Genomic DNA, 52773 nt, shown 5'->3' with positions numbered 1-52773 from the left:
TTGGAGTACGGCTGAAGTTAAAGAAAAGTTTCAAGACGATTACGGTGTTGAGTTGAGCTATTACTTTTCTTACGGTGGTAAGAAGGTAGCGATGGACAAAGTATTTGGGCAGGAGGGTGATTCCTATGCAAAGTTGAAGTGGTACGTAGATGCTTTGGCGACTACTAATCCCAATAGCATAATTGATTTGCAAATCGAACCCACTACCAACAGATTTGTCTGAGTTTTTATTGCCCTTCACGCATCTATCCTTGGGTTTCAACACTGTCGCCCTGTGATCTATATTGATGGAACATTCGCAAAAACTCGTTTTAATGGCTGCATTTTAGCTGCGGTTACCAAGGACGGAAACGACGGTATGTTTTCATTTTCACATCTTACGTTAACATTCTAATGTTCCTGCTAACACTTGACAAAATTTAATGAACATTATCTAAAATGACGCGGCAGACAGTGCGATGCTACGTCATTTATTGATGTCATTCCTCATTTCCCAAGAATGTGTGGACATTTAAGAAAATGCTTAAGCAATATTGCTTTATGCATCAACAAAACTAATTTTGTATTTCTTTTTTTTTTTTGTTAGGTCTTTTCCCCATTGCTTACGCAGTTGTGGACATTGAGAATGATCATAATTGGGATTGGTTTCTGCAAAATTTGAAATTAGTGGTGGATCCGATAAAACGTTACACCTTTATTTCGGATAGACATGCTGGAATTCTAAAAGGCGTGAAGAATGTTTTTCCCACCACTCATCACTCATTCTGTGCTTGGCACTTACGATGTAATCTGAACTTGAGAATACGTAACGGGGCGCGCCAGTCACGTTATTTTCAGAGTCTTATGTTTACGGCGGCACGGGCATTACCCGAGAGCGAGTATCACGCAACCATTGAACAAATGGTTGAGATGGGTGGAACCAATGTGGAGAGGTTTTTCCAATCCCTTAATCCGGAATCATGGGCAGATTCTTTTTTCCCAGGGGATAGGTATTTTGTTTACTCTTTTTCGGTTGAAATGTTGAAACACCATTAACCCTGTTACCGGCACACTTTAAGTTTACTCAGTTATTTTTTCACATTTAATCATATCTTCTGTTATGAAAGGGCATTCTTTATGGTGTTCCGTCATTCTGCTACATGTTACCACATTAAGTGAGCTGTGCTCCCACGACACGATTTATTGTAAACATCCGATAAATGTTGTGACATTCGTTATAATGTTTTCTTACAGGTATGGCGCCATCAGTTCCCAACTGTCTGAGAGCTTCAACAACATGGTAAAGAAAGCCCGCGTCCTCCCTATTACAGCATTGTTGGATGCCATAAGACAGAAGATTATGAACAAGATGAGAAAGCATAGAAACGCCGCTATTGGATGAAATACATTTCTTTGCCCATCCATTAACTCGGAACAGCAAGCGAAATACAAAGTTGCGGAGACTTGGAGATACGTTGAGGCAGCCCCACTTATTTATGAAGTATATTCGACTCCACGTCATTCCGTAAATCTTGGTACTCTCACATGCTCTTGTCGGCGTTGGCAAGTAGATTCGCTTCCGTGTCAACATGCAATGTTACGCATCAACAAGACTCGTGGTGATAGTACATGTTTTCATGATCCGGTCTGGACGGTGGAGGCTTACAGAAACACATACCAACATTGTGTTTACCCCGTTCCAAATTTTGACGAACCCTATACTTTTGATCCATTAACCAAGACTCTTCCGCCACTAGTTAAAAGGGCACCCGGCAGACCACGTACAACACGGTTGCAGAGTTCCGGAGATGTTACGAGGAGAAAAAGAATATGTCGCAGGTGCAACCAACCCGCTTATCACAACAGTGCGACTTGTCGAGCCCAACTGTAGGACTCATTTTACAAAATGCTTTAACATTCAACGATATGTTTCCACATGTAAAAGACTGTCCCTACATTGTGTTGAATGTATTAGTAAAATCTTTTGGTCTTAGTAAATCGACTTACATGACTTTAGTACATATTTTTTTGTCTGGTGAATTAATCCTAACATTCTACAAAATGTTCAGTGAATGAATCATTACATGTCTAGCTATTATTTACAATGTGTCAACATTATGAAGTTTTTTTAGTACATTCTCAGTAATGAAGGAACATTATTACATATTTCCCAAGACATTTGTCAATATGTTCCAACATTAAGAAGAATGTTCTAACATGTCTGTGTATGTTATTCCCTGAAACAAACTCTAAGGGGACAATGCATGTCACATATGTTCTTGAAGAAAAATAATAATATATTCAAATTTACTTCATATTGTTTGCACATAAATATCCCATTCAAAATCATTGTAAGTTGTTAACATCCCAAAATAATTTACAAACCAGATTTGTTTGTAATCTAATCAAGAATGAAGTCGTTTCGGGTTTAGTGATATGAACATAACCCGTTACCTGAACAACTACTTCATTTTTTATTAAAAGATCCTTTAGAAAAAAAACATATGTCGGGCCAACCACACTTTCAAGCTCGGGCCATCCTCCAAGATATCGTATTCTCCTTCAATATGTTGTGGGTGAGCTTAGCCCTCTCTTCCTTTGTGCCAGGGAAACCCAATCTGGGTTTTGTGTACGCTCTTTGGGTCCTGTTGTCATGCAGTCTTCCACCAGCTCTTCAATTTTCAAAATTACAAAGAGACCGCAATCCGGGCTGTTCAAGCCACAAATGAAATGTTAAAGCATAACAAATAATGTTTCCACAGTCACAGACAATACTGATACATAATGTGAAATGAGACTACATTACTAATAATTACGTGTCTTTTTATCAATTGTCTGAAAACATGAAAGGTTTTTGGAATAACATTTCGCGGAATGTTGGAACAATTTCAAACAAATTAAAGCATGCATCATAATGTTGGAACAAATAAAGAGTCAAAACACTTACTCTTCTCCCTGTGTAGGGAATTCTAGCTCCCCAAGAACATCTGCATATTTTTTGTTGGGTTCCAAACATTGTGAATCCCACCTCTTCCATTACATCCTCCACATATGCCGCGTACTCCCTGGCATTTTCGAAACACTCCTTGGCCATCTTCTTATCAAATGACATCGAATCATAATGGGTCCACCGATGGAGAAATACATTATATATCAAGAGTGTCCAGTGCCCCCCCCCCTTGCGGTGTCTCCCGTTGTTGGTTGACAGATTGGTGCGCACACAAATAATATTTCCGGTTTCCCAGCATTATTACTCAACGTACGATTGAGCATTTGTTCGATGGAAGCTTGGTTTACCTCAGCCTTTATCATTGTCTGTACCACAAACACAAAGTTTATGTTCACTCATATAAAAGATGATAGGAAAACATCCTAATCACTTAACTTACATAGATTTCGGATGGGAGGCATAGCACACTCTTTTCTTTCAATTTCTGGTGATTAGTGAGGAAGGAACTCGCCCAGTTAATTATTTGTGAATCGCATTCGAGATTCATCATTAACATATCGAGCTGCTTCCCACAGATGTCGTTAATCCCGTCACTAAACTAGACCTTCGTACTGCAAAATTAGGAATAAATAGTGTCACCTATTCTAATGTTAGGACATTTCAACGAATTCTGGGACATTACAGTAAGCGAATAAAAATGCTGCAACACAAACACTAATGTTCAAACATTAGTGTCAGTGCAGCAACATTACAGTAACCTACTCGTACCTTTTGTCACTATTCCTGAGGAATTCTTCCAACAGACCCTTTTCTTGTTTCTTCAAAATTTTCCAGACTGGGCTTTCTCTCCAGTTTCCAAGCTTCTGACCTTTCTCCTCTTCTGACCTTCCGGCTCCCAACTCTACAATGTCTTCTACATTAATTGTTTTTTTTCTCGAGTTGCTTTGCTTTCTCGGTCATAGTTCGGGTTCGTGGCTGAGTTTTAACCCTCTTAACCAAAGAGTTTGGTTTGTTTTTCTCTTTCTTTTCAACAACTTCAGCCAGTTCAACCTTTGGCTTATCTACAAAATCGTCTTCAGAAGAACTTTCATTCTCCACGATCTCATAGTTTTCATATTCTTTTGCCACCTCACAAACCTCTGAAAAGAAAGCTGAAGGTCAAGTCAGCTGAAAGTCAACTTCTTCCATCTCATTTTCACCTACATTCAAAAAACTTGGAAATTGCTTTTCACCTGTTCCCACCACCACACGTTTAACTAGTCAACATTCGATAGAAAAGCAAATCTTACCCTTGTTGTCTATTTCCGCTTCTCCAGTTTGGGCTTCGGCATTACTTTCTTGTTCGTTGCGGGCTTCTACGTTTACTTGTTCCGGATTTTTTTGTGCTACTTCCTGCTCCACTACTTTTTCTCCACCATCTCCACTCTCTACCTCTTGGCGACCCTCCACCTCCTGTCCACCTTGTACGTCATGCCCACCCTCCACCTCCTCTCCACCAATCACCTCCTCTCGACCAATCACCTCCTCTCGAACATCCACCTCCCCTCCGACACCAAAATCAAATTCTAAAACATCATTCTTCTCTTCTCTCTCTTTCTTCATCCTCTCCAATTCCTCTCTTAATACTTCTCTCTCTCTCTTAACCAACTCATTCTCTTCTCTCAACCTCTCAACTTCCTCCTTCAATTTTTCAACTTCCTCATCATTCATCTCCACCACCACCCTCTCAGTGAACTTTAACAAATCTTCCTCTTCAACAGTCTCCGGCACCAACTCCACCTTCACCTTTAAGGATGGATACATATGGTTATTATCTCAACACCTCCCAAAATATGCATACATTTAATTCAATGTGTAAACATACATGAAAATGCTCCAACATTTCAAACAATTTCACTCAGACATCAATTATGTTAGAACATTTATTCAAATCACAGAGACATTATAGTAAATGTTAAAACACATTACCTGCTCCTCTGAAATGCTATCTAGTTCTGCTTCCAGTCCTGTAAGGAAGAATCGCCCGATCATCCATCGAGCTATTCTAGGACTTACCCCTACTTCTTCTACCAGGTCCTCATGGATCCTGGTATGCATGCAATACCAGTACTGCAAATAAATTAAACACAAATAGGTCAGAAGTGTTTTTCTGTATCATCACAAGGAATGGAAAAAAATATTATAAGATTCCCAAACATTCTGCAAAATGTTTCAGCATTGTAAAAGTCCCCCAAAATAATGATGAAACATATTAGAGAATGGCAGAGCAAACTAATTTGACTTTTTGCATTATAAGAAATTATGAAACATTTAAGTGCATGATCAGGAATACTTACGGGCAGCAGAGTCAGGCAGCCTGAAGCTTTGGCAGGGTCTTCCGAGTGCTTGATGATTCTCTCCATCATGTAGGAGTGAATAGCTCTTGGCCATGAAACTATATTTATCATTCTCTCCGTTTGGAGATTGTGATAAAAACTCCCGACCACCGAGGAGCCGGCCGCTGAAGCAAACAGGAAGGTTGCTGCCATGTACATAATCCAGAGTTTCAAGAACTCAATGGCAGGAGCCTTTGTTCTGGCAGCCACACTCAGTGCCCTTTCGATGCTGGGGCCCCCAAACGATGCAGACTTTCCCTCTACAATACAGTCTCTGAAATACTTGCTCGGAAACTGGTCCTTTGTGGCATCTATGGTGACATTTGTTGGGAATGCTTCATATACCTGTCCTTCCATGGGGACTCCCAACAGCAAAGCAACATCTCCGGGAGTGAACTCAATCATCTTCCCTCCGATGTTGAAGGCTTGGCTCTGTTTGTCGAAGCAGTTGAGCAGATCAAATATGGCTTTGTTAGGCTTCTCCATCACATTCTCTTTTCGAAAAGTCCCACTGGTCAGTGCCTTAAAGAAGGCCTCGAATGGGGAAGCAAACAACATCTTCTTTTGCTCGTCAGTAATGTCCATCATTGATTCCCGCGCCACCTTAAAAACTGCTTTTAAATTACATTTGTAATTTAAAGCAGTTTTCTTCTTCTGCTCCCTAGCCTCTGTTGGTTGAGCCTCCACCGTCGGCTCTCTCGTCTTCGATGTATACGCTCGATGCTTCACACAAACAGTAACAGATATGCCAGGGCATTCAACAAAATGTTCAACACTACACTGAATGCTACATCACTATAAGTAATGGCAGATCATTTTGGAATGTGTCTACAGAATAAGCCTAGGCCAATGGTCTACACAATAATGACATATCATTAAGTGAAGCAACATTTTACAGAATGACTACACACTAACAAATATGGCAAACCATTATAAGAAATGTGAGAGCACAAACATTAATTAGAGGACATTCTCACAGATGTGTATAGAATAACATACCTTAGCCTGTTTAGGACTCGCTACTTTCTTGCCTTTTTTGCTAGGCCCAGCGGATGATAGTTCTTCACTAGCCCTCTTTCTAGGGCTAGCCCGTACTGGAGTCTGTTGTCTTTTTTCAGGACGATCTCCTTTTTTGGTTGCAGCTTTAACCATCTTTGTAATCTGCAAAATTTGTTATGTTTTGTATTAGACACCCACATGTTTCAAACAAACACAAAATGTATGTACACAACCAAAATGTTTAAACATATACTAAGTTCTTTTACACAACCATGAATGTTAAAACAAACCATTCATTTCATCAACAAAGACAAACACCCATAAATCCAAAACAAAGTACTAAATTCCTCCACAGAAACCTAACTTTCGTATCACACTCCTAAATGTTAAAACAAACCTAACCTAGAAACTTGATGAAGATTCATAAACACCCAAATGACCTTTCTGTGAAGATGCATGCTTCCGAAATCACAAACAACTATCAAAATGTCTAAACATAATCCTACATTTCTTTAACACAACCCAGAATGTTAAAACAAATCATTCACTTCATCAACAAAGACAGACCCCCAAAAATCGAAAACAAAGTACTAAATGTCTCCACAGAAACCTAACTTTCGGATCACAACCCTAAATGTTAAAACAAACCTAACCTAGAAGCTTTATGAAGAACCATAAACACCCAAATGCTTCCGAAATCACAAAACAACAACCAAAATGTTTTATCACAAACTGTAGAGCAACTTAACCCTAAACCTTTTTTTGAAAACAACCCAAAATGTTTTATCACAAACTCAAGATCAGAGTACTGAACTTGAAAGAATAAACCCTAATTGTTTAAAAACACCCCCAAATTTTCGAACACCCCTAAAACTGTACCAACAACCCTAAAATATTACCAACAAACAAAGATCTGAAAGAAGAAACGCCAAAAATGTTCTAAAACTCCAAATAATTTACCAACAACAAAGAGAGGATCAAGATTTAGAGGAAGAACAGAGACGTACCTGTGTTTGAAAGAGAGCGAAATAGAGAGAGAAGCACCAGATTTGTTGAAAGAGAGCGAAATAGAGAGAGAAATGAGTAGATCAAGTTGCTTAAATAGCTTTGATAGAGAGAGAGAATCGCCTGTAACGTTTCGATTCTAGGGGTTAATGGCCGAAATCGTTTCTCTTGAAAAAGAGATAGAGAGAGAGACGGGAAGGCAGCGTTTGAATGAATGAAGAGAGATAGAGTTTGATCGAGATAGAGAGGAGAGATAGAGAGGAATCGTTTGAATGAAGAGAGAGAGATGGAGAGGGTTTGTGTCTAATCAAGAAAGGGTATGAATGAAGAGAGACAGCGCGGTGACCGAGAGAGAAAGAGAGAGGCTGGCATGTCTCTTGGGTCAAATCAAGTCAGGGAGGGAAAGAGAGAGGCTGGTTGTTTGGCGGGAAATGAGTGAGGGATATGAGAGGGAACAATTTCTTTTGGAGGGATAGAGAGGTAATCTAACATTTTGGGTTTTTTTTAAAATATAATTCCCTATTCGGTTGGATTTCCTATTTGGGCTCCTTTTTTGGGCCTTAGATTTATCCTCTCTTTATATTACTTATCGGATACGGATATTTATCGGATCGAATATTAGTCTATCCGTATCCGATATCCGATAAGCAGATATCCGATAAGGAATATCTGAATCCGTATCCGATATCCGAAATTTCAGATATTTTTTTAAAATTCGAACACGAATGCGGATCGGATGTCGAGTATTCGAATATCCATTGACAAGCTTAACAAAAGTTAATAAAAGATAAAGAAAATAGAGAGAAACGGAGAGAAAAAAAGAGAATGAGGAAAAGATGACGATGTAAATAGAAGAAAAGATAAATAAAGATGAACAAGGAACTGAAGATGAAGAAAATGTTGAAGAGTAGAAGGATGAAGAAGAGGCAATTTAATTTTGTTTAAACAAACTTTGTTTTTTATCAATGTGGGCAACCTAATATGGTCCAAATCAAGAGCAAGACGAATCATTGGATTCGTCTCGACGAGCTCTAGAATTTAAACATAATGTTAATAAAAAATCTGATCTCGTATGAATGAATCGTCATTGATTTACTCAGGGCATATATATTGAAAGGATAACTAATAAGTGTAGTTTTATTGTTACTACCACATTGGAAAAATAAGTCAAGTTCTACTTCCTTATATAGGTCTTTCTAATATACATACATTACATTCCTTGAAACGATAAGGTACTTTGAGTGGTTCCACAAAAACCACGCACTCGCGCGTGGCTTACACGTACGCATCTTCACGAATAGAGATAGGAGCCATCCATTTTTTAAGATTGGAGATCTGATCCTGTTGGAATCGGAGCCGATTTTGGATCGGTTCAAGTCGTCAAACTCAGAAACGAAGCACACCATTGCGTTCGTCTCGTCGAGCTCTTAAGATTAGACTCAAGAATCACTCAAATCCGATTCCGGATGAATGAGATATTCAAGTTTAAAGTTTGATCGATTTTTGGTTGATTTAGGGACTAAATCGCAATAAGGAAAAGTTGGTTTGGGGGCTATTTACACGTCCAGATCAGACGGCCCAAATCCCAGCCGACATGTCTGTTGCTAAAGAAATGACCCGTCACTTTACTTTCCAACAGATGCGTCCCTAAAACCCAACAGAAGTGTCCCTTATGAATGCATCTATTCGAAACCTATTTATAGGACCCAAATCAACTCCAAATTTGAATCCGTTTTTTCCAGAGTGTCAAGCATTGTTAGAAGATCATATTAGAGTATCTAAGAGAAAGATTGTGTAGAGTTTTCAAGGAGTTTCATAAGCAAGAAGTTTGGTCCATTTGCATAAGTCAGAGGTTAGTATACTTTCAAGTTCGACTACTTTCTGATTCGAAAGGTTAATCGTTGTATCCTGGGAGACAAACGCCGGTAACTGTTTGATACTATACAGGGCGTCAATTGTCTTAAGGAAAGAGGAATACCTTGCCTCGATTAAAAAAAAAAAATTCTTCTTCTTCTTATCCTCCGATTTTTCTTTTTCTTTTTAGTCTATCTGATTTCTTAGTCAAAGACATTCTGATTTTCCAAATCAGAAGTGTCTTGATTTTTTAAAGTAATAAATCAGTAAACACAGAAGGATACAATTCCTCTTTCCGATCTTAAATCGATAGTGAGATTCGACTACGAATCATCTGTTCTGGATAACAGACATTATCGGTTAGAAATACGAAAGATATTGAGTTGTTCTATTCCTTAGTTTTTCTCCATTAATTTGGAAAGAAAGTGTTTTTGATTGATTTACAAATAAAATCAAAGTAGTAACCAGTTTCACCAGTGATTCGGTTATAGACTCGCTGAGTCAACTCGTTGAATCGGTACACCGAAACCAACAGATCCAACAGTGGAGATGTAATCGATGGACAGGGTGATCCAACGACCAAGATGCTAGGCGCCTCCTTGGATAGATCCGTTGCAGATCTAACGATAGGCGTTAAGGGCGCTGGATCTATATAGATCTGGTGAGATCTGATAGTCAGATTACACCAGTAATCCAATAATCAACTAGGACTGTTGGGTCGTCCACTCGTCTATAGGCACATGTACGAAGTGTTGTCAATACCTTTATAAATACCAGGAGAATTCAATAATTAATTCACATTAATTGTTAGCAATTCTGAGTATATTTTTCAAGCATTAGAGTTTAAAAATCATTGATCGAAAGTTCGTATTGCTTACAAAGTTCGACAAACTTTCAAACCTAGGAGTATCTTTAACTTTAAAGGTTATCTGTTTTATCTTGGGAGACATACACCATTACTGTTGGTACTATTATACAACGTGTAAATTATTTTTAAAGACCGAGATATCCTCAACTCGCATATATATTACATTTGACTTCAATTATTTAATTTTAAGTTTATTTAGTTGAGAGAAGTATTTTCTGATTTATCAGATAGAAAGAAATTTAAAGTGGTTGAACTTTGTTTTTGTTTAAACATAATTAAGAAGAGTTTAACATTAACAAAAGTGATAGTTTGGTTATGCATGAAAAAGTATTTTTGGTGACGGTTGGACGGGAAAAACTTAGTTAGCACCAAACCAACACTAGGTACTTATTTGGGCCTTTACCACAAAATAACCCATTAAAAATTTGGAACACACTTTCCATAATTCCATTACTCATTTGGAGTTATTATTTATGGTCGTCGTTTTGGGGGAAGCAGAAAATTTTCCGGGGAAGACGGTGAAAACTAAAAAAGTTTAACCAAACACTCCCCCTCTCTTCTCTCTTCTCCATTTCCGGCCGAAATGAAGGTGTTAGCCGGAATTTCTTTCTCTCTATTCCCTCTTCTCTCTTTCTCCCTCTCTCTTCTCCTCTCTCCTCTATCTGCCTCTCTCTCTCTCTCTCTCGCTCTCTCTCTCTCTCTCTCTCGCTCTCTCTCTCTCTCTCTCTCTTCTTTCCCTCTCCCTTTTTCTCTTCTCTTTCTTTCTTTAATACAGTTCCAGCGAAGGAATTTTCCCTTTGTCGGAACGAAGGTGTCTGAATTTGGTTCTTCCAGATCCAGACGAGTTTCCGGCAAAGGAAGATCCCCTTCGCAGGAACTTTCGTGAGAGTGGGACGAAGGATAAGAGGAGTGAGAGAAGAAAGAACTTTAGTGATGGTGATTGCCGGCATTAATGGTGGAAGTCGTCGGAATCCGGTGGAGGTCGTCGGAGTTCTAGTTGAGGTAAGAAGAGAAGAAGAAAGAATAAAAATTGAAAGGGTGATGTTTGGAGGAAACAAAAAAAAAATTTCCATCCAAAATTTTGCTTATTTCTCCTAAACACCTACCATTGTTTATCTACAGAAAACAAATAATAAACATGAACCCAAAACTGACTCCGCCGAGTCAACTATTCTTATATACCTCTACTTAATTGAAAATGATTTTAGGTACAAAATGATAAAAATACTAAATGGAGCTCTATAATTGTTAAACAGAGTTAGTTATTCCGTAACGCTTTTTTATTTTGGTCAAACTCCCCTTTCTTTCTTGGTGACCAATGTATTATGAGAAAACAATTACTCACTTGACCGTAAAAAGATATACTTGTTGTAGTATGATGCGGATCAGCCTTCCGGGCTGCTAGTGATACTGCGCTTCGGCACTTCTTGACCTCACAGTTTTAAAAGGCCTCACGAAGGAAGGGTGCTTAACCTCTTAAGAGGAACACCACACTTTGTCCCACCAGATGTGGATTGCTTTACAACACACCTTCCGAAGACTGCATAACAGTAGAACAAATCGTGTGGAAAACGTTATAGAATGATGCCGCTCATTTTAAAAAGTCTCACTAGGGATGGGTGCTTAAGCTCTTAAGCGTGGCACCATGCTCTGGTTCACCACTAATACGGGATTGCTTCACAAAAATATATTTTTTATATCAAAAGAATAGAAATAATGTTTTTTTAACGCGAAAAATTTATTTTTCCCAAAAAGTTTTACGATAAAAAAATTTCTCTCTCTCCTCCACAACGGAGGTATTTTTTATCTTTTGGTAAGAAAAAATAGCATTTTTCTCTTTGCAACGGTTTACATTTTCATTTTTTCTTGTTTATTTCTATAAATGTTATTTAGAAATTTTGAGCTAATTTTTTAGTTAGTTACTTTTATCTAAATAATTTTTAGAGAGCAAAATTTTCTGAAGTAGCATCTTTTAAAATTTGTGGTTATTCGAGGTTTTTTTTTTGTTTTGATCAGCAACTCTTTCTCGTTTTATTAATTTAAGAGGTTTCAACCGAATAAGTCAAAATAATATTGAAAATAAACCACAAAACATTTCATAATTACTATTAAGGTCAAGAAATATATAAAGGCTTATTAAATACCTTTTGTCATTTTGTGTAACGAATTCTTTTATTTTGTTTCTTTAAACTTTAACTCTATATAATTTTTTCTTTAGATATTGGACTTCTATGGAATTTATATACTTTAGAAATGATTTTACATTATCGTTCTAACAAGATTAACTTTCGATACCTTTTTTACAAAAAGAACACGAAAAAACCTATGTTTCTTTTTTCAGTTTTTTTCCTTCAAACTGAGTTGGCAATTCTGCCAAAATGTAAATTGCAAACTGGTGTTGCAAATTTATATTGCAAGCTGGATTTGCATGCTGGATTTGCATGCTTTGCAAAATGTAATCTCGAGTTGCAGTTCTTACAAACGCGATTTGCAAATGTTGTGAACTTTCTTTGTAGATTTTGCAAGCTCAATCTTCTAGCAAAACGATAACAAAAAACAAAAGTTTCTTCTTCAAATGTAAAAAATTTGCCTTCATCATCATGAAATAAATTAGGGTTTCAGATTTGTTCACAAAATCATCAACATCAAATTCATCTTCAACAACAGACTCATCAACCCTAATTTTGATGATGCTCATCACAAAAACAATAGTAGGTGTGATCACAACAACCGCCGATCTGTACCAAACTCGACCAAAACAACATCTGAACCAATGAAGCAACTAAAAGGATGAAGATCTAGACACTAATCAACAACTTTCTTTCTCTCTCCACTACGGATGAGAAAACATCTCGGCAAAACAAGATCTCGAAATCAAGAAATGATCAAATAGAAGAACACTTATATACTGACCTAAGAAGAAACTGAATCACATAGGCTGAACGACGGAACCAGTTTCCATTCCTTCGATTCAAGAACCCATCATATCAGTTTTGTCTGGAGAAGGAAGAAGAAGAAAAACCATATCACGAACCCTAACTCTTTTGCAATAGTGACCTTTAGGTTTTATCTCTTTCATGTTTTCATTTGAAAAAGGTGAAACATAAGAAGATTTGAGAAGACAAATATGTAAAAGATCAAAGAAGATAAGAAAGAAGAGTCAAGAAGAAGAACAAAAAAACCCTAAAACTTTTTTGCGTTTCTTGAGAGAGAAAATGACTTCTAGGCAAGGGTATTTTGGGAACCAAACAATTAGAAAATGACCTAAATAGTAATTATCAATATTATTTTAAACTTGACCTCCCATAATATATTGGTAACTTCTACTTAGAAAAAAAAATCTAAGTTTTTTTTTTTGTTATTATGACCGATTTTTTTGACCCAAACAATAATTTTTTATTAATTTAATTGCACTCGTCTCTTTCCTACACAAGGAATCATATTTTTTACAAAAAAAAAGGAACATAAGGAATTATTTACTATCTTGAAGGTCAACCATATCTTCAGCTTCCTGGAAAAAAAAGCTTATGTTTTGTCTAACACCTAAAATGATTTTGGGCCTAAAAATGATTTGGCAAGAATTATAAAATCGTGTTGTAAAGCAATTCCACATCGGTGGTGAGACGGAGTGTGGTGCTCCTCTTAAGAGGTTAAACACCCTTCTCTAGTAAAGTCTTTTAAAACAGTGAGGTCCAGGTGTGCCAAAGCAGATAGTATCACTAGGAGTCCAGAAGACTGATCAGCATCATCCTATAGTAAATCCAGTTTTAATTAATTTGATTCCATCGGTTTAGAGGCACACAACTTTAAAGAATTGAAAAAAATTTATTTTTATTTTTTTTGAAGTAACAAAATTTATTTATTAAGAATCTCATTGTGTCCCATTGAAATTTGTGTGCCGAAGACCAGTTCTCCAAAACACCACCAAAAAGTATAGGTACATCATTTGTTGCCAATAATTCTGTGAAAAAATGAATGGTTAGAGACTTTTTTTGAAGTTTGAAACATGGGGACTCGTTTTCGACCAATTCAGACTAGGACAAAAATCAGTTAAATTTTCATATTTTCTTTATTTGGAAAATAAATATTTGAAATCGGAATTAGGTTCCAATCTAGATTTCAGATCGAAAAAAAAAAAACCACCTAAATAGTGAATTTTGAAGATATGAAAACTACTGAAGTCTCAATTTGTTCGGGCTTCAGAATGTTTATTTTAATCTAGTGCATCCTGTCATAGATGTTTGAAGGCCGCGGCTTTGGGGAATAAAAGATTTGTCTCGAGGGCATAAAGATTTGGTCATTCAAGATTGACTTTGGGGGACATATTTATCTTTTTACCTAAATACTTACTTGATTGTTTTTAGGCCCCTAATCTTCATCTTCTCTTTCTTTCTCCTTCTCTCTTAAATGTAGGGTTTGATCTAATTTGGGGGTTTTGATTCTTTACCATATATAACATATCCGGGTTTCCTTCCAAATAGTTTTAAATTTCTACCTTCAATTTTTTTCTTCTACCATGAATTAGCCATAAAGATGCAATTGATCACTTCTTTTATCTCTCCTCTGCTTAATCAACTCAAAAAGAAGAAAAAATAGAAAAATCAAGTGCGGGTTTGAAGGGTTACTTTACTTTAGCCTAGTCTTTGTCTCTAACATGATCATTCCATCATAGGTTAGTATACAACTCAGTTAGGGTTTTTCTAGTTTTGATATAACTAAATGTTATCTCACTTTGATTTTTTTCATCCGAGAAGAAAAAAGAGGAGATTTTAATGGAACCCCAAACTATAATAGTAGTAGTAGATGTGAGAATAGTCCCACATTGGACAATGGGATTCTAGTAATCAAGAATATAAGGTCAAGGTCCTCTCCACTCATTGCCAATTGGTTTTGAGTTGGATGGCCACAAACTTAACATGGTATCAGAGCTAGGCCCACACGTGATAGGTAAAAAGCCACACGTGCTCCACGTCGCCCGAAGAAATACACGTGTTAGGGTCAAAGAACCCTACACGTGAGGGGGCGTGTGAGAATAGTCCCACATTGGACAATGGGATTCTAGTAACCAAGAATATAAGGCCAAGGTCTTCTCCACTCATTGCCAATTAATTTTGAGTTGGATGGCCACAAACTTAACAGTAGAGAAGAAAGAATCTATTGGTAATGGCAATGCTAGTGAATAAAATGAAAAGATAAGGGAAAGAAAAACAAATACTTATCTCCTTGTACAAATCTAAAAGATAATCAAAAGATGGTATCTAATTGAGTCAAATGAAAGAAAGAAGATGATGACTAGGAGGCAAAAAAACAATCAAGTGATTTCTTGAATAAGAATATAAATATGTTGCTTAAGTCAATCTTGACCGACTAAATCATTATTCTCTGGAGATTCTTCTTTATGCTCCAAAGCCCCCACCATGTCTGAATGATTGATTTGAATTAATGTTTGTATCTAATTGAGTCAAATGATCAAATGACTCATATTAAAACGAGCTAGATGTAGAAAATAAAGAGAAAAAAACTCCACCAAACTGTAGACGGTCCAAAATTGGCCATCCACCATAGGTTGAGGGTGAAGAGGGTATAGAGAGAGGTTTATGCTGGTAAGTGGGGTCTGATTATTTAGAAGCCATTCAATTGCCATACAAACTATTACAAAGCAAGAAGGAATCAAATCTACTAAAGCAACAGCAAGAAAAAGGAAAAGTCTTATTAGTAGTGATTAGTTGATCTTTCTTTTCAAACTTTGAAAGAGTGAAAGGAAGATATCAGAAAAATAAAGGGCCATTTCACTTTGGGCCCTCTAATTTTTTTACGAACTCCATTTTCAAACCTTTAATTTTGCATAAACATATTAAATAGTTCATTTTTCTGAAAGTCGCCAGTCAACATTAACACGGTAAGAGGCAGTTTTCCAAATTAAGACAGTTTCCAAATTGAGGCTTGTGGCGGTTTTGGAATTGTTTATAGGCGGTTTGGCATTAATTGGCGGTTTAGTTTGGTAGGCGGTTTGGTTGTTAAATTGGATTCAAATTGGCTTCAAATCACGGGCTTATATTAATAGGGGTGTTCATTTAGTATCCAAACCGACCAATCCGATCCAAACAGATTTCAACGGTTTGGATACCGATCCAATAGTATTCCGGATTGGTTCGGATGTTAAAATGGCAAAACCGAGTGGTTTGGATCGGTTTATGGATTTGGTTGACGGATAACCGAACAAACCGAACCAAACCATTTATTGTTATTTTTTATATATGATATATATAAATATAAATGATAGGAATGATGAACGGTTGAGATTTAATAGTTAAGTTAGTTCCATGTTTGTTGATGTGAAATCTAGTGAACCTAAATACTAGGCTAATTAGATCAAATTAAAACTCGCAAGTGTACGAACCGTATGTAAATATGGCAAGAATTACGAGGTCGATCCCACGAAGATTTGTTTGGAATTAAATCTAAACCTAAAACTAACTAATAAACTAGGAAAGAAAATAATAGATTTTGAGGATAATTTGGGAAACTAAGAATTTAAATTTAGAAAACACAATAAAGTTGTAATGGAAAACTATGAGTTGGTAAATCTAGGATATTGGAATTCACCACTAACAATCATATTCAAATCTAATATCTAATTCAAATTATTATTTCTCTTTTATAACTCAAAAATTGTTAGAACTCAATCTTCAATTTTCGGAAAATAAAACGATAAAGAACTTCTTGTAATTAACTAAACCCATAACCCACTTCACTTAAAATATCGTACAATTAGGAACCAAGTTGTTAGTTTCTTAGGCTAACCGAAGTACGGCTAATTCAAACATTAAAGCACATGAGAAAAGATAATAAAATAAATACGATATTAAAATTTAAATACTCAAGTTAGGGTTTCATCCGTTATCCTAGTGGGAGAGTTAGAAACCCATGGATATTAAATACATAGTTCAATTAATAATAAACAAGTAAAGGAAAAGAGTGAAGAAGATAAAACCGAATTGATATTCAATGAAGCCCGTTCCTCTCGTCTTTCGTCAAAACTTGTCTTCGATATAACCCTTGAATCTCCCAAATTCTTGCACCCAAAGAAGCTAATTTATCTCTAATGTTGCTCCTCTAAACTTGCTCTTTCACTAGTGTGTGGGGGTGTGTCTTTAATCCTTGAGATGGTTGGCTTTTATAGATTTGCAAAACTAATTTAATTAGTAACTTCCCATAATAAAGTTGCCAAAAATTGCCAACCGACCCTATATCCCATTCATAGGAAGCAATAACCGACTTTTGCATAGGCGGCATTGCCATAATTTATGGAAGTTGCTGTTTGGTTGTAAAAAGTTGTGCTGATGTCATGTTGACGTCATGATGACGTCACCATTGCCATAATTCCCGTTCACGTGGGCTGTGGGCAGAATGTATTTCCTGTTTCTCACAATTCAGTCCCTTAGAATCCAGAATGACCCCCTGGAAAATGCCAAACTGCAGAACACACCCTAAACAAACCATTTTCTTCACCAACTTCACTCTTTATAGTTACCAATCCATACATCTATCTCAATATCCTTAGGAACTTCTTGTATTAGTAACTTCTTTATCTTTTTGGGAATTTCCTACAAAACCATGTAATTTAATTATCTCCATCAAAATTAACATGTAAAGACTATAAAACAAAGCCCAAAAATGGAGTACTTTACGTATTCATCATTTGTTAATATCGTAGCTTAATGCATGTGTAACAGAAGTAAATGGCGTGGAGAGTTGTAGCTTAATTCAATAGTTAAGTTAGTTCCACGTTTTTAAGTCGAAAGTGCGAAATTTTATATATGGTAAAATATCACAGGTGGTTCGGTTATCCAACCGATCCGAACTGTGCATGGAGTTGTAGCTTAATTCAATAGTTAAGTTAGTTCCACGTTTTTAAGTCGAAAGTGCGAAATTTTATATATGGTAAAATATCACAGGTGGTTCGGTTATCCAACCGATCCAAACTATTCATGCACAGTTCGGATCGGTAACCGAACCAAAGCATGAACGGATTGGTTCGGATTTAGATTTGAAAAAACTGAACCCTTCGGTTTGGACTTTGGATTGGCCGAAAAAGTCGGCTATCCAACCGATGTTCACCCCTATATATTATATATAAATATAGGGGGCTTTGAGTGCTTTGAATACATCAACAAACAACTCAACAACAACTCTTCTTTAGAGAGAGCTAGAGAGAGAGAGCAAGTGAGAGAGAAATTTTGTTCATAGTTTTGAGCGGTGTTTAATTTCTCGGTCGTCGAAGATCTAGTATAGAAGGTTAATTTCTATACGGTACCATCTTGGAACGAACTTGCGGGTTGTGTGAGTCGTCTTCATCTATCATTCAATAGAGATTTCTTGTTCGCTCGAGGACGTAGGCTTTAAGCCGAACCTCGTTAATTCTGTTTGCATATTTAGTTTTGGCATAGCTTTTCGATTAATCTTTATAATCGGATCAATTTCTAGGATAGGTTCGATAGCTTCCGCGACTTTTAGTTCTAACAAACACCTAATCATTTTATTTTTGGAATTACCCTTCCCTTCAAAACAATCTATCTATGTCGCTAGAATAGTTGACGGAGTCTAGGTCAGCTTACTAAAACCGACCTTCATGAATATTTTTTTATCTTTTCTTACCTTAATGAGCAAATCACTGCTACTCACGATTTGTTGATGCTAAAGAACACTAGAACAACAACTCGTTGTTGTTGCGAAGACGATGACGGGATGAAGAGATTTCCTTCGTCATCCACTCATCCGCGCGTATTAGATCTGAGAGATTTTATCCAATATTTGATTTAAATAAAGAGAAAAGAGGTTAGAGAGCCAAAGAGGAGAGGAGGAGGAGAAAAAAGAAAAAAGAGGGAAGAAAAAAGAAATAACAAAGAAAAAAATAGTTCCCATGATAGTCGACGTCAGGCCGATCCAGCTACTAACGACCACTTCCGGCGATAGAGAAGATTGAATTGACCAAGAGAAATTAATATTTAAGGGAGTGATAGTAAGGAAAATAAAAAAAACAAGTTAAAGTTGACTGGTTGTTTAATCGAAAGAGGACCTTTTTTATTTTATAAAACTTAGGGAGTAAAAGAGAAGCTATATTCACAAAGTAGGGGGCCAACAAAGAAATAACTCAAAAAATAATGGAATGAAGAATCTTCCTTCCACTTTACAATACAAAATTCCCTGATTTTATTCTTGTAAGAATCTTCCTTCCACTTTACAATACAAAATTCCCTGATTTTATTCTTGTTTTCTGTTAAGAAAAAGATAAACCATATCCCTACCATACCAATAAGCCAACACAACTATAATTTGTGATTGCAACAAAAAAAAAAACTATAATTTGGTGCAGTCGTACGCAGATCTATCAATAAATTTTTCGGGGGATGGGATTTAAGTCTAAAATCGCATGATCAACAAGTCTAGAGACCAAAGATAATCTGAAATAGAAAATAAATCCACTCAAAGTAAATTACATGTCTATCTTCTTATTCTCTTTTACTGCCTAACCTATCCTAAGTTAAAAAAAAACAACCCAAAATAAAAAATACCATAAGATATAGAGATTCATTAAATTATTTCTCAAAAAACAAACTTTCTTTCCACGGAAAAATTTGCCTTTTCCGTTTAGCATAACAAAAAAAAGTGACCTTTTCTGTTTCAAAAAAATAACAAAAAAAAAAAAAAAATTGCCTTTTTCTTAAATATCAAATCGAAGAGAGAGAGGGAAACTCTTATCTTAAACACGCCCAAAATAAACCTAACATAGAGAGAGCATCGAGTAGGAGAGAGGGAGAATCCATTGTTGCTTCCGTTCATCATCATCAACAGTAAAGAGTAAGTTATTTTGGTTTTCATCATTTTTGTTGTTCCTTCAACTTTGTTTATGATTTAGATTGATTTCTACAACACAAAACGAATTAGGTTTTGATTTTTACAACTTTAACTATGGTTTATTTTTCTGAAATTGATTAGCTAATAAGAAATTTCTAGGGTTTAGTTGTTTCGAAGTGGTTTAATGGAAGTTATTTTCAAACCCCTAAATCAGTTCAAAGTGAAGAGTATGTTTCTTTTTCGCATGCAACGAAAAATTGGTATGGTTACCTTGTCTCTGTTGTTGTGTAATTTCTTTGAAGAAATAACATATGAAGCTTGATCTCTTTATAAATTGTAGTTACTACTACATCTTCTGCTTAAATTTTTTATTTTAGACCGACAATTTAGGGTTCTATCTAATTTAGGGTTTTGTATTGTAGACTTTCAAGCATAGTGTTAGATCCAAAATATAGTTACTTTCAATAAAAACTTAATATTTTGTCTAGCATTATTAAGTTTCTTATAAAACTTTATCAATGGTTACCTGTCAAACCTGATTTTTTGACAACCATAGAACATGTGTAATATGGGAAAAAAATGAGAGAATAAATTGGATTGTAAAAACAATGTCATTTTTTTGTCTAGCATTTTTGAAGTTTATCATAGAACCTTGAAATGGTTACTGTTCAAAACTGGTTTCATAAGAAAAATGACTTGTTTGACTAGCATTTTTTAGTTTCTTATAGAAACGTATAAATGGTTACAACCCAAAGATGTTGAATTGGTTTGTTGTTTGAACTTTGACAGGTCTGATTGTGGGTTGTATATGATTTTGCACACGGAAGAACTTTATATCGAATCGAACTATTAACATTTTCCTAACGAGATGCCAAAAGATGATTGGACTAAACTAGCGCAAAGGAAGAGGGGTGAATGATGGGCCTAAAAGGTTACCCTAAATAGGTCTCCACCCGCAAGTATACGGGCGTCAAGTAATAACCCGGTAAGACCGGGATCGATCCACGAAGATAGGAAGGTAATAAGAATATCGAGAAAGTCTAGCCCACCGGTCTAGGTGTCAACCACTAACTCAGACTAAAATGAAAAGATGATAATTGGGGTTTTGATTGGTTTATAATAAATAAACAAATAAAACGATCTAATCTAAAAGTGAGAGGTGAGAGTAATTCGAGAAAAATGGTCGAGCAAGAATCGAATGAGGAGGATACTTCGATCGACAAAGTCGATAGTGACTAGTACTAATGATCTATAAGCATAAAAAGTTAGTTAACTTCACCCATTTACTTGGATGGGTCAACGAACTCTTGGTTTAACTCAGATTCCAGTCCATGAACGGTTTAAAAATCCGGAAGATTTTATCATTAAAAGCAATAAAACTCTTCTCACATCAAAACATGTATCACGAGTATCCGACTACAAAAGCTAGCTTGACATGGTGGAGCACATAATAAACGAGAAGAAAATAAAGAAAGACATGAGTTAAGGTGAAAATCTCCCTATTTCGATGATGGCGCAAGGCTAGGATCGTCGGAATAAATGGTTCATTAAGTGCTGCTGATCTCCCCCTAGCAATATCCAGATTTCCCCTTAATAATGCAGATTAGGTGTCCCCTCAGTCAAACCAGGGTTCCCCTTATCAGTCAGTATCATCTTCTTCATCTCAACACAAAATCCACCATGACAGCTTCTTGCTAGCTTTCTCTCTCTAAGAGTTTGACAACCAAATCACAATAAAACAACAGGAAAATCAATCCAAGAGGTTCCTAAGTAAAAACCCTAAGATTTCCGGCCAAGATTATGGCCGGAAAACCCTTGAAGCTCTCGGCCAAGAGAAGAACAAGATCCGGCCAAGTATGGTTGCTGTTGGAGCCGGTGCTCACTGTCCCTCTCTGTCCCGTGCCCTAGTTGTCCCGTGCCAAGGTGAACTCGAAAGTCTCGTTCCGGCCGAGTTGCTGTTAGACGCGTTCCCAACCAAGTCGCCGTCCCGAGCTGCTGCCTACAAATCCCGAGCTGCTTCAATGGTGAAGAACGCGAGCTTGCTGCTGTGGAGGAGCTGCTGCTCGTGTCTTCTTCTCGTCCCGAGCTGCTGTGCCGGCCAAAGCTTTGGCCGGTTTAGCTTTCCGGCCGAGCTTTGGCCGGAATCCTTCACCCCCTTTTCTCTCTCTCTCTCCAACTCTCCAAACCCTAAAAACTTGAATGGAGAAGATGAAGTCTGACTTCTCTTTTTGTTCAAGCCCCCTTTGTTTTTCTAAAGGCAGCCCAAAGCCTAAACTCTCCAAAATCTTAAGTCTCTTGGTGGGGGTGCCTACAAGTTTATTCATTTGTCTCCTTTTTTTCAACTCTTGGGCCTTGGATTTTGGGTTCCATTAACTAACCAAGGGGTGCTTGCATAATTGTTTCTACTTCTTCTAATTTTCAGAAAAGACAAAAATGTCCTTCGGCTTCTTTCCTCCGTAACTTTTCCGTCCCAACTCCGATTCGACTTCCGTCTTCACCGCCGGACTCACCATTGACTCACTTTCCATTAAACCTCTGATTTCACCAAAATGACCAAAATACCCCTGGTGCTATTTTCCTCCGACTTCGTCTGCATGAGATGAAAACGTGATGAATCGCTTCGTTTTATTCCGAATCAAACATCAAACTCCAAATAAGGTACCTACCAAGAAAAACACATAAATAATTAGAAATAAAACTCTAAAAGAACTAACTCATCAAAGTTAAGTGATTCAAATGTGGCATTTTAACGCCACATCAGTGAACTAACTTGGTTGTTGCTGAATGAATCGAACGATATATGGAGAAAAAATGTTTAAGTACTTTAACTTGTATTTTGTAACTGGTTATGTGATAAAACGTACCAAACATGTTTATGTTTTAAGTTTGAATAACATCTTGAGCAGTTATGGGATTATTTATCAATGTTCTATAATACCACAACTATATTATATTTTAGATGTCGTTCAATAGGTTGATAGATACGATAAAGATGTTACTCAAATTTCTTGGACACTACTGAAACTATACAATTATAATACGTGGTAGGGCAAAGGCATGATGAACTCAAACACTTAATGTTGAATCCATTGATAACATATATAACTAAAGAAACAAATAGTTCGTACAAAAATATATAAAAAAATCTGGACATTTTGATTAAAATATAACAAAGGCTAAAACCAACTTGCTTTGATTGTATTGAAAATTGCTAAATTGCTAGAAACATCAAACAAATTTTTCTAGCATGGTCCAATGGGTATAAAGATACTAGTAAGATGTTGACAAAATTTCACCAACACTACCAGCAATTTTTCAGTTTTTCGACATTTTGTAACTTACTCTAGCCAAATCATAATACCAACTGAAACATTGATCCAAATACATATGAGTATAACTACGATAATATCGTAACCATTGATAAAATTTAATGGGAAATAAGAAAATCCTTTTGTTTAAATACGATCATCTGGTAACATTGATCAAATTCTCTAAACATATAAAAGACATATGTAGAATATTTATGTTTCTAGCAGAATAAGTAAACCTGCATAATCAAAATTTAAGTTAGTTATTATATAGCTGTCGTGCATGAGCCACTATTGTGATAAGCCATTTTTTACACCGACCGCAAACCCTCATTTTTTTGGGTATGTTTCCTGAGCTCTCTCTTCTTACTGTCCTTGGTTTTCCCGGTTTTCTCTTTGTTAACGGAGGTAGTGTTCTTGTTTCATCGCTGTACTCAATTGGCTCATCATAATTTGGTATTGGGTAGACATAATATTGATAAGTGTTGACGAACGCTTGTGTGGTAAAAATGATCAAAAAAACTTGTCGTATCACCATCATAATTCTTGATGCACAACATGGCATGTTGACAAGGGATACCATCTATCGACCACCTACCGCAACTACATGTGAGATCAATGAGATTGACAGAGTGGGTAGGAAATGAGCATACCTCATACACAAACTACTGTAACAAATTCATAATAGATGTCACTAGAATCGATAAAATGCTAGTAGAATACGGAAAATGTAACAAAAACAATTTCACCTTATACATTTTAATTACTAAAAAGTATTTGTTAACCTACTGTAACAAGTTCATTCAACAGATACTGATAGAATGCAGAGTATGCTAGTAGAATCAATAGGATGCTAGAAAAATAGTATTTGCATTTTAACCTACTGTATTAAATACATTCAACAGATGCTAATAGAATGTAAAAAATGTTATTAGAATCCATAAGATGCTAACAAAATAGTATTTGCTTTTTAACCTATTGTAACAAATTCTAACAGATGCTAATAGAATGTAGAAAATGCTAGTAGAATACAGAAAATGTAGCAAACACAATTTCACTTTATACAACTTTTTTATGAAAAAAAATTTGAATTGATAGAGATTTCAACATTCACTTTTTATCAAAAAGTGAAAAAATGTTACATATAAGTTTTTTGTTAGAATAAATAATTTTTTTTAAGAAGATTGTAGTAATAGAAATTGTAGTAATAGAGATTTATAGATTCTAACGATCAATTTAAGTTGGACATACCTCACAAACGAATTTGTAGATGTCTAATTAGATCGAGGTAGAGATAAAACGCAAATCAAAACTTCATACTTTCTTGAAGTTCAAAGAACAAAAAGTTACAGAGAGAGAAATTCGTTTTTGGGATTGAGCATCTCGTTTTAGGTAAATATCCATTGATTTGGTAGGTTACTTTAATCAAATACAACAGATTTAGAAATAATATACTTTCTTGAATTCAAAGAATATAGAGTTACATAGATAGAAATTCGTTTTTTTGAGAGGGCAACTCGTTTTTTTAAATATCCACTGATTTGGTTAAATATTTATGCAGTTTATTGAAATAAAGATTGGTATTAAATATCCAACATAAATATTCTTTCATAAAATTTATGGAAATAGTTATTAACATAACCAGTATAAACCTTTGGTTTACCAATGGTTAAAAAATATTTATGAAAGGGTAAAAATGAGAGATAATTAAAAGATTGATGCATGGGACCCACCAAATAGTTAATTTTTGGACTTATTTTACAATTTCGATTTATTTTGGTTTTATTTTATTTATTGATTTAGGAGTGGATATATGACTCATTACCCCCTTATTTTTGGGCCTTAAACTCAAAAATCCTAAATTTTTAAGTGCCACCACTTCGAGGAAAGAAATAATTATTTGGGGTACAAAAAATTCTGGTGTAAAATTTTTGTTTTTCACATTTCCTCATGACAAAGACTTCCATCACCAACGACCGTACAAAAAAAATCACATCTTCTTTCTCCTGTGCCCCAGCACTACCACCACTAGCTGGCCAACACCACCTCTGACTACCACTATTTGTCTCTCTTTCTCTGATGACGTCGAGAAGTGGTACTCTGGTTACCAGTTTGATGATGAAGATCCACAATTATATGATGAATTTCTCTTGTGTGACTGATTAAACAGAAGCTGTAAAAAATGTAGAAACCACTGAAATTCTCACGTCAGTAGGGTGTTTTTGCAGTTTTTGAAAATGAATTTAAAGTCTGACTTTAGATGTTGGTCATTTGATCCCTTGCAAGGCCAAACATAATATGCTTACATAATTTTGGTTGATCTACCACGATGCTCGTGCTGAGATGATGCGGTGGTAAAGCCCTGTCTTGATGAGAGCCACATGTCGATGGTCTTTAGGAGGATAATATCTGACAATATTAAACCACATGTCGATGGTCGTTAGAAAGATAATATCTGATGATTGCTTATAATTTGACACTGGCAAATCCTCTGTTACTTATTCGTGTATAAAAATGGGTTGTTGACTCCTTTTAGCCTTTCACGTCACTTTGATCTGTTCAGGCTGCTTTGGAGCTCGTAATGACTGAGATGACTCTTTAGAATCTCAGCTACTTCTAGCTTAAGAGCTACGCAATCACCAATGGTGTGTCGATAGTTTGAGTGGAACTCACATTGCTTTGTGTTATCCCTTTTGTCTATTGGGGTTATTGTTTTCCCTCACAATCTCAATGTGTTTCCCATCTCTTTCATTATAGGCTCCACTTCATTTCGTTCGACGTTGATTTTGTATTATGAGATTCTGACACGAGTAGGCCCCTCAGACTTGTCATTCAGTTGGTCGAATGGAGGGTCCATCAGCCTTCTGTCTTCCTTTAGATGAGGTTGCCTTCTTTGGTAAGGATCATTGTTTCTGAAGTCAACTTTACGCTCAGATCTTTTTGAGCGACGATTCATGTATCTATTCTCATGCGACTAATATTTTTTTTCTGTGACTTATCTTTTTCGGTCTAATTTCAACCTAGGAACGAGCTAAAATGTCCTCATAGTTGTCCAATTCAATTTGGTCGACTACTTGTACAATTCTCTGTGAGAGAATAGACCTTTTCTGAATGAGTCTATTATTATCTTCTGGTTGCAATAGGGAATTGATACCTTCTCATGGTTTTTACCTTCCTACATATTCGCGAAGTGCTACGCCAATCGTTTCCAAGGAGGTTATCAAAAAGTTTCTTGAGCTTTTTGCTACTCGCAAATTATTCAACAAAGGTATATGTCAGGTGAGCAAATGAGGGGATGGAGTTGTCGGGGAGGTTAGTGTTCCATTGCAGAGTTGGACCAGTGAAACTAAACCCGAAGCTCTTACACGTACATGCCTCTCATATATATATCGGCGTTGCGACAATAAACATTCGTTGCATACACTCCTCTTGATGTTGTAGAATAAGAGAGCTCCTTGAGAATTCTCCACACATTATTCAAGTCCAAAGAGACCTAATATAGTTACCTAAGTTAGAGTAAAACTCTAATTAGGTCTCCCAAAAAACCCTTTTAAATTTAGAAATACATGAAAATAACAACTAGTTTTTCTAGTTTCCCTAACTAGTGGCCGACCATAGCATACCTCATTGGGCAGATCTGGGCGGCCCTATAAGGGCACACGGCCAAGCATGGTCGATCCCTCTTTTGGGTCCAATACATCCCTTTGGTGTCCGACCTGAAATGTCTTTATTCGGGCCTTTTGTATTATCTTTGCCTAAACGTTTTCTAGGCCTTATGGACATATCAATGGGTCTTACCCATGTATATATGTCTGATCGCTCTAGTCATATCTTCCGATCAAGTTGGCACTCTTTTATGTAACCCGTTGTAGGATCTATACGAAGTTAGCCGCGAATCGCATTGCGATTTGACTATCGTAGTTGGTTTCTAGCTAAACACTACAACCCCTAAATTATCCGGACTTGATGATCTTCTTCATCAATTGTCCTATTCAAAAAATTGCTCGCATTACATCTTTGGTCGAAGGACATCTCATTCAGTCTCCCACTTGTACATTGAACAAGTGCAATGCTCGATTCCCATGTCACTTAGTATCCCATCTGATACGTCACGTCTTTCAGACTTTCTTGATCCTGAGTACAACTGTCAAAACAAATAATTAACTTTTAATCCATTTGAGCACAACCATGCAATTTCAGTTCCTACTCATTAAGTGGCACGGAGATACTTTATCCTAATTTAATTTGGAGGATATATTCAATTCTTGTACTCCCACTCAACTTATGTCTATCCCGTCTTTCCCAGTATCCGCTTTTATAACCTACTTTTACGGCGATTCGTTTGGCAGAACCAAAGTCAGACATTCCTTACATAAGATAAGTGGAGCACTCATGTTCTGAGGAATCTCTCCAATCTTGTCAATGAGAATTATTTGACGTTCATCACTTTTGATGTACTCTCATTTGTGGGTTATCTAGTGTATAATCCTAATCATACACCCACGTAGTTGACTTGAATATTGTTATTCTTATAGCCCATGAAACTGCGATATCATGTCGATCTCACATGCTAGTCTTCATGAGTCCTTGTTTTCCATGCAATGACCTGGACTAGGAAGATGATAATGAAATAACTCAAAGTTAACTTAATAGGGTTTCATTCATTAGATCACGTATCTCATAAGCCTATTTGCAATATTTTATTATCCATGGACCGTCTCTTAAAATACTAAACCAAATTTTAAGTGACAAAATAAAACTATTTTATTTTAAATATCGAATGTAAGTAATTAGGTACATAAACTCTTTTATGAATCCAAATTACATTTGGTAACATTCGCCAATGCACTTTATACCAATGCCCCTCGTGTGAGAGTTGTGTTTGGTTAACGGTTTAGTTAACGGATCTGCTACGTTGTCATCCGTATGGACCTTGCAAATGACCACATATTTTCTTTATGTGATTTCTCTGATCACGTGGTACTTGTTTTGGATATTCTTGGATTTCTGGTGCGCTCTAAGTTCCTTGGCTTGGGCGATTGCTCCATTGTATTTCCGAAATAAAGCTATTCCATCTTTTATGTCAGGTAGGACACCGAGTTCCATTATGAACTTCTTGATCCAAACTCTTTTAGCCGTTTGCGAAGTTGCTAGGTATTCTGCTTCAGTGGTAGAGTATACAACAGTGCTCTGTTGTGAACTTTTCCAGCTCACCGATCCTCCATTCAGGCAGAAGACGTAACCAGATTGTGATATGAATCGTCTTCATCTGTCTGCAAACTTGCATCCACATGGCCTTCAACCTTTAGTGTCTCTTACCCGCCATACACCAAAAAGTGATCCTTAGTCCTTCTCAGGTACTTCAGAATATTCTTGGTGGCGGTCCAGTCTGCTTCGCCCGGATTCGATTGGTAACGACTACACATGATCAAGGGCATATGAGACGTCTGGGCGAGTGCAGATCATGGCGTATATGATTAATCCTATTTCCGAACATAAGGAACTTCACTCACGTATGCTAGCTCATCAGGATTCTTAGGACACTGATTCTTGCTTAGCACGATGTCATGTGACATGAGAAGAAATCCTCTCTTAGAGTCTTTCATCTTGAACCTGTCTAGAATCTTATCTGTATAAGTTTCTTGACTAAGTCCAATCATCCTCTTCGATCTATCTCTACAGATTTTGATGCCTTAAAATTTGTCCCGGCGCATGAAAAGTAAGGCCTACGACATGGGTCGGGAATGGCACGGCCATAGGCCGACATGTCCTGTCCCATGCCGGTCTTGGGCTAGGACGCGTCCTGGTCATAGGCCAGGACGCTGGTCTTTTGCCCAGACGCATCTGGTCAAAAACCGGGTATCATATGGGCGTCCTGGTTACGACAGACACACACCAGGACATTCCAGATACGTCTAGTCGAGTCTGAGACAACAGCGTCTCGGTCTCTCATGCTGAGTCCTTCTCGGTTGTCCTTGGAAGCATCCAGGAAGCTTCATGGAGGTCTCGGTCATTAGGAAGTTTCCAAAAAAACTCCAAAGCTTCCTTTTTTTTTCTTTGTGCTTCCATAAGCTTTGTCCCAATTGTTTAGGAACTTCAAAAAAAAACCCAAAATTTGTGTTTAAACAACTTCTAAAGTTGATAAAAACAACTCTTTTCAAAAACCAAAATTGAACTTTTTGTAACTTTTCAATAATCAACTTTGAAATCAACTTGAATAACTTTAAATATCATTCAAAACTAATCAAATTGATATGCCTAAAACACTTTTTGACACAACTATCTATCTAAACAAGCATAGATTGGTCCAAAATTTAGCCAAAATTAGCTATGTGCAAGAGGCTCTGACGCCACTGTTGGTTATGGTGTCTCCTAGTGTTGGTAGCGGAATCTCAGACATCTAACATGTCTAACACTAGTATCCCCAGGATCTCATGCATAAGCTAATAATGAACTAAGAGTTAGAGATTACCTTAACCACTATTTCCCCCCGAACCTTCCGAATCGCTTTTGTGAATATTGAGAGCTCCAATTGTAGCTCGTCTACTTGAAACACCGAGCAATCACCTTGATCTCTCACCTTGTTGTTAGCTAGAACTCTAATGGTGGTTAGATTAAAGAACACTTATTCTTTGACTAGATAGATAGTTGGTATTAATTTTCCTTTTCTTACTCTACTTGATGTTGTAGAATAAAAGAGCTCCTTGTCAATTTTCCATACCTTATTCAAGTCCTAAGAGGCCTTATATAGAACCCTAAGTTAGAGTAAAACCTTAATTAGGTTTCCCAAAAATCCATTTTGAATAAGATTTAGGAAATACATGAATTTTCTAGTTTCTCTAACTAGTGGCCGACCATAACATGCCTCATTACGCAAATCTGGTCGGCCCCATAAGGGCACACGGCCAAGCATGGTCATTCCTTCTTTTGGGCCCAAAACATCCCTTTGGCGCTTGACCCAAAATCCCTTTATTCGAACCTTTTGTACTATCTTTGTTAAACTTCTTTTAGACCTTATGAACATATCTATGGGTCTTATCCATGTATATATGTCTCATCCCTCTAGTCATATCTTCCGATCAAGTTGACACTCTTTTGTGTAACCCGTTGTAGGATCCGGACTAAGTTAGCCGCGAGTAGCTTTGCGGTTCGACGATCGTAGTTGGTTTCTAGCTAAATACTACGATCCCTTATATCATTCCGACTTGATGATCTTCTTCATCAGTTCTCTTATCTAAAAAATTGCTCGCATTGCATATTTGGTCGAAGGAAATCTCCTTCAATGTGGTCATTTGGATCAGGTGTCGTAGTAGACCTTCATATTAGGGAATCTAATTTTGTAGGCATCTCCACAAGTGTAATGACACCAGCAATTGGTGAGTCGGCGTAGCTATGAGGAACAATCTTCTGGAATGAAGATCGGACTCTTGGAGTCTGGATGATCAGAGCCTCCATCTCAGCTGGCCTCTTAGTGATAGTTTATTCTAAAGGAGTATGTGTAGGTGAGAAATGTAGAGAATTAGTAGTCATAGTAGTCTGAGTTGCATTTGGTATAAGAAAAGCAGTAGGCATAACGAGAGTGAAAGATGAGTAAAGGGGTGCACCCATTGTACGCTATTGAGAGAAGGGCTTGAAGTAGATGTTGATAGGCATGTGTAGGAGACTAGTGTTAGACATATTAGAGTTAGCCATGTGTTGGAGACTAGTGTTAGGCATCTGGCAATAGGCAAGTTTTGAGTTCTGGTCTTCGGGGTAATTAAAATTGGTTTAGTCCGCGGAAGATCGATTCAGGTACATCATGGTCCTCTATCTTCTTCATCTTTAGTTCATGCATGTGATCCTAGAGACTAGTGTTAGACATATTAAACGTCTGAGATTCCTCTTAGAACACTAGGTGTCTACACAATGTAACATGATTGACTGCATAAATACGCACTAGGGTACCTCTAATAACGGCTAGGATGTAACCGCGTGAACAAGATAGTCCATTGGCTAATCATTTTTCGCACCGATGGCCTTAAGATGATTGTATGTTTGCAATTACTATCAAGCCTCATGATGATCTTTATACGTGTTGGTAGTAGCTGCGGTGCAAATGCCAATCGCACTATCATTACGACCGGCATAAAGAAACAATTTGGCGGTTTAAGGTTTGGTCCGTGACCTGTAGGGGTGGGGGTAGAGACCACTCCTACAACCCTTGGGGGTAGTTTCTAGGTGGAACGTGGACGTATGACAAGAACCCCATATTAACTGATATGGGCGTAGCAAATTAGCCATTATAAGGCTTTGTTATGGACATTGCCTTTTTGCAATCCACCAACCTATTGACGAGTGCATGGACATTATCTTTGCGAAGCGAGTGGATCTGAAGAGTGCGTAACTTCCGCCGCGTGACTAAGTCGAATGGGCATGAAGCGACTTTCGGCTTCGTGCACCCTTAGCTTTCCTAGTTTTAATGGGTCTGCTCACGTTTGGATCCAAGTTACGTTGAGTTTTGAGGGCATTCGCTCATACAAAAACTTGTTCAACATTTACCACCCGATCATCTTAGCCAATGCCTTAGCACTAGGGATGTCAACGGGGCGGGTTTGGGACGGGTTACCTCTTTCCCAAGTCCGCCCCGTTAATAAACGGGTTTTACCATTCCCGCCCCAATAGTTAATCGGGGTGGGTATTTAATTACCATACCCGTTCCGACATTACTTAACCATTACCGACCCGCCCCGCCCCGTTTAACATGAAACGGTGCCGGGCAGGTCGGATTTAAGTATAAATTTCATATTTTTATTTCAAATAAGTTAGATTAATCAAAATAATATAACTATTATAAACAAAACTTTTAACATTTTAGTTTTATCAACTATAAACACTACAACTTATTACATAACATAAAATATAAAATAGTTAAATTGATGATATAAGATAAAAAGTTTTAGAAACCTATTGTATATATAATAACATAATATATTTAATCGGGGCGGGGCGGGTTTTACTACCTAATCCCAAACCCGCCCCGAACCCGGTAAATGGTTTTATCTTCATACCATTACCGTCCCATTTAATAAACGGGGCGGTAAAACCCGTTCCATTAGGGGCGGGTTCGGGTAAAAACCCATCGGTTCGGACCAAATTGCCACCCCTACTTAGCACCGCCTAATGAACCTATATAAATATATCTAGTTTGTCCTAAAAAAGTTACGACGTTTTCCTTAGCCCCCTCCCCCACCCCAATGACACACACATCTTCGATCATCACAAAGGAAGAAAGGGATTTTCCAGAAAATTACTTTCCGACATCATTTTTCGTATATCTAGACCCGAACAAAGACCGAGACTGAGGACAAGATCGAGAGCAAGCCCAAGTCAGAGCCAAAGCCTAAGTTTGTTAGTTTTACTTCAAGCTGTAGATTTGTAATTTACTAACAAACATGTTTTCAAATTTTCATATGAAGTTTGTTTTAGTTCAACAAAACAATTTGAAAATAACATACCTTATCTGTTTTTTGAAATTGGCTTTCTAGAAATGTGTTGTTGTATGTTCAAATATTCACTGGACATTGTTAGTTGTGCTCAAGCATTTCAATTTTGCTCCTACCATAGGTTTTTTATATTATTTTAATCAGACTTTTCCCTTATTGGCCCATTCTTTTTTGGACATTTGGCCAACCTCTCAATGAATCCATTGTTTTTTTTGTCTACAATTGGTTGCCCAAGTGATCCAATATGTTGACATAAACTCTAAAATTCTGGAGGTTCCAATTTCGATTCCCAAAAGAGGTGGTTTCCATGATTTATTGAACTTGGATTACTAAGGTATAAATAATGTTGTTGGGTTTTAGGCCATAATTTAGTTGGACTATAGACCCGTTCTCTGTAAGAGTTTGATTCAGCAGTTTCGTGCTTATCAAATCTTTGATGTATCAATGCCAATGTAATGACTATCGCAGAGCGTAGTCAATTTCCAAAAAAAAAAATGAGTCCTTTTTTTAAATTCGTGTTGTCATAAAAATCAGAAATTTTAGGCACATTCATTAAGAGTGGAAGGAATCAAACAACATCATTGTTGTAATTGATGGACAAGAAACAATCCCTCTCTCTCTCTTCCAACTTTCACTGGACTTAATTTCCAACCATTACAAGATTCTTCCCAAAATAAATAAAAATTCAACAAACTCTTTTCTTTGCTGTTGAAAAAAAAAATTCAACAAACTTGCTCTTCTATCTCCTACCCATTTGTTTTATTTTCCTTCTTTTTCATGAGTATCTTCTGACTACACCATTCATTTTCTCTTCAATATCTTCATCTATAGAATACTCTCTCTCTCTCTCTAACACAGAGGGTCAAATCATGGGTCCAGCAGAGACCCCACTCAGATGGATTATCTCCTCTTACTGCATATCAATATTATGGGCCATTACAATCACAACAACAAATGCAGCAGCAGTGGTGAATTTGGGTGTGAATTGGGGTGGAATGGCATCCCACCAGATGCTTCCAGCAACAATAGTTCAGATGATAAAAGACAATGGAATAAAAAAGGTAAAATTATTTGAGTCAGATTCATGGACTGTCAAGTCATTAGCTGGGACAGGAATGGAAGTCATGGTTGCTATTCCAAATGATAAATTGTATCATTTTAGTGATAAATATGATCATGCTAAAGATTGGGTTAAACATAATATTTCAATCCATATGAACGATGGTGGTGTTGATATCAGATATGTAGCAGTTGGAAATGAAGCTTTCTTAAAGAGCTACAATGGCAGTTTCATGAAGACATTATTTCCTGCAATGCAAAATATTCAGAAAGCTCTTAATGAAGCTGGTTACGGCGACAAGATTAAAGTTACTACCCCTCTAAACGCAGACGTTTACGAGGGCGACAAACCCTCTGACGGAAGATTCCGTTCCGACATAAAAGATCTTATGACACAAATTGTAAAGTTCCTACACGATAATAAATCAGCTTTTGTCGTGAACATCTACCCATTTCTTAGTCTCTATCAAAACCCTAACTTCCCTTTCGATTTTACATTCTTTGACGGAGGGGGTAAAGCACTAGACGATAATAATAATCACTACAGTAACGTTTTCGATGCAAATTATGATACACTTGTTTATGCTTTAAAAAAAGCTGGTGTTCCTGACTTGAAGATTATTGTTGGTGAAGTTGGTTGGCCTACTGATGGAGATAAGAATGCAAACACCAACCTAGCTACAAAATTCTATAATGGGCTCCTAAAGAAGTTAGCAAGTAATAAAGGAACTCCATTAAGACCTGGTCATTTAGATGTTTATCTCTTTAGTTTACTGGATGAGGATCTTAAGAGTGTAGCTCCAGGAGCTTTCGAACGACACTGGGGGATTTTTCGGTACGATGGAAAACCTAAGTTTCCGATGGATCTAACAGGACAAGGACAAGAGAAGTATTTGGTAGCAGCTAAAGGAGTGGAGTATTTAACAAAACAATGGTGTGTTTTGAACAAAGATAAGACAAAGGATATGAGTCATGTCCCGGACGACGTGAACTATGCTTGCTCACTTGGGGATTGTACGGCTTTAGGCTATGGATCTTCTTGCAACAAGTTAGATACGTATGGGAATATATCGTATGCGTTTAATATGTACTTCCAGATGCAAGATCAAGATGTTCAAGCTTGTGATTTTCATGGATTAGCAAAGTTGACGACAGAAAATGCTTCGACTGAGAGTTGTTTATTTCCTATTCAAATAGTGAATGCAGGAGTGAGGGTTATCGACCTCATGACTATAACAAGCTCGATGTCGTTATTGTTGATTGTTTCAGTGATATTAATGTAGGAGAAACTTCATTTATTCTTTCATGTGTGTACTGTTATGGTTCAACAGAGCCGGGAGTAACGGCTGGCAAAGAAGTCTCTCGCACGCAAGGAGATGCTGCTGCTGGATGTCACGGTTCTGGTGTGCTATGATCCTTCTCTCTGGAACAATTGAGGGCAAGCTTAACAGCAGCGAGCTTCGCTTTCAGAGCGAAACGAGCCGCGCTAGCCTATTACGTTTGATTAAAAGTTTATGTAATATTTATCTACGTACGTGAATATAAACGAGCTCTCTTTCAGTCAAATGATCACTACTAATTAGAGTCTGACAGAGTTAGATCATCTTAACAATGCAAATCATATGATCATCATCTTCTTCATAGCTTGATTGACATTTTTTTCCAAAGAGAATGAAAACAAAGATCTACTTGTAGTAAACAACATATAAGAACCAAACTGTACAAGTGAAGTGCATAAATAAACACATTGAGAAGAAATTTATTTCAAAAGATAAAAGAGAGAAATCGTTACCGTCTTTTTCATATAGCGAAGTTCCCTTAATAAACTTACAGAAAGCATTTTAAAACCCTTCCCCGTAGCCATTGCCATCAAATCTTCTCAATCTTGTCAGCCTTCACAACAGGATTTGCTTTGGTGATTGCGTCTTGTGCTGCACTTTTGTAGTCGAATACGCAATTGTGCTTGTCAGTGTAGCGATGGAGAGAACAAAATATCTGATCGCAACGACACTTAAAGCCCGTTAATCCAACTCGTTTTCTACATAAACTACAACGATTTGCAGGCCGGTCCCCTGGATTTTTAGAGCTAGCCCCTTCCTCATTAAGAATTGTAGTATTAGTTACTTGATCTTCTTCTATTACCTTTCCAATAATGGGTTTATCAATTTCCTTGTCAACCAAAGCAAGAGAAGCTTTAGATTGCTTAAGGAAGAAATCTTTGTAACATTTTGAACAGAAATTGTTTGTTGCAGCAGTTCCAAAGAACCCACAATTATTAGCACAAAGGGTAGGAGAATTGGATGTTTGATAACTAGTTTCTTCAACTTCTCTTTTATGACTTTCTTGCTCCATCTCCACAAAGAAACCCTAAAACCCAGATAAAAAGATAATAAACCCTAATTTTCACAATCACCAATAATCAAGCATACTTTAGTTCACCTAAAGGTTGACCAACTTCACACAATTTGGCCATGATTGGAAAATGAAAACTCCAACAAATTTAGCCTCTAAATTACAAATTAAACCTAGATTACCAGCAAAATCTTTTAATCTATGACATTTAAACCTAAATCACAATTCCAGAAAAGAGAAGAAGAAAAAGAAAGTAGTAAAATCAGAATATATAAGGATATATGAAAGGTAAAGGACTAGATATTGAAATTACAAACCTGATACGGAGAGATCTTTTTTTTTCTTTCTGAAGTATTTGTTAGGGGTAAGTAGATTGAAGGTGGGGGATGGATGATATAATTTTATCGGCGAAGAGGATGAGATACCCTCTCTCGCCCAAAGATCATAAAATGAAAGATATTATTTTTTTTTCTCTCTCTAGTTAGTTGGAAAAGTATACAAATGTGTAACCTTTGCTTTCAAGTTTGATTTTGGGGGTTCTTGAGAACAATGATGATAGGGGGACTCCCTGTGCATACTCCCAGGTGAACTCCCCCTTACAATGACCAGGTTATTGCGATCTTTTCGTAGTTTTGTCTGATTGAAAAGACCAAAATGACATTGTCATGTGACGTGGAGTACACTTGAGAGTATCTTTAGGGAGTCCCCAATTCATTTTCCTCTTGAGAATTCATCTTATACCGCTGTACTTTTAATCCAGTATGCATGCGGTATTATGCTACCAGTGACTAAATTACCAACCCCACAAATTGGCAATAATTTTTGGGTTTGAGGTCCAAAAAAAACTATCTCTAAACACACTTTTAGTCCACCCTAATGTAAATATGAAATATTAAATTAAATTCTTAATGTAAATAGAAATCTAGTCCAATTGGGTTCATCTTCATACAAAACACATATCTCTAGGTTTCCTATTAAACTATAATATCAATAACGACCTTGCATATATAAATCCTCAAAAATTCGGTTGCCTTTTTTATCTCCACTTTCACTCTCCAATCTCCTCCATAATAGAAACTATTTATTCTCTCCATCGATAACCCAAACCCAAACCCTTTTTGTTCTCTCTCTAAAACCGAAACCCTTCTGTGATACGGAAGTCATTATTCATCCTCCATTTTTGAAGCTCGAACCATTATATTTCTAATTCCTTCATCAAATAACCAGGTTCGCAATCATCTTTCTGTTTAATATTTGATTCATCTTTCTGTTTATTTGATGAAGGAGAAACCATTATTCATTCTTCTGTTTAAATATTTGATTCATATTTCTGTTTATTTGATTCATCGTTTGTGATTCAGAAATCATTATTCATCCTCCATTTTTGAAGCTAGAACCATTAGAAACATAAATTCCTTCATCAAATAACCAGGTTCGTAATCATCTTTCTATTCAATATATGATTCATCTTTCTGTTTAATGTTCATCATCATCTTTAAGCATCTTCATCTTTCTGTTTGAATAAACTTTGTTTTGAACTTTAATTTATCTATATCATCTTTAAACATCTTCATCGTTATAATCTCTCTCTCTCTAAGATTCATTATATGTTCTTTCATCATTCTTAAATCCTGTTTACATATTCATTATCTTCGATTATGATATCACTGTATCCATGTCTTTTGTTAATTTTCATTATTTAGGTTTTGAATTTTGATTTGTTAAAACCTTTGTTTTAATCAGAATAAGGGTTTCCTTACCAATTTTGAACCAAATGAAGGTTTCCGTACAATTCAAATGTAACAAATATTAAATCACCACCAGACCGCACACCACCAACCCCCGACCAAACACCACCATAGAAAGGGCTTTGTGAACTCGCCGGATCTTTGAAACCTCGGCAGATCTAGCGAGGGTTTAGCCTGGCCTGATCTTCGATTCTAGAAAGAGACAAGGAGAAAGAGAACGTGAGAGGGAACCTGCCAGCATCTAGGGAGAGAGAGAGAGGGAACATGAGAGAGGTGGATCAAACTAGGTCTCCAGCCAACATTACCCTTTTCAAAACCTAGAGAAGTAAGGGATTCTTCTGGGTGAGTTGTGAGTTGTTTTAAAAGTAGGTGCTTATTTCTTAACAAAAATCAACTAGGGCTAAAAATGTCAATATTCTAATTCATACCTTACTATTCAGATTTAAAAAACAAACATCAAACTTGTCAACCAATTTAGCTAAGTCAATTCAGATTCAGCCAATTCAGATTCAGACTCACAAAAAAAACCACAACCTAAAGCATTGTTTGATTTGTCTTTTGCAAAATTAAAATGTTATGCATATTATCCTTTGTATTTGACAAACTCATCAACGGACAAATAATATTTTGGCTAATACATTGTATATGTTTTTAACAACATAATTATATATGTTGTCAACAATCTATATAATAAAATAGGTTGAAACATGCTGACTGGGACAAACACCCGAATAAATCCAGTCGTCCGTCCCACGTCAGCATCCATCTACACCCTTGGATCAAGCAAATTCTATTATTTGGGTACCCGAGCGCCTATTGCCTTCGTGACTCCTTCCTCTCTTTTCTCCACGTTGATTTCCTGTTTACTCACTGGAAACATCTCCTCGACGCATCTTCTCGGTTCACTGGAAACATCTCTCTTCTCTAAAAGCCACTCTGGAATTGTATTTCCTTCATAGACAGTTTTGAATTTTGATTGAGAAAGGTTTGTTGTTCAGACCACGTCAAGAAAGGTTAGTGTTTTCTCATTTGTTCTCTGATTCTCACTGTCCTACTATTACTGTTTGCTTCTTTGTTTCTCAGCCTTCATAAATTCTTTGGATCCTAATGCAATTTTTGCATATATGTTTAATGGTTATTATGATCGAGTAGTAAGTTATTATGATTTTGATGGTTATTATGATCGAGTAGAATTGTGTTTGATGTTGCCGTTTATGTGTTTGATGAAATGTCTGATAGAAAGATTGCACCTTCATCATACACTCAACAAACAAATGTTTCCCAGCGGTTCAGACTTATCTTTTTCGAACACCAATATAGTCTGGACTGGGTTGGATCTTCTCATAACTTAATTGATGAGCAACCATAACAATCTTTCCCATCGCGAAATAAACATGAGTTGTTGCGTCAGTCTAGACCTTAATAGCAATTAGAGAAAACGGAGGGAGGCCACACATGTCTAGGTTTTAAAAGATTTTTTGCTGCAATACATAGGAATAATATATAAACGTAGTACAAGACAACTAAGCGCATGGTATGAGTTTGACGATGTATAACAACGATTAGAGTCATGTAACTACTTAATTACGGCTGCAAGACAATGCATTATAGACATAGTTTGTTAGATAGAAGCAAGCTTACTGTATTATTACTAGGAGAATACCCAATTGATCTGTATCACATGTACAAATGCTTGTCTAATGGCTAATGATGCTCATGACAGGGTAAGTCAATGCACACTAAGAAAAACCTAAATTTCCTAATCTCTTTTTCAGAATTTTTGATTTTCCTTACATCTTGGGAGATTTTGAGGGTAGGTATACCTCCCTAAGTCCATATATGTGCTTCTATATCCTGCTTCTAAATCCGGAGATATCTGAAAAAAGTAATATTTTACAATCAAATTCCCATCACTTACATCTTGATAATTTTTTTGTAGGCGAAAACTTTTTTCAGGCATTTTTAATTAATGTATGGCCGTGCAGAGTAGTTTTTAAGACTTTCCCTGTCGAAGATTCAATTTCAAGTTGGATGTATATTTAAGTAAGTCCTTTATATGTTATCTCCCTTCATCTCTATTTATCTTTGTCGCCAATTTTTCATGTCTTATGCTATAACCTTTTTGAGATCAAGAGTAAATTGTACTCATCAAATCAAATGAGAACTTGAGTTTATGCGCATATGGAAATCTATCCTATCATAAAGATCAAAAGATCATCGATTTCAGTTTCATATAGGCACATATCTCAAAACACTTATACATGTTGCTATGTACAAACAAGTATTTCCTAGCACATCATTTTTGATGTTTTTGACTTAGTACGTATGCATCGGTAGTTGTCTGCCCAAAATGAATTTGCATTATGTTGTAACTCCATATCATATCTATCACTCGAATCTTTTCGTAGAAAATAATTGTTTTGTTTCTAAATTTTGATTGCTGTCTACTTTGTTCACAGAATCTCATCAAACGATCTAAGACCATCAAACGATAAATGAGAAAAACGAATTAGTTTTGATATTGTGAGATTCAAAACTTCATGAACCGCTTCTCTACAGTTAGCTGGGGTTGGACTCCAGCTGGAAGCGGTATGACCCGCAGGGTTGGAGCCAACTTCATGAGCCACGAAAAACAATGGTTGTCTGTGTAATGTACATGATAAGCATATGATTTCATTTGTTAATTCTCACTAATAGCTTTATGTATGTTTTCTACGAAAAGATGCCCTTGAAACTTGTAAAACTAAAGTTGTAATATTTACAAATCACTAAAGAGTTAATTTAAAAATTCAAGGAATCCATACTCCACTGTTTGTTCTCATTTGAAGCGCCACTTAGACAGAGAAAAAGAAAATAAGTGATATTGTACGCTTCACCAGATATTGTCGTTTCTATTGTAGTTGCAACTACAGTTGTAGGTGCACCATTGCTTTAGAAGAAACAATTGCAGGTATTTCTCATGACATGAAAAATTATTCGTCTTCAAACTCTTGCATTGTTGTTTTGGGCCAATGAACTCTACATTCACGGGATTTACTGATTTGTCTCTATTGATTTAGCTTTATTTCAGTTTATTTGCTTTACTTAAGTTGATTTTGCTTCATTGCTTATTTCAGTAATGTTAGAAATTATTTCAGTTTATTTGCTTTATTTCAGTTGATTTTGCTTCATTGATTCAGAAATTACAACAATGAAATTGATTTGTTTTTGTTACTTCAAGTTAGTAAATAGTAAATTATGTTGATTCACAGACTACAAATTTACCGGTTGTGCTTGATTTGATTCATTGACTCGAAATTAGAGCACTGGAATTGATTTGTTATTGTTACTTAAAATTAGTAAATAGTCATTTTTTTCATACATTGGCCTAATGAGTAAGTAGTATCCGGACCTAATTTTGTTTTATAGATTGCTATGAGTTTTCTTATTTTTGGCTCTTTTATTTCACCAGGACTCTTTCAACCTTCTGATTATTAGCTATTTTCTTTCATCTACAGTCGGTGACTTCTATATCTTTCTAAAATTTGTTTTCTTATGTGCTGCAATTTAGTAAATAGTATTTTATGTTGATTCGCTTGCGTAAATTCATTTTTTTAGTGGTCTAATATATAACGGTATTTTGTGGCTTAATAATTAGGTGTTTCTTTTAGAATGAGAAATGGAAAAAGAAGAAGAAAATCAGGTTGTGGATGCATAGTCGAGACCTCTTTGTTATTAACTTAAGGATTGTGAAGGTTGTAAATGGTCTCCCTGGTCTAACTGATGAAGAGAAACCGCGGTTCAAATAGCTCATGGAAAATCACAAAACGCTTTAAGCTCTCCAAAGAAGACAATGTCAGAACTATGTCGACACATAACGATACAAACTTAAAGACTAAAGACTGAGATAATTTGTTGGTGTAGGAGGTATACTCTTTCATCCGGTTTCACAATCTATAATATAGGAGTTGAACTTTATGTTTATCTTTGACATGGAAGAAAGTCTGTGAAAGTCCAAGGAGAAGGTGACCGTGAAGTCTGAACCAACATAACAGGAAAAGTTTTTTTTCTTCCATGTTGAAGCAAAGAAGAGATCTAGACTCTCACTTACTTCCAAGCCATTTATTTTGCAACTGAGGTGCCTACGCTTCAAGTTAAAAAATTTCATTAAGCTATACTCTTTTCCGGTTGAATTGGATTGGTGTTTCATATGTTTTTAGGTAACTACACAATAGTTCATTTAGTCTTACCCTTAAACTGACCGTTGTATGGTCCTAATATTGTGCAAATATATATTTGTGTTATGTTAGATGTCTTATTTTCCAATTCTGCAATCTTTTGGGACCCTTTATTTTCTTTTTTTTTTTTGTTTATTACTGTTAACATTACAATTATAACCTTACAAAAAGTTAGTGTTTTTGTCTCTCTACACATCTTCCTCTCTATCTTGTATTTTTATGCTAAGATGTTTTGAATTTGGAGGAGTTCAATTACTTGGATACTTTAGATAGAAGTGTGTTCAACAAATTTTGCCGTGCCGGAGGCACGGGCTATACCCTAGTCTATATAACAAAACACAAAGGAAAACGATGACTGGGACAAACATCCCTTTTTTAATAAAGAATATTGTTTAGGAGCCCTTCTCAAAATTTAAAATATAGTCCTTCTTATAAATAAAATAATTAATTTGAAGAAAAAAAATAACGGTGTCTTAGAAATAAATAACTAATTTAAGAAAAAATTAAACAAAGGATATTTCAAGAGTTAAAAAATAAATTAAAATCTCTCTCAATAAAATAATAACTAATTTAAGAATAGGAAACAAAAGAAAATAATACCAAAAAAATTAGGATATCCAGAATGTAACAACATTAAACATGGAACGTCGGGTAAAATTAAAGTTAGAGTTTCGTCACATTTGTGTCCGTGCCTTGGGGCACGGGATGCACCCTAGTTTACAACAAGTCAGGACATTATTACACATGTTCTCAACCTTTTATAACAACACGATTATATATGTTGTCAACAATTTATAGCAACATATTTATATTTGTTGTCAACATATAACTGTAAAAATAAAATTATGGAAAAAATATACTTGTCTTGTTAACAAAATTATATATGTTGTCAACATTTTGAAAAGTGTTCAAAAAATGGGGTTTTTTTTTCATTATTATTTTTGAGTGGTTTTTTTCCTATTAGGGCCAAGATTTTGGATTTTTCATGCATTTTTACCAAATTATTTCACACGTCATTATTTCTTTAAATTAGGAATTTTCAACTACAATGATTAGAATCAAATCAATGACTCCTGGGTTTTTTGGAGTGGGTAGTTGACCACCCATTACTAATCTTGCTCAGTCAAATGTTGGTCAGTTTTGAGCAAGTCAAGAAATCAACATATTGACTAAAGTCTATGAGGGACAACCCGCACCAAAACCATCAGAGAGGACAAATACGACGAAATCTTGACACCTAAGCCCTGGACATAGGGAGGTTGACATGAGCCTCCCTGGCGCCTTGGATCCTACATTGCCTTAGAAGCAAGTTGAGAGGACAATCCAAACCAACTCTGGTAAAAGATCTATTTTGGTCTAGGATTAATAAGGGAGGAAATTAGCCAGACACTTTGAGACTTGTATTACCTCAAGGCAAGAGGGAAGGTGGGTCCGAGCTACCAACCTGAGACTTAACTTGGCCAAAGGCATAGAGCCGAGAGATCAGCTAGAAAGAACTCGTTCCTTCTAGGTTCAAATCAACCTGAGCAAAACAATGTGAGATGGAACGCCAGATAAAGTCATACACGTAAAGTTATATGTTAGAGGATCTGTAAGTGTCAAAAGACACACACTCATCAAATATTATTCTCTAAACAATCATCGACATGTGGTTATCCTTAAAATCGTTACATCTCCACCACATCATGTCTGTTGTGCATTGTCGTAACTCATTCAAACCTAAACAAGCAAACTAGGTTTCTGTAAGAGGGGATCGAATGCCACATTCTAAACTCAGACTTTGAATTCTTTCTTTGAACTATAAAAAAACATACGTCATTGGCTTGAGTGTCCAAGTGTTTTCTTTGTTTTTTGCCGGCTCAGTCCAATTCGAATTGTATCAAATTCTCAGTTCCATCTGGATTTCAACAAATACTTAAGGAAAATACTTTGGTAATTTTCGTATGTTCGTCTAAATCACAAACTCAACCCTCGTGTGTTCATATGGATTTCATCAAATATTTGAGCAAAATTCGACATTTGATCGTATATCTCAATCATTAGGAAGATAATTGAGAAAACACTTTTCGACATCATCACTTTGGCGCTAGAGGAAGGGTAAAATACTTTTGCGATCCTCATGCATTCGTCTGAAGCACGAATTCAACAATTGTTAATTTTTTCCCCAACAAATCATGCTACAATTCATTCAGTTGATTAAACTCAAAAATCAAGTTATGGTTCGTTATGGCTTCTGATGAAGATTTAGCGACTACAACCGCAAGATTGAAAGAAGAAAAGAAGCAAAATGTCGATGCTATGCTCCTAATACAATCCACTATACTGAAAGTATAGGACGAGATGTAGTAAATAAAAGAAAAAAAAAAGGAGGAGACCTAGGGCTTCATATTGTAATAATTCACTAGTGACACGGCTAAGTAGGGCTTAGTAGAAGATTTCGCAAAATGATGAAAGTGTTCATTAAATATTATATTACCACAAATTCAAAAAATTATCGCAAGAAATAATGTAGTCGGCTTTAGCTCAAGCCCTGGTTCAGGTACGAACTTGAAAACTCGAAGAATATTACCTTTATAAATTGTTTATCTGTCTGAACAAGAAAGAGATAACGAGTTATTCCACTCATTGATCAGTCTCTTTCCAAATAAGGAGTGTTGGAACTCGTGTTGAGCCAAATATTGGTCAGTTTTGACCAAGTCAAGAAGACAACAGATTTTGCCGACGAACACACGGGCCGACCTGTATTTAAGTCATCAAGTAGGCGGATTCGACAGAGCCCTGCCATTTGAGCCCTAACGTGGTAGGTCAGCTTAAGCTTCCAAGGGCCCCGAACCCTGCTCTAGTTTTGAGATAAATCATGTATTGGCCAAAAACAACATTGGACTTAACAGAGACGGAATTCGTGTTGGGCCTTCCTTCTACGCCCGCCTTCATACAACATGAGGGATGTCCTTCTAGCAACTCAGCTAGCCTGGCAAGGAAGCCCATCGAAAGTCCCACACCTAGCAAGCCCAACACGCTTAGCAGGCCCAGTAAGTCTGGCGTGCTCGTCCTAGCCCACTCTCCTAGCATGACAACCCTAGTCTAACGTGTCAACCCACTCAGACTCCGCATGGTCACGCCACCACGTGGCTAGGCAGTTGAGGAATGAGTCAGCTTAATTCCTAGTATTTCGTTACACGTTATGTCATGGTAGAGGATCGAGTCTTGCGCTACTTTAAAGGAGTAGTAGACCACTTTTACTGACAACAAGAAGACTAAGGTGGCAGGCATCGTAAAGCTACGATGCCCTATCAAGAGATCAACGGCTATGAAGTCACTTAAGCGGGATCCTACTATTGCGGATCTAATTGACCTGCGCCAGGGGTGGTTACTCTCCTCCACGCTCTATAAATAGAGGAAGCCTCACTCTTAAAAAAACATCAGACTCTCACTTAAAATCACTTACTCACTCTCTACTTATCGCTCTAGAAACTATTTACTCTGATCACTTCACTCATTCTCTACCAAAGCTCCGACTAGAATTCATCTACTCCGGTAACCTCTTACCTAAGTTAGTCTAAGGAGGAGGTTCTGGCCAGAAGTGTCTACTATACCTCACCAGATCTTGCTAGTCTACTCTGTCGTAACTAGAAGTCTACTCTGCCGTGACCAGAAGTCTACTCTGCCGTAACCAATAGTCTACTCTGCCATAGCCAGAAGTCTACTCTGTTGTGACCAGAAGTCTACTATGTTGTGACCAGAAGTTTACTCTACCGACCGAGTAATCCAGAAGCTACCCCGGCTCATCACTCCGTAAAACCGATCTCTGACGACTCTACTAGTCGTGCCACCTTCGACGCTACAACGACACTATTATCATTAGTAACTCTATCTTTGATCTTTTCACTTTATTTTATCGAACTCAGTTACTTTCTTGACCGTCGGAGGGTCCTTGGCCGACACCATCCCCGGTGCCCTTGGACTTCACGGTTTTGTTTCTCTTGTGCAGGTCAACAGGTTACCAGTACTCGTTTCCTACCCGGGCGTTCACCTGCCCAGCTACCCGACTACCCGAATCGACCTTCTGTCGGTTTGTCTGTCTATTTGAAGGACCAAGCCTAGTTGGTGGTCCTTACCTAACGATCTCTCTAATCGTGTGACTTTCTACCCGTCCACAGTTTGCCGCCCACCGTGGGGCCCGAAAGTATCTTGAGGAAACAAGGCGGGCAAAACCCAAACGAACCTTATATCTCCAAGAATGCTGGGATAGGCGAGGGGTGTGTGGACGACCATACCCTCTGCGAGTTGCTCATACACCAAGTCGCGAAACTAATAAGAGAAAAATAGAAGGACAAACTCTAGGGAAGGAATGTGATCCGGCAGCCACCTCTCTGTCGGGAAATACTGGAGTCCGAAAAACCGGAAAACTTCAAATGTCCCACGCTGAAACACTATCACGGCGTGGAGGACCCACGAGTATTCATCAACAACTATGTTGCGAGGATGAACTTGTGTACGACCAACCGAAATATATGGTGTGTGGTATTCGCCACCATCTTAAAGGGGCCAGCTCAGGCATGGTACCAAGCACTAGCCCGGGATCAAATCTATGACGTCACAAAATCACGCATGGGAAAAATTAATTACTTGTGCAGAAGACGAAACGTGTCTTGGAACAATAAACCACACGTCAGAGTAAGAACACAGTTGGTTCAGCTCTGGCAAGGATAATACTCAGTCGGAGAAGATCTACACTTAGCAGGTATCGATCAGCTCTGGAATATCAACAGTAAGACAAAACTTCACCAAACAAATACAGTCCAGGTAAGGCCCAAAGAGCTTTACGATACAGCTCTGGGACAGGTAATACATTCGACTTCTGACCTTCAAAGTAAAACACACGAGTTACTTCTACTCCTTAGTCTTTCTACTTTCGACTAAAGAGTGGCGGGACTCATGATGATGCATAAAATGTCCAGACGTTGACCAACGTCTGAAGAGTCAAAGATCAGACCAAAAGTCTCTCGGAACAGCTCATCTTAAGGCAGCAGGACAGATAAAACCCTTGATGGTCCACCGTACATTCCCACAACAGGGAGGTCGGCCAGAAGAAACCAACTCTGCACAAAACACCCTTGGCATGGACAGATCAGCCCTGGGATCTCTAAATGAATAAGGGGGGTCTCCACAGGTTACACATCTAGAAGTGATTAAGCCCGGTTGGACTCCACGTATCTAAAGGAGGAAACTTCTCCTTTAGAGTCTATCACTCCGGCAAGATATCAACGAAGTATCTTTGAATTTAGGAACTTTCACTTATCAAAGATCCGGGATAGACTCGAAGAGAAACCCTTGATACGCAAAAGAGGTATCTTCTATTACGATCTGGCAGCCACCGCCTCACCACCGCCACTAAGGACAGTCGGCCTAACATCGCCTATAAAAGGCCCCCCACGTCGTCCTTCTCAGGACACGATCTCTTCTCCCAAAAAGATCGCCCAAAACTCAGAGTTCTCATAACTCGCCTCCCAAAAGGATCAATCAATATTCATTCTTTTACTCCAAAGAGCAACCTGACTGTCTTGAGCGTCGGAGCGGTTTTCGAACCTTTTGCAGGGTTTCCCCCCTTTGGGAACAGACGAACAGGAGCAAAGAATCAGGAGCTGGAGCTAGGAATCAGGAGCTGGAGCAAGAAGCAGAGCAGAGCAGAGAAGGAGAGCTGAACTGAGGAATCTCACCTCTCTAAACAGAATATTCTATCATAACGGAGGCTGCCATGCATCAACTCCCTTTTTCATGCTGATTTAACCGGGAGCTAATTTTCTACATCAGCATCAACGTCATAGTTGGATGACCAACTCATGCAGAGGACAGAAGCAACAAACGACGATGGAAAAATCCGGAGATCATGATGGTACGAGACGAGGCAACACCTCCGATAATATTCACGTATGATGACCTGAGAGGAGTAATCGCACCTCATGCAGACACCCTAGTGAACATTGGTGGCCAACCAAAGGATAGGGCGTATCCTGATTGACACGGGAAGCTCCACAGAGATCATAAGCCGAGCATGCCTCCAAAAACTCCAGTGAGAGCAAATCACACCGAGACTTATGATCAATATTTGACAGGTTTCGGCGGAGATCGACTACGAGCTGGGGGAAAGGTCACTTTACCCACTCATCGGAGAAGGAGCGACCAGCCGAGCACTAATGATGGAGTTCGTGATCATCGACGAACTACACGCGTACGACATTATCCTGGAAAGGAACTTCTTGAGAGAATCACGAGCTGTGATCTCTTTGAACCACTTAACTCTGAAATTCCCAATTTCGGGAACAAACCTGGTGGGAACAATAAAAGGAGATCAAGCGGCCGCCAGGGAATGTTACACCGTTTCAGCTCGGCATTGTCGACGACCAGCAGTGGTTCCCACCCTTCCAAGCACCGAAAAAATCACCAACTTCGATCACACCGTAAACATGCAGGAATAGCACCGCCAATGTCAGTATTTCTCACACATATATATATATAATATTAGCCACTATGCAGGAAAAGTAGTGCTACTAGCTACATATTTTATCTATATACATATATATATATATATATATTATTTTAGCTGTTAGGCAAGAAAAGTAGCGCTGCTCGTTACATATTTTAACTAATAAAATAAAATATTTTCGGCAACTAGCTACCTATTTTATCTAGAAAAATAAAATATTTTTAAACAACAACACTATAAAAGGAGGAGTCCTAATTAAACTCATCTCGCTCTGAATCGAGCAGGTAGCCCTGACAGCGAAAGCAACGACCAAGGGCCCTAATTTAAACAGCCTTGCTAAGCGAAAGCCGCAATCAGGGACAAGATAGCCTCCGTACCTACGGCGACAACCGAGGGCCCTAAGGAGCAGTCCTAGTTAAACTGAACTTTACTCGAGTAAAAACCGACCCCTCACCAAGGTCCTAAGGAGAAGTCCTAGTTACACTGATCGGCTTAAGCCGGCAAAGGAGGTAGCTCCGGTAGCTACGGCAGCGATCCGAGGCCTCACAAGGAGGAGTCCTAGCTAAACTCAACCCTTTACTCGAGTGAAACGTGGTCCTTGTGGATCCCCAAGGAGAAGTCCTAGATGAGGAAGACAACCCTGGTTGCTAAGGCCACGACTGGGGGCACGGGAAGAGTCCCGGCGAAAACTAGTCGAGCTCAAGCCGACGAAAACTGCCCTGCTAGTGAAAGCCACGAACAGGAACAGGACAGCCTCGATAGATATGGCAACGACCGAGGGCCCTAAGGAGAAGTCCTAGTTAAACTAGCCAAGCTCAAGCTGGCGAAACCAGCTCTGGTAGCGAAAGCCACGACTAGAGGTCTAAGGAGAAGTCCTAGTTAAACTAGCCAAGCTCAAGCTGGCGAAACCAGCTCTGGTAGCGAAAGCCACGAATAGAGGCCTAAGAAGAAGTCCTGGAAAAACTAGTTGTGCTCAAGCCAACGAACCAGCTCTGGTAGCGAAAGCAACGACCAGAGGTTTAAGGAGAAGTCCTAGTGAAATTTGCCAAGCTCAAGCTGATGTAACCAGCTCTGGTAGCGAAAGCCACGACCATAGGTCTAAGGAGGAGTCCTGGCGAAACTAGTTATGCGAAGACAGCTCTGGAATAGACAACCAGGGGCAGAGCAAGAAACTCTAACATTATTCATCACTTTTTACGCAGGGCGAATTCAGGTTCTATTTTGCAGAAGGAAATAGTAAGCTTATGGCATGTTAGACTAGGTCTGAAATTATTTCTTTTGCAGGAGCGATCATTCGGAGCATGCGTAGTAAGCCTAAGAAAAATTGCATTCGTAAGTATAGGGCTAATCACATTAACTTTTTAATTACATATTTAAGAAAACAGGAAAATACAGTTTGCCGGCAAGCTTTTACTCGCCAGAAGAAGAAGAAAGGGACGAAGGACCGCCAACATCCACTGAAGCCCTGATCATGACGGCAAGAAGGCGACCACCCCCACGACGACGAACCAGAAAACCCACAGTAGAAAAAAGTGCAGGTTCAGAAGTGCTGGTAGTACCAGTCAGAGAATAAACCAGAGGATAAAGTGGCCTGGAGGAACTAAGGGTAGAAAGGTGATCGTCATCCATAAGATCGCGCAGACGAAGGACGTCAACAAAACCCTCGCCAGCCACTTCCATGCAGAAGTGCCCAATGGAAAAGTCATCACGGTTCAGAGCCATGTAGAAGGCAACCCTAACATCACTACCAGGAGAGTTCCGCTAACCATTAAAAGAGACATGGTGAGATTTGGAAAAGTTATTCTTGCCTCAAACATCTATTTATAGGGCAAAAAGGGCCATGACGATAGGGCATGATCAACGAAGAGTCGCGGCGAGCAGTCGTGGGAAGCTAGCAGACCCAAACTTGGGAAATAAAGGAAGGCAGAAAAGTAATGAAGAAAAGGTAATTCTTTATTAATTTATAAGAAGGAACTATTACAGAAGAAATTACAGAAAAGGACGCCAAAACCACTACTGGCATTTGGGTCCATTACAGAAGAAATTACCAAAATCCAATAGTTGAAGGGCAATGAAAAAATCACGAAACGTGAGCCACAAAAACAGTCACACGTCTCGACTGAAGAGGAAATGAAAGTCTACCAGGTATCCCTTCCTAGAAACGTAGACAAGACCGGAAGACAACCGAGGACAAAAGAACCCTCTTAGCATCATCACCTTGCCCTAAACACCTAAGCAGGAGGAACTACTGGTGATCCTTACCCTCTTTTGAGCTCAAACATAACAGCGCGTGAAATTATCACGACCATTATGAAGAAACCCATCCTTTATCACGGTCATTATGAAGAAACATTCATCAAAGCAAACGCTTGGTATGAACTCAAACAGGGGCCTCATCCCGAACCTTTGGGAAGTAAACAAGAAGAAACGTCGAAGCAACAACAAAAGGAAAGAACAGCCGAGATGTTTTTTAAACTTTTCGGTCATGAAGAATTACGAGGCAAAAGCAGGCTATTTATAGTGAGAGGATAACCAAGAGACCTCTCGGAAATAGATAAGAAGCATTAAAGGCAACAGACCAGACGCGCCTCGAAAACACTCAATGGAATAACAACTAGGAAGTGCAAACGGCTCAAGAACCGCGGTTACCAAAGAGGCTTCCGCGGATTTCAAGGAGACGTGCCTCGTTCACCAGTCACGACGTTCCACGCGTCCTCAAATGGCGGAGCAGGTTGCCGTGTGAAAAGATCCAAAAGATCAGCGCCGGAAGAACAAGATCAAAAAGTCAAATCTATGACGTCATAAAATCACGCATGGATAAGAAATTAATTACTTGCGCCGAAGACGAAACGTGCCTAGGAATAATAAGACACGTGTCAGAACACAGCCGGACCAGCTTCAGCATAGCTAACACTCAGTCAAAGAAAATCTCCAAGTCATGAACACCAATCAGCTCTGGAATACTGACAGTAAGACAGAACTTCACCAAACGGCCACGGTCTAGGTAAGACCCAAAGAGCTTTACGATACAGCTCTGGGACAGGTAGTACTTTCGACTTCTGGCCTTCAAAGTAAAACACACGAGTTACTTCTACTCCTTAGTCTCTCTACTTTCAACTAAGGAGTGCCGGGACTCATGATGATGCATAAAATGTCCAGACGTCTGAAGGGTCAAAGATCAGACCAGAAGTCTCTCGGAACAACTCGGCTTAAGGCAGCAGGACAGATAAAACCACTGATGGTCCACCACACATTCCCACAACCGGGAGGTCGGCCAAAAGAAACCAGCTCTGCACAAAACGCCCTTGCCATGGATAGATCAGCCCTATGATCTCTAAAGGAATAAGAGGGGTCTCCACAGGTTCGACCCATATCTTACGCCCAGAACTGGGAAGATATCAGCGCTGCGCAACCTAATGACTTGATCCCGGACTTTCCAGAAAGATCTCAGTCGGTTACACATCTTGAAGTGTTGAAGCCCGGTTGGACTCCACGTATCTAAAGGAGGAAACTTCTCCTTTAGAGTCAATCACTCCGGCAAGATATCAACGAAGTATCCTTGAACTTAGGAACTTTCAGTTATCAAAGATCCGGGATAGACTCGAAGAAAACCCCTAGATACGCAGAAGAGGTAACTTCTATTACGGCTTGACGGCCACTGCCTCACCACCGCCATTAAGGACAGTCGGTCTAACTTCGCCTATAAAAGGCCCCCCATATCGTCCTTCAAAGGACACGATCTCTGGAGAACAAATACACCATCTCTCCCCAAAAATTAGATCACTTTATACCAGAAGGATCGCCCCCAAAAACAGAGTTCTCATAACTAGCCCTCCAAAAGGATCAATTAATATTCATTATTTTACTGCAAAGAACACCCTGACTGTCTTGAGCGTCGGAGCGGTTTTCGAACCCTTTGTAGGTTTTCCCCCCTTTGTGAACAGACGAACAAGAGCTGGAGCAAGGAATGAGGAGCTGGAGCGAGGAATCAGGAGTTGGATCAAGAAGCAGAGAAGCAGAGAAGAGGAGCGAAGCAGAGCAGAGACGTAGAGCTGAACAGAGGAATCTTCCTTCTCTAAACAGAATACACCATCATAACGGAGGTTGTTATGCATCAAATCCCTTTTTCATGCTGATTTAACCGGGAGCTAATTTACGACATCAGTTTGCTCGATTAAAACCGACCCCTCACCAAGGTCCTAAGGAGAAGTCCTAGTAACACTGATCGGTTC

General features: G+C 37.9%; 1 protein-coding gene and 1 pseudogene across 2 annotated transcripts; one reads left to right on the top strand and one right to left on the bottom strand.

Annotated features, from left to right (window-relative positions):
- Positions 1 to 33264: 33264 nt before the first annotated feature.
- Positions 33265 to 35303, top strand: LOC147530699 (glucan endo-1,3-beta-glucosidase 8 pseudogene; annotated as a pseudogene). Its single transcript, XR_015227851.1, has one exon. The product of XR_015227851.1 is annotated as a glucan endo-1,3-beta-glucosidase 8 pseudogene (transcript).
- A 57-nt stretch (positions 35304 to 35360) lies between these two features.
- LOC147530698 (zinc finger A20 and AN1 domain-containing stress-associated protein 8-like) lies at positions 35361 to 36542 on the bottom strand. Its single transcript, XM_086648887.1, has 2 exons — positions 36407 to 36542; positions 35361 to 36104 (listed from the first exon to the last, which is right to left on the bottom strand). The coding sequence occupies exon 2, from the start codon at positions 36087 to 36089 to the stop codon at positions 35607 to 35609; it is 483 nt and encodes a 160-aa protein (XP_086505013.1). The 5' UTR covers positions 36090 to 36104; positions 36407 to 36542; the 3' UTR covers positions 35361 to 35606.
- Between the last annotated feature and the right edge of the window lie 16231 nt (positions 36543 to 52773).

Source organism: Eschscholzia californica, unplaced genomic scaffold (genome assembly GCF_041429995.1).
Source record: "Eschscholzia californica isolate CP2 unplaced genomic scaffold, dmEscCali1.0.p SCAF_6, whole genome shotgun sequence".
Lineage (NCBI taxonomy): Eukaryota > Viridiplantae > Streptophyta > Magnoliopsida > Ranunculales > Papaveraceae > Eschscholzia > Eschscholzia californica.
The sequence above is the reverse complement of the archived record's forward strand: the minus strand, read 5'-3'. Positions and strand labels throughout refer to the sequence as shown.

Bases quoted from the DNA above. Each gene is read 5' to 3' on its own strand.
- LOC147530698 (XM_086648887.1), bottom strand. From the start codon at position 36,089: ATGGAGCAAGAAAGTCATAAAAGAGAAGTTGAAGAAACTAGTTATCAA.